The 72,089-nt window shown below is 33.0% G+C and overlaps 1 protein-coding gene and 7 pseudogenes across 8 annotated transcripts in view; 2 read left to right on the plus strand and 6 right to left on the minus strand.

Annotated features, from left to right (window-relative positions):
• Window positions 1–5,153: 5,153 nt before the first annotated feature.
• LOC146958876 (gallate 1-beta-glucosyltransferase 84A24 pseudogene) lies at window positions 5,154–6,869 on the plus strand (annotated as a pseudogene). The gene has a single exon (XR_015024745.1). The product of XR_015024745.1 is annotated as a gallate 1-beta-glucosyltransferase 84A24 pseudogene (transcript).
• Window positions 6,870–21,541: 14,672 nt separating this feature from the next.
• LOC146958877 (gallate 1-beta-glucosyltransferase 84A24 pseudogene) lies at window positions 21,542–23,566 on the minus strand (annotated as a pseudogene). The gene has a single exon (XR_015024746.1). The product of XR_015024746.1 is annotated as a gallate 1-beta-glucosyltransferase 84A24 pseudogene (transcript).
• Window positions 23,567–28,290: 4,724 nt separating this feature from the next.
• On the minus strand, window positions 28,291–30,117 carry LOC146958878 (limonoid UDP-glucosyltransferase pseudogene; annotated as a pseudogene). The gene has a single exon (XR_015024747.1). The product of XR_015024747.1 is annotated as a limonoid UDP-glucosyltransferase pseudogene (transcript).
• A 2,225-nt stretch (window positions 30,118–32,342) lies between these two features.
• On the minus strand, window positions 32,343–34,224 carry LOC146958879 (putative UDP-glucose glucosyltransferase pseudogene; annotated as a pseudogene). Its single transcript, XR_015024748.1, has one exon. The product of XR_015024748.1 is annotated as a putative UDP-glucose glucosyltransferase pseudogene (transcript).
• A 7,294-nt stretch (window positions 34,225–41,518) lies between these two features.
• On the minus strand, window positions 41,519–43,219 carry LOC146958880 (gallate 1-beta-glucosyltransferase 84A24 pseudogene; annotated as a pseudogene). The gene has a single exon (XR_015024749.1). The product of XR_015024749.1 is annotated as a gallate 1-beta-glucosyltransferase 84A24 pseudogene (transcript).
• A 1-nt stretch (window position 43,220) lies between these two features.
• LOC146958881 (uncharacterized) lies at window positions 43,221–45,864 on the plus strand. Its single transcript, XM_085752723.1, has 2 exons — window positions 43,221–43,344; window positions 45,275–45,864. Exons 1-2 carry the CDS (start codon window positions 43,221–43,223, stop codon window positions 45,862–45,864), a joined length of 714 nt encoding a protein of 237 aa, XP_085608849.1.
• Window positions 45,865–66,584: 20,720 nt separating this feature from the next.
• Window positions 66,585–68,375, minus strand: LOC146958882 (UDP-glycosyltransferase 84B2 pseudogene; annotated as a pseudogene). The gene has a single exon (XR_015024750.1). The product of XR_015024750.1 is annotated as a UDP-glycosyltransferase 84B2 pseudogene (transcript).
• A 1,874-nt stretch (window positions 68,376–70,249) lies between these two features.
• The window catches only part of LOC146958883 (putative FBD-associated F-box protein At3g50710), a 3,077-nt pseudogene continuing 1,237 nt past the window's right edge, over window positions 70,250–72,089 (minus strand). Inside the window, exons 3-4 of the transcript XR_015024751.1 lie at window positions 72,058–72,089; window positions 70,250–70,541 (exon numbers count right to left, since the gene is read on the minus strand). The exon at window positions 72,058–72,089 is cut by the window's right edge and continues 271 nt beyond it. The product of XR_015024751.1 is annotated as a putative FBD-associated F-box protein At3g50710 (transcript). The remainder of the gene's footprint in view (window positions 70,542–72,057) is intronic.

A 72,089-nucleotide genomic window follows, 5' to 3' on the forward strand; every position in this document is an offset into this window, starting at 1 on the left:
TGATGTTTCAAAATCCCCTAAAAATTATGTTTCAAAAATAATTATTGAAAAAGATTATTTCAAAATTTGTATAACAATTAATAAATTCTACCTTAAAATAGTTAACATTAATTAAAAAAATTAGATTAAATATTTAGTAGATATGATTAAATAATATATATAGTTTGTTGAGATATTTATATTAAATAAAAAATCCGTTTTGAAAAAATAGAAAACTTAGTTTTTATAGAAAATAGAAAACTATCATTAATAATTCAAAAAAAAAGAATAGAATATTAAATTGATTGAATGTAAAGTAAATAAAAATTCATTAAAAGATAAAATAAAATATTTTGTATATTGGATCGATATAATATATGTTTTTGGTTAAGATATTTAGTTTGTGTCTTCGTAAACTTAATTCAGTTGATGGAGTCATTGCATAATATATGCAGATATTAGAGTTCGTACTTCAAACACTTCACTTATTTTAAAGGTGAATTTTCAATGATTAAACTACCTGATAAAAGAAAAGAAATTGGTTTATATAAAATGTTATCCATCCTTGGCTCAACCGACAACTCATTTATGTATTTTTTTTTAGTCAAGAACTCGTTCATGTATATATAATAAAGGCAAAGCATACTTGTATAAAAAAAAAAAAAACAAGCAAAGTGTGATACGGCTGATCATGGTCCAAGGGTTGTACCACCACACATGGTAAGAGAAAAATAAAATAAAGGGTGTATTAATTGGTGCTTCTAGAATACTAGTTAAAGTGTTAAACAATTAAAAATAAGAGAAAAGACAAAACTGGAATTAAAAAGAACATTTTTCAAAGCTAATAACGTTAATTTTGTTTTAGGTTCTCAAAGATGGCGGTCGGACCCGTTACTTTGTTTGGGTATCGACTGACATTTGTTTTTGTTTTTGTACATTGACAGTTTGTATGTTTGGGGCGACCTCTTGAGTACACCTTGTGCTTAAGGGGAACCGCCGCCGTTGTTAATATAATCCATTTTTTATTCTTAAAAAAAAACATTTTTCAAGTTTTAAAAAGTACATAGAATATATATAATTCCCAAAATAAACATTCCTTTTATAATATTAACTAATGTTCGAAGGCATTTGTTAGCATTTCCCTTAAAAAAAATATGTAAAGGACCAAGGTTCTGTTTAGATTGAGCTTATGAAAAACAGTTTATGTAAATAAATAAGCTTTTATGTTAATTTTATAAATTTTCATTAACAAAAATTATATTTTTATAAACTACTTATAAACCACCTTAACAAACTTATAAATAATACATAAAAATTTATATGTTTACACAAACTATTTTGCATAAACTTTAAATTAAGCAAATCCAAACAGACCAAGACCAATATGATTAATACCGTTGTCGTTAAAAAAAAAAAAAACAAGGACCATCATTAATTTATTTATTTTTTTAAGAAAGGACCATTATTAATTTATTAGAAGGCTGTCAAAGCCGTCACATTATTTACATGAAAAAAAGAATTAAAATGTGAATTAGTTCCTAACCATTAACATAACAACGATATTTATACAGTTTCATAGTTTCTCTCTTGTGACTTGTTAGCCGTCACAAAAACCTTAGTTTCTTCTCCATATGTCAAAGATGGGTGATTTAGGGTCAATTTTTGACCCAAAATCAACCCTCTAACTCATTTTTCTCTTTTCATTTTATTGAAATAAATGATTTTCACATCTATTTCGTTTTTATTTTGTGATTTCGTCGTCTTCGTACGACGTTGGTTGTTCGTCGTCTTTGTCCGACGTTGTTTGTTTTTCTTGTTTTCTCTCAGGTATTTGATCGGTTCAGATTGTCAGATCAGCTTCGATCCAGTGCAGATCCAATCAATGACTTTGGCGTCATCCACGTTGCAGATCCGGAAACATGGTTATTCTGGAGATTTAAACATAGTCATATGTGTAGGCATTTGCACTTTCCCGTTTTATGCTATTAACATGGATGTTGTGAGCCTGTTCACAGATTCATCCTTTTTGTTTTTAGGGAATTTGCATTATATCGATGTACTCTTTCAATTTAAATGAATGAATATCTTTTATTTTATCAAAAAAAAAAAATAATAACGATATTTATAACAAACATGTACGATAGCACGGATATTTTTTCAGTGTCAATTAAACTGAGACATGCATGCTATCATGGAGCATTAGGGAGATTATTTAGAGCGCTTGAAAAAAGTAAATGCTAGTTTAGAGTGACTAGGTTTGTTTTTTTAAATAAGCAAGTGAGTTAGATGTTAACTTACTCTGAACGAGTAAGTTAGCAAGTCTACTTCCATTCGTTTTCGACAAAAAGAACTATGCTCTACTGTTTTAAACTTCTATCAACTTTGAAAAAAAAAAAAAACTTCTATCAACTAAAGGTTAAATTTGTAAATATGTTTAAAAATATCATAACTTTTTTTGACGGGACAAACCTCTGTTTCTTAATTAAAGCCACCAAAGTTTTTTATGTGATACTGGAGTTTTATTTTTTTAGTGGGAAACTGAAGCTTTTTTTACCTTATTACTAATAAAACTGAAGTTTATCGCTTCACCAAAAAAATACTTAACCCCTCAAAAAATAACTAACATTTTAAGCTACAAGGATCAAAAGGTTAAGAGGTCTAAAGTGTATTTAAATCTTTGATTTATTTTTAAATAGATTGACAAAACTAATAAATTAATGAAATTAAACACCATTTTAATAAATAACATAACATTTTAAATTTTTTGACTATATATGATATTATATTTTAATTATAGTTTATAATGATAAATTTAAACACACGAAAAAGTAATATAGAGTGATAAACCTAAACCTAACCTAAAATAATCAATTTGATAAAAAAAAAAAAAAAACTTAGGTACCGTTTGACCTGATTTTTTTCCTACTTCCCTACATTTTTAAGGAGAAGGTAGGTAAAACACAATATCAATTAAATACTTACTAAAAAAATATTTTTTGTAAAATGCATAAAATTAAATGGAATGAGCTTTGATCAAAAGTTGTTGAATGTTACTCTAAACTATTTATTAGTAATTGTTCAAGAAAAACTATTTGTTAGTAACAAACTACACATATATTTTGGACAAAGCATATTGTAATAAACTATTCATATCTTTTTCTTATTAAAAAAAAAACTATGCATATCTTTTTCCAATATGCTTTTTATTTTTTGGAAAATCTTTGCCTCCAATTTATTGCTGGTCACAAGTACTGTAACTGTAAAGAGCTATTATCAGTGTTTTAAAACTCGAACCGGCCTGGCCGATCTGACCGGTCGAACCGGGACTCCGAGGGGTGGACGGGTTGGTCAGTTAATCAGACCGGATATGCAAGCAACCCAGAAAACCCGGTGTGACCCGTGCGGGCCGGGTGGGCGAACTGGTGAATCGGAATGACCCACCCGCGGACCGGACCGGATTCTAAATGATTATTTCAAAAAAATTTATCAAACCGGGGCAAGTAACCAAGTACATGCAGCACAATATGCAGTACAATACTGTTAACACTTACCACTTGGCTATGTGAACTTGCTTGTTAAATTTTCATATGAACTATATATTTAACTGAAATGTTTATTTCTCACGAATAAATACATATACATGTTTATTAATATATGATATAAATATCTCATGTTTTTTAAAAAAAAAAAGAATCTCTCATGTTCCTAAAAAAATAATATCTCACATATTTATTTGATAATTATAAAACATATTGTCCATTTAGTTTTTCTTGTTAATGTGAATATGATTTAGATATATATTCGGTAATTATTTAAATGTGTGAATTTTTATTAATTTTTTCAGAGAAGAAAGTTTTTTATTAACTTTTATATTATGAAATTTATGTCATGATTTTTTTTTTTATAAAGACTGAGTTAATAGTCATGGGGTCCGACTAGTGACCCATTGGTCCGACCAGTGACCCAGCGTCTTGACCGGATCGACTACCGATCTGAGTTTTAAAACATTGACTATTATTACTAAATGCAGTATATCATTTTCAGACTATAAGGCTTTGTTTGGATCACAAGAGAAAAGGTAAGGAAAGATAGTATGAGGAAAGAATGTTGAAGGAATGAAAGTGGGTAGAAAGTGAGTGGAAAGTGAGATGATTGTATGGTTGTTTGATATAAGTGAAAGTGAAAAGAAAGTGAGAGGAAAGAAAGATATATATAATTAGTAAATGACATAACTACCCTCGCATAAAAATAAGATATTCATGTGTATGAATAGTATTTTTAAAAGTGAAAATAGAATATAATTAAATCATTTCTTTATCAATTGTACTTAAAGAGAAACAATTATTTTTTATAAATTGTACTTGGTTGAGAAACAATTTTTTATAGGGATACGAACAAATAAAAATAAGAAAGAACAGTACGTACTATTTACGTCCTTAAAAAAAAATACATACTGTTTACGTAAATACGTACTGTTTTACGTAAGAACAAATAAGAAAGAATGGTAAATATTAAAAAATAAAAAGCACACGCCATATAGCAAATTATATATGCAATGCAGTAACACAATTATGCTATAAATAAATAACAATGTGCAAGGGTGTCCAGGTCTTTTCCTAAAATGAAGACCCTTCTCTCTACTTTCTTCTCAATTTTGGGCGGAAGGTATTTTGTTGTGGGGCCCACAAAAAAGCAATCTTTCCTTCCTCATCTTATTGGAACCAAACAGAGGAAGCACGATTTTCAAAAAACTTTCTTTCCCATGGAGTATCTTTCCTTCCCCAATCAGTGGTACCAAACAATACCTAAATGCTACTGCTGATCACAGTGCTATTATTAGGGGCTATTATTACCGGGGAAATGCTAACGTTATCTTAAGAATATCAAATGTAGATATCATGTACTCATTAAAAATAGAGTAAATTTATTTTTCAAAAAATTAAAAATAATTTTTTTTTCAATAGATATTTAACGTGACCCTTATTACTAAATGTGTTACAATGGAGTCCACAGAAATAAGTAAAGGTACCTGACAAATATAATAAATTTCATTATCGTTTTTGCATTAAATATGACAAGGACAAAATACAATTTGCCAAAAAAAAAAAATGACAAAGACAAAATATAATTATTAATTTATTAGAATGTTGTCAAACCTGTAACACAAGGGAAGAGGAAGAGGAAGTCTTTCTTCCAATATAAGAGAGCAAGTATTCTCTTGCTACCGATATCTCCAACTTTGAAGAAGAAAATCACTGAATAAATAATAAAAAGAAAAATGACATACGAAGATCCCATTAAGCTCCTCCTTGTCTCTTTTCCAGCACAAGGACACATAAACCATCTTGTTGGTCTAGGAAAATACCTTGCTGCAAAGGGTGCCACTGTTATCTTCAGCACAACAGAGACGGCTGGCAAAAACATGCGAGCTGCTAACAACATCATTGACAAAGTAGCAACTCCAATTGGTGATGGTACTTTTGCTTTCGAGTTCTTTAATGATGGTGTACCAGATGGTGATGGTTTGGCCTTCAGAGCTCTTCAGAACTACGCTGAAATTGAGGTTGCTGGTAGACACTCTATTTCTCAAATGATAAAGAATCATGCTGATTCAAACAAACCATTTTCATGTATCATAAATAATTATTTTTTTCCATGGGTTTCTGATGTTGCTAATGAACACAATATTCCTTCTGTTTTAAATTGGACTAATTCCGCTGCTGTTTTCACCACTTACTATAACTATGTCCACAAATTAACACCTTTCCCTACAAAAGAAGAACCTTATATTGATGTTCAACTCAGTTCTTCTATAGTTCTTAAATACAATGAAATCTCAGATCTTGTGCATCCTTTTTGTCCATTTCAATTCCTAGCTAATCTCGTTTTAGAAAAGTTTAAGGACTTTTCTAAAGTGTTTTGTGTATTAGTGGATACCTATGAAGAACTGGAGCACGATTTCATAGATTATATTTCGAAAAAATCAATCACCATAAGAACTGTTGGTCCTTCGTTTAAAAATCCAAATGCAAAAGGAGCAAGCAACATTCATGGTGATTTCGCCAAGAGCAATGATGATGATAAAATTATAGAGTGGCTAGACACAAAGCCAAAAGGTTCTGTAGTTTACGTCTCTTTTGGGACTCTAGTAAACTATCCTCAAGAACAAATGAATGAAATTGTGTATGGGTTATTGGATTCTCAAGTCTCGTTTTTGTGGTCATTAAGCAATCCTGGTGTTTTACCTGATGGGTTTTTGGAGGACACAAATGAGAGAGGGAAAGTGGTGAAGTGGAGTCCACAAGTAGAAGTCCTTGCACATCCTTCAGTTGCATGTTTCGTAACACACTGTGGTTGGAATTCATCACTGGAAGCTCTTTCTTTAGGAGTTCCAGTGTTGACATTTCCATCAAGAGGTGACCAACTTACAAATGCAAAATTCTTGGTTGATGTTTTTGGGATAGGAATTAAAATAGGTAGTGGTTGGGTTGTAAATAATGAATTGGTAACAAGAGATGAGGTGAAGAAGTGCTTATTGGAAGCAACAACTGGGGAAAAAGCAGAGAGGTTGAAGCAAAATGCAAACAAGTGGAAGAAGAAGGCGGAGGAAGCTTTGGCCGTTGGTGGATCCTCTGATCGGAATCTTGATGAGTTTATGGAAGACATTAAGAAACATGCATCATTAATTAATAATGTTAACGTCTAGAACATGTAATATCATTCATTTCACTGTCCTTTCCTCACTGCACCGACAAGGGTAATTTTATTCCTGCATAATTTGGTAGGCATGCAGTTATATTTTTGTGTTTGCAGTTATGTTGTGTGTTTTAAGAATTGTAATGAAAAATAAGGAAGTTATGGAAAAGTATTTGGATCCTCTATTGCACTTATCTCTGTTGCAGTCTCAAAACAAACATATAATTTTTTTTCCTTAAACCTCAAAATAACTGTACGTATGTTTTGTCCCTTCCACTCTTCCTTTCCTCAACTTGAACAAATATGTATTTTTTTTCTTAACTTTGATTGTTGCTCAAACAAGTTTCATAATTTTCTTATAGCTAGTAGTGTAATGATAATATTAATCTCCTTAGGCAAGAATAGGTTTAGCTTGATTAAGGCACAAATCAATGTTATTATCATATTTATTAGATGAAAAGCTCGTGCGTTTCACAAGTTTGATTATAATAGTGTTTACAATATTTTAGTTAATTAGCTAGTAAATAATTTATTTCTTAAAAAAATAGCTAATAAAGAAATTATATAAATTTTAGGGAGATCAATTATAACTTTTTTTCTATGGAGATAAAAATAAACTAAACAAAAATAACTAAAAAAATAATGTAAATTAAAATATTACTTTTGTTTTTTAAGTTGGAAGGTTAGCAAAATTTGGTTAAGAACTACTTCAATAAAAAAAATCATTTTTATGTGAAACTCCAACAAAAATTTATAATTAATTTTTTCTTTGTTAAAAAAATTCAAATTTTGTTGGCATAGATTCTTATAATATTATAAACTTTCATGAAAAAATCCATTCAAAAATTTGAAGGGTACACATAACTTGACTTAAAAACATGGACCGAGAGTGTAGATGAAAAATTAGGGGGGATTAAAAAGAAAAATTAAAATATTTATAGGGGACAAAAACATATTTAGCCCTGTCGATCTTTTACTTGTTTTTCATCATTTGTTGTCTCAGGTTAAGGTGTTATGTTCCATGTTGTCTGATTTTCGTTTTCAACATATTTCTCGTTAACTTAATCAAGTGGTTGGCCCTGTCAAGTATGGTCTTAGCCAGTTTATTCCTTTAAAGATGGAGCAATATCAAATGGATAAAAAGACTTGCACTTAGTTTAATTTCATTGATTCAGAGAAGTCGTGTGATAGAGTGCCTAGAGATATTTTGAGGAAAGTCTTGGAGAAGAAAGTTAGGATTGCTTATATTCGATTTATCAAAGGATATGAATGAGGGAGCTTCCACAAATTTTAGGGGATGGGGTGACCGATGATTTTCTCATAACAATATGATTGTACCAAGGATCAACCTTACGCTCATATCATTTTCCTTTAATTTTTTTATATACTTACTAAACACACCCAAGAGCTAGTATTGAGATGCATGCGTTTTGAAAATGATGTAGTCCTTCTCGGAGAGTCGATGAAGGAGTTGAATGCGAAGTTCGAGACTCGGAGGAAAGCCTTATATATAAGCGTATGAATTTGACCTAAGTAGAAGTAAGACAAAGTATATAGAATTTAAGTTCAACAAAAGATGAAATAATTCTACCTTAAAGGTGAAAGCTTGAGATCATATCACACCACAAATTACACAATTTAAATATATTGGATCCATAATGTAAGACGAAAGAGAAATACGAGATTCATAGTGTAAGAATATATCTTGGTTAAGTTAGAAAAAATCCGTGCTATCTCATCTAACATTTTTTTTTTACTTGCTAATAAGTGATCTTAAGAGCACTTATCAGCAAGTAAAAAAAAGGGAAAATCTTCCTTAAAAAAAAGTAAAAAAATGAAAATCTAACATGTACCTTTAAAGCACTTGTTACTATACTAAAGATAAAAGTTGTACTTTTTAACTACTAAAATAAATTTTGTAAAAAAAAAAAAAAAAACTACATCGTGATTATTTTTTCATAAGGATATTGAATAGTTACGGGTAAACGATTTGCATGAGATAAGATAATCATGAAACTTTGACCAATGTACCTTGCAGCTCGGACTGTTTGTTGACCATAATTCATGAACCCAGTTACCATAAGGAACATATCATAAATATCTATGAATATTTTTGTTTTATTTCTTTCTCTTATTTGAGACAAGTTATGAATATAGAAAATATATCTTTTACAGTGAAAACAATTGAGACGAAGTTGTTAATAATAGATTGCCGAGAGAAATAGGTAAAAGAAATTTCCATCCAAGATTTAATAATTGATCCATTCTTAGCCTAGGCAAAGGCCATCTTGTTATGATAGAAACGAATAAGAAAAAATAAGTTTTAGCTAATGTAATAAAGAGATCAATTGTAGTTCCAAAAACTCCATATGTTTTATTGATTTCAAAAAACTCAGAAACGAATATGTACGGAATAGAGATATTTGAACCGCCCAAGTAATGAACTGTTACAAATAATGAAGAAATTAAAAGGTTTAAATAGGAAGCAACGTAAAATAAACCAAATCGAATACCCGAATATTCTGTTTGATAACCCGCTACTAATTCTTGTTCTGCTTCTGGTAAATCAAAAGGTAATCTTTCACATTCTGCTAGTGAAGAAATTAGAAAAACAATGAAACCGATAGGTTGACGCCACAAATTCCATCCCCAAAAACCATATATTGATTGCGCATCAACTATATCAACCGTACTTAAATGAGCAAATTCTCATAGGTCCATTTCCATAGGCACAATACCAAAAGTTTCAAATCTAGTATTTAGCCCATCTTACTCGCAACACACCCCTTCCCCGTGAGGGAGGTGCTCAGAGCAAACAGAGACTCGTTTAAAATGAATGATAATGTCTCCCCCCACGACTCCGGCGAATCTTGCTCGACGGTTAGGTTTCCCACGAATTTGTAACCGTCGAGCCCTACGTGTACCTTACAAAGGCTCCTGCGCCTCCACACTATATAAAGGGGACGTTCAGCATTCCTCAATGTTAGATTCTGTCTACTCTCCTAATCCACTTTTCTAAACTCACTATTGACTTGATTGTCGAAGTGTTTACATATACACCCTTCCGATGTTCCAGTCAAAGGTATCACTTGCAACCAGTGGTGGAGCTATGTTATGACTAGGGAAGGCCACGGCACCCCCCAACATTTGTATGCATATTATATTATGTCTATGATGTTACACTATACATGCATAATTAATGCTTTATCCCAGTACGCTTAATGCCAATTATAAACCTGCAAGTTGAAGTTGCATCTTCGAACATGTTTACAACTAGAGAAAAAAGGAACCCCAACCACTATGCCAATATGAATTTATATATTGGCTATAATATTCTTATTATGTGTGTACAAAATAAAAATGTTTATAACAAAATTAGAACAGAAAAATTTAATCACTTCATTTAGCGAAAATATTTTAATGGTCATAATCATTTGGACACACAATTGCATAAAATAGATATAACTTAATCATATTAGAAAAACACATTTTTAATTCTCTTCTCTTTATACCTACGCACACGTGCGGGTGCGCGTGCCTCAATATAGTGTGCTCAAATGCTTGTAACCATATAAGATTTCCTCTCAATTAATATCATTTAATCATTTTTCCTTTTAATTTTTCTTTTTTGTGTGTCTGGACATTATTTATTTAGAATTTTGTCTTAATAAATATGGGTCTTGCTAACAAGTGCCCTAAGGGCATTGTTTAAGGAACCCATAAAAAGAAATTATGTCTTGAAAATACAAGTCAAACACATGTTAAAGTCATAACCATACAATTTTCAATGCAAAAGTTGCTATTTTTAGATGCTTAAAAAAGGGCACTTGTTAGCATTTTTCAATAAATATTTCTCATGTTTTGGCCCCCTCATAAAATTTGGCCTGGTTCCGCCACTACTTACAACCACCATCTAGCATCATATCGGCGGTCATCATCTGATCAAGTACAATCACTACCAAAATAAATTGTGGATTTTATTTTTTTTAAATGACAAAAAGTAGTATCTCTTTCAAAATATAATTACCGGTACTTAACTACTTATGTGCAAAAAGGTGTATTCCTTAAGCTACTCCCTCTCTTTTTAAATATAAGTAAAATTGATTTTTAAGTTCATTCAATCAATGATGTATGTGGTTCATATTATGGACTATATGCATTATTGATTGAATGAACCTAAAACGGAGGGGGGTATATATTCTTAAGAAACGAAATAACGAATTATTGATTGAATGAACCTAAAAAGTCAATTTTATTTATATTTAAAAACGGAGGGGGGTATATATTCTTAAGAAACGAAATAACGAATTAGTGTGTGTTTGATTCAGCTTTGAATATAATTGATTCTGACAGAATTGATTCTGATAGAATTGATTCTGACAGAATTGATTTATGTTTGGATACAATTATGTAGAATTGATTAAACAAACTGATTTATGTTTGGATACAATTATGTAGAATTGCTTTTGAATGTACAATTACTAAAATAGACATAGCTAAAGGAGAATTGATAAAGAAGGATAATTGATAAAGGGCAATAAAGGAAAACAATAGGTTGTAATAATAAAATATAATATTTACTGTTTATAATTGATTCTAGAAAAGCTAGAAGCTAGGATTTGTAACTTCATGGAGAATTGCTTTTGGAGGATAAAAGCAATTCTGAAAAGCCAAACCAAACACGTTGTTTTTGGCTAGAATTGCTTTTGGCACTGTAGAGAATTGCTTTTGGCTGGGCAGAAGCTGAACCAAACAGGCCCTTAGTCTTTTCGCTTAAAAACGTCATTATTTTTCATCATTATTGTGTTGCATTGGTCAAAAAAATCATTATTGTGTCGCAACGTGTAAAAACGTCGTTGTTATTTCATCATTATTACTCAGACATAGATGACTTGTTTTCCCACTTTTGGTCAATTTGTCAAAAAGATCTTTTTCCTTCCATTTGGTCCATACAATGTGAGGATACTATTTCTAGCAATGACAAATACATTACTCCCTCCGTCCTGGTATATCTGAGCCAGTTTGGTTTTTCACACAGATTAAGAAAAATGTATAAATAAAGGGGAAAGTGGAATATATTGAATTGGAAATGATGAAAGTAGTACTACCTCCGTCCCAATTTAATTGACACAATTTTGTTTTTCACACATATTAAGAAAAATGTATAAATAAAGGGGAAAATGGAATATATTGTATTGGGAATGATAAAAGTAGTATTATTTAGTGTTATATTGTATTGGGAATGAAGAAAGTTGTATTGAAAATTGAAATGAGTCAGTTATTTTGGGACACTTTTTTTTAGAAAATGGGTCAGTTATTCCGGGACGGAGGGAGTATTAATTAGAGTTATATTGTATTGGAAATGATGAAAGTTGTATTGAAAATTGAAATGAGTCAGTTATTTTGGGACACTTTTTTTTAGTAAATGGGTCAGATATTCCGGGACGGAGGGAGTACATTGTACAGTGTTTTTAGCATTATGACTTAGACCATCTCTAGGATCTTAAGAGCATTCATAATGAAGACCCTCACATTTGAGCTTTTAAACGGGTCTCACATGGACACATTATTTTTTTTATTATTTTTTAATAATAGTACCTAATAGGTACTCAACCACTCTAATAGAGATCCTCTATCAAAAGGTCTAAATGAGTCCCACCAATACTATTTATTAATGAAAAGCAACATAAAACAATTCAAATATTGATTATTTTATTGAAAAGTGGTGTGGGGTCCACTTAAAATTGAGGGTCTTAAGTTACACCCGGGGTCTAAAGAGACCCCCAATTTTTTTCCCACATTGGGGGTACCTATTAAGTACCGGGTCTTAAATGGTAAAGATCATACCAATGTGGATGCTCTAAATAATAAATACTCCTATTTAAGATTGGGAAATGCTAACCGGTGCCCCCGGGCACATGTTAAGGATATGAAAAAGGAAATTATATAATAGTTAATGCATTGAAATTGTGTAATTAATTTATAATAAAGTCAAAAGCATTTTTCTTTTATGGTAATAATTCTCTTTTATGGTATGCTTAACCAGTGCCCGGGGGGCATCGGTTAGCAGGACCCTTTAAGATTTGATATTTATTTCTTAAAAAAAAAAGATTTGGTATTTATTATGTATTTTTATTGAGGAAAGACTTTTTCGAAATCTTATAAGATTCAGTGTCTCACTTAAAACTTTTAGGGAAATGTTAATGAGTGCCCCGGAGGCACTCTTTAAGCATTTCTAATAAAGAAATTATTTTTTAAAAAAGGGGAATTAGTCACTTTAGTCCCTGAATGCAGAGAAATTGCAAAATAGTTCCTGAATGTAGACTCTGTTGGTCAATTTCAAGGACTAAAGTGACGAACGCAGTCTACATTCAGGGACTAAAGTGACGAACGCAGTCTACATTCAGGGACTAAGTTGACTAATGGAGTGTGCATTCAGGGACTAAATGGACTAACAGAGTCTCCATTCAGGGACTATTTTGCAATTTATGTGCATTCAGGGACTAAAGTGACGACTCATTTCCTATTCAGGGACTAAAGTGACTAATTCCCCTTTAAAAAAAGTGAAGATTTCAATTTCCAATGTAATAAATGCAAAAACTTTCATAAAATCTTACTACTTTGGGTGCTTAAAGAGTGCCCCGGGGGCACTCGTTAACAAAACCCAATTGATTAGTCATTTAAGAAATTTGTGTGAGATGTTGGGTTGGAGAGATTGAGTGCACCACTATTACTACCTCCGTCCCAAATTGTATGTCGCTTTAGGGAAAAATATTTGTCCCAAATTATATATCGTTTTACAATACCAATGCAACATTAATGTTATTTTTCCTATTATAACCTTAACTATTTATTACTCTCTCTTCTTTCAATTATTTCATTTATATTTCCCATATTATTTATTAAGGTCAATTAATTGCATTTCCTATTAAAACAACTTATAATATATCTTTTCCACACAATATTAATTGCATTTCTTAATATGTGTGAAATGCCCAAAACGTCATACAATTTGCGACGAAGGGATTAAAAAATTGGTCTTGCTAATGAGTGCCCCTAGACCATTGGTTAAAGAATCCACTGATAGAAATTTTGCCTTGGAAATATAAGATGTTATTTTTGATCAAATAATGATTACACAACTTTTTCATGAAAGCTTACTTATTTAGATGCTTAACCAATGTCATTGGGGCACTAGTTAGCATTCATCTTAAAAAATTATACTACCCCCGTCCCTAATTATAGGACCCTTTTGCTAAAATTACGAGAATTAAGAAAGTGAATATTTGTATTAAAGTTGTTTGTAATCACTATTGTTTTTACAATTTTATCCTTAAGAGAGAGATTTAGTTTATGTTTTCCATATGCTATTTATTACTTATTGAAGAAAAAGATGTATAATAAATAAGGGCATGTATGTAAAGAAATAATTAATGTAGTTGGAAATAGAAAAGGGGTCTTATAAAAAAGGACAAAAAAATTCTCAAAATGATTTTATAATTAAGGACGGAGGTAGTAAATGAGTGATGCTCTATGAATCATTTTAGAGTGATCACTGAGTTTTCATTATATTTTAGTTGGGTCTCGTAAAGATATCAATAAACAAATTTGGTTAAGGCCAATATTATGATCCAGGGTGCTGGATACGCCAATGTTTATACTAAGATAACCAATCCCCTCTAATTTTGATTATCAATATCTAATATTATAAAAAAATTGTCAAAATTTTGTAAAGGCGGTAGGAGTCCACATAAACTTGTGTGTGGCTCCGCCCCTATTTTCATCGTTATTATTCACATACATAGATGACTTGTTTTCCCATTATTGGTCAAAAAGATTTTTCCTTCCCTTTTGTCCATATAATATAAGGATACTTTTCTAGCAATGAAAGCCTGTCGTATAGTGATTTTAGCATTGATTATGAAGTTTTTATTACTACTCCCTCCAGTCACATTTATAAGTCACATTTATAAGTAGAAAAAGACTTTTTAGATACATTGAATAATTAATGCATCCAGTCACATTTATGGTTAGATACATTAATTATTGGATGTACCTAAAAAGTTGTTTTTTACCAGAGGGAGTATGTTTTAGTTGAATTTTGTAAAAATATCAATATACAACAGAGATCATCTATCATACAAGACCTAGCTAGAAACCATGCAAGTCCCTCAAACCAAAACCAAACAACTACATGATTGTACTATAATTTTTACAGGATGTATCAAGTGATATGTCGGAGTATAGTCTGTTCAAATATTTATTTATTTTCATTTTCACCCTTCATTTAAAAAACATGAATGGTAGAATATTATTAGCCGCAATCAAATACTATGAAGTATTTGCCAAAAAAAATACTATGAAGTATTATTTTCTACTTTTGTTTTGTTTTGAGAGGTATTATTTTCTACTTTATTTTTTTTGTTTACTCGTTCTTTTAATATTTTATATTGGTCATGTGGAAGATATTCATGCAATTTGTAGACAAGCGACAACTCAGTGAGTATATGAACTCACAAGCACACCGACGACTTCAGGTCCCTTTCTGATGTTTATCACGTGGGAGGAAAAGTTTTTAACCTTGCTACTGAAGGCATAAATTTGGAACGAAGGAAACCCGAGAGACTGAAAAAATCACATTTTTTTTACAGAAACTAAAAAAAAACACTTAAAAAGAATTTAAGAGACCAAAATTATAATTTAACCTTAATAATAAAATTATATATTGGATAATAAAGTTTTTCATTTGTTTTTTTCTTATAAAAAAACAGTTTTTCATTTGTTTTACTCATAATAGCTTTTACCTATAAAATGATAGGATGTAGTTTGAGTATTAATTAATAAATATAATTATAGTAAAGTAAAAAAGATATATAGCTTTTTTATACCAAAAAAATACGTATTAAGGTTAAAAACGAATTACCCTTAAAAAAAGGTTAAAAACAAATTTCTCCTCAAACAAAAGTCAAAAACAAATTATCCTTTTTTTTCTTCTGAAAAATGTGGAAACAATACTTGTCTCTCTCTCTCTCTATATATATATATATATATTAAGAAGTGCATGTATATTCCTTTCAAAAAAAAAGTACTCGTATATATTATTTTGTCAAAAAAAAGAAACACTTTTATATTTTGACCATTTCATTCATATACTTAATTTTTTTTTTTTGGTAGTTTATCTTACTCCCTTATTTTTTTTTTTTTGGTAGTTTATCTTACTCCCTATCTCCCGGAGGCCAAAGCCAAACCAATGAGCCTAGGATTTTAAGCCTCTGAAAATATTTTATCACGTTCCTCAACAATTACACCTTCATCACTACATTTTGTGTAAAGTGTGAATTATGCCGTTATATTTAAACTACAATCCATTGTCCTTGTGAACTTAGCTCAGTTGGTATGGACAACGCACAAAATATGCAAGGTTCGGGGTTCAAACCCCGACCACCACAAAAAAAAACTACAATCCATCACTTTTTCACATTTTATTCAAAGTATTTCAGAGAACAAAAGATAATAAGTTTCAAACACAAATCAGAAAACTTTCTTCGGCATTCGTTTATTTTCAAAAATTTCTAAAAACATGGCAACATGTAAAAAGAAAAGTTGTCTATTACCCTTTACTAATACACTATTAAAAAAATAATTTAGTTTTCATGTATTGACGGTGTAAATTATTTTACATTCAGTTAAATCATGTTATTTCATTTTTTTTTTTTATATTTTAGGAACTAACTTAAAAAGTGGTATCATGGTATAATTTGGTAGGACATATGCGTAAAAGATTTTTCTAGTATCAATGTATACAAATTAAATCTTTGACTTTATGTTATAGCTTGACCAAACGTCAGGGTCAGCCCTAGGCATAGGCCGGTGGTGCGACGGCCTAAGACCCTTGCCGGTAGGGAGCACAATTTTATTTTTTATGGAGGGGGTGTATATAGACATATTTTGTTTATGGGGAGGTATATATAACAAAGTTCGCATAAAAGCTCCAAACATTGACATGATGAAAGGCTGGGCTGAAGTCTCTTAATGTTTTTGGCCTTTTAATACGATTTACTATATGTACCACCGCATAGCACATATTTCTATATACACCCTCCCTATAAAAAAATTGGTTTTTCCTAATAATGTGCCAAAAAAATTATCATCAAAGAAATTTGTGATATTATTTGGGCCCTTAGTTTCTAATAACGTGCCTCACTAATATTAAAAATATTGGTGATATTTATTATCAATAAATTGGGATAATTTTCAAAACAAAACAAATTATATTTAGTATCTATGATTCCTCTAAAAAGCCTAACACTAATTTTATATCATGTATTATTGTTGTTATGAGTTTAACATTGAAGAATTTTGCATCTAAATGTTTAAAATTTAATTAATTACGCGTTGATATACTTTTACTTTTTTGGTGTTATTATTCTTAGGTGCTAAAATTCAGTCTATTTCGCATGTTCTATTGTTATATACTTCTACGATATTTTATTTTGTTTTGGTGTATATGGAGTATTTGATTTACTTCTAGATGTTGCTAAAACAACATTTACTTGGTAGTGGAAAGCGGGAAAAAATGAAGTGATAATAAAATCACAATAATGAACTAACAAATTTTATGATGTATCATGTAAGGGGCTTTTTTCCCATATCATGCCTAAGGACCCTAAAACTCTAGGAATGACCCTGCCAAACGTACTGCTAATCATGAGAATAAAATGCATTGATAAAATTTTATATAATTTGATATTATGATGCATAACTCTATATTTTTATACAAATATAAAAAATAATGAAATAAATAAAAGGATCACGGTTCATTATTACAGTCATTTTAGTCACAATGTGACGAACTCAACTTTAAATCCCGTCCTAAGATATGTATAATATTTTTCTCCTATTTACTTAAAGAATATTGATCTTTTTATATAAAAAGATGTTGATTATATTAATTATATTAAAAAAGTTTATTCATAAGTATTCATCCCAGTGTATAAGGTTTTTGTTATATTAAAACAAAATAACATTGCTAATTTTCAAATAAAAAGATGTTAATATTTTATTTTTACTAAAATATCAATTCATAGTAATTAAGATGATAGTGTTACTTCATATAAAAGGTTCAAGATTATTTTATAAAGTAGTAGTTACAAATGGGGGTTGAGTCTAGTTGATTGGTGGAAAAACATATGATTCTTCAAACCTTTCACGCTTTCAAACCTTTCATGCTTCTTAGGATCCAATTGGTTAAATAGAGACGAGAGATTTTAATGAAGGAAATGGAGGAGATGAGAGATGTTTTAATTAAATATATGTTTGATTTAAAAGAGGGGAGATGAAGGAAGGTAAGGAGGTGGGAGAATTTTAACTTAATACTTGTTTGATTCACAAGAGAAGTGGAAATTTTAAAACTAAATTACATATTTACCCTTCAAGTCTTTAATTTTAATCTAACTTCCTTTCCCCCTCCCTCCCTAACTTGCTCGTTCCATCCCTCCTCCAAATGTCTCCAAATGTTCATTATGCCGCTTGGTAGTGGAAAGCGGGAAAAAATGAAGTGATAATAAAATCACAATAATGAACTAACAAATTTTATGATGTATCATGTAAGGGGCTTTTTTCCCATATCATGCCTAAGGACCCTAAAACTCTAGGAATGACCCTGCCAAACGTACTGCTAATCATGAGAATAAAATGCATTGATAAAATTTTATATAATTTGATATTATGATGCATAACTCTATATTTTTATACAAATATAAAAAATAATGAAATAAATAAAAGGATCACGGTTCATTATTACAGTCATTTTAGTCACAATGTGACGAACTCAACTTTAAATCCCGTCCTAAGATATGTATAATATTTTTCTCCTATTTACTTAAAGAATATTGATCTTTTTATATAAAAAGATGTTGATTATATTAATTATATTAAAAAAGTTTATTCATAAGTATTCATCCCAGTGTATAAGGTTTTTGTTATATTAAAACAAAATAACATTGCTAATTTTCAAATAAAAAGATGTTAATATTTTATTTTTACTAAAATATCAATTCATAGTAATTAAGATGATAGTGTTACTTCATATAAAAGGTTCAAGATTATTTTATAAAGTAGTAGTTACAAATGGGGGTTGAGTCTAGTTGATTGGTGGAAAAACATATGATTCTTCAAACCTTTCACGCTTTCAAACCTTTCATGCTTCTTAGGATCCAATTGGTTAAATAGAGACGAGAGATTTTAATGAAGGAAATGGAGGAGATGAGAGATGTTTTAATTAAATATATGTTTGATTTAAAAGAGGGGAGATGAAGGAAGGTAAGGAGGTGGGAGAATTTTAACTTAATACTTGTTTGATTCACAAGAGAAGTGGAAATTTTAAAACTAAATTACATATTTACCCTTCAAGTCTTTAATTTTAATCTAACTTCCTTTCCCCCTCCCTCCCTAACTTGCTCGTTCCATCCCTCCTCCAAATGTCTCCAAATGTTCATTATGCCGCTTGGTAGTGGAAAGCGGGAAAAAATGAAGTGATAATAAAATCACAATAATGAACTAACAAATTTTTTGATGTATCATGTAAGGGGCTTTTTTCCCATATCATGCCTAAGGACCCTAAAACTCTAGGAATGACCCTGCCAAACGTACTGCTAATCATGAGAATAAAATGCATTGATAAAATTTTATATAATTTGATATTATGATGCATAACTCTATATTTTTATACAAATATAAAAAATAATGAAATAAATAAAAGGATCACGGTTCATTATTACAGTCATTTTAGTCACAATGTGACGAACTCAACTTTAAATCCCGTCCTAAGATATGTATAATATTTTTCTCCTATTTACTTAAAGAATATTGATCTTTTTATATAAAAAGATGTTGATTATATTAATTATATTAAAAAAGTTTATTCATAAGTATTCATCCCAGTGTATAAGGTTTTTGTTATATTAAAACAAAATAACATTGCTAATTTTCAAATAAAAAGATGTTAATATTTTATTTTTACTAAAATATCAATTCATAGTAATTAAGATGATAGTGTTACTTCATATAAAAGGTTCAAGATTATTTTATAAAGTAGTAGTTACAAATGGGGGTTGAGTCTAGTTGATTGGTGGAAAAACATATGATTCTTCAAACCTTTCACGCTTTCAAACCTTTCATGCTTCTTAGGATCCAATTGGTTAAATAGAGACGAGAGATTTTAATGAAGGAAATGGAGGAGATGAGAGATGTTTTAATTAAATATATGTTTGATTTAAAAGAGGGGAGATGAAGGAAGGTAAGGAGGTGGGAGAATTTTAACTTAATACTTGTTTGATTCACAAGAGAAGTGGAAATTTTAAAACTAAATTACATATTTACCCTTCAAGTCTTTAATTTTAATCTAACTTCCTTTCCCCCTCCCTCCCTAACTTGCTCGTTCCATCCCTCCTCCAAATGTCTCCAAATGTTCATTATGCCGCTTGCCTCCCCCCCCCCCCCATCCCCTCTCTCTCCTTATATTTTGTTTAATGATCCTTCCTCGCTTCCTTTTCTCTCGCATATCATGTTTCTCTCCCATCGTACACCTCCACCCTTTCAACTTAGTTTGATTTTGTTCCTGCATGATTCCAAAACTTGGAATTTGATTTTGCTCCTATTTCAAAAAAGACAGTTACTACTTGTTATGAAATCTTCCAATTCAAAACTTTGAGAACAACAAATAGATCAACCTAGTTTGGCAAGACAATAAACTAAAATGTCTTGTTCTCTCTTCAATTGTCTCTATCTATTCCAATTTGAGCAAGTTTTAGGACAATTTGTATGGACAAAAAGATTTTCTGATAAGTACTAATTTAGCTACCCCTTATCAAGAAAGTTTTTTTGAAATCAAGAGATATTCTAATTGTTGGTTTAATAATATAGTTAATATCATTTTTGTTATTAAGTTCTTGAATGAGATTTCATCTTATCATTGGATAAGATAATTAAGGAGCTTGCAAATCTTGGATTACCAACCAGCAATCTTCTATCGATAATCTGTAACAGGAAAAAAATCAAAATAAATTGGTGTTGGTGTATTGTTAAATCATAGATGGCATAGAGATATGTTGTTCATAGTCTTTTTCTACAATCCAACCATTCCTTATATCTCACACATTTATGAGCTGTACAATTTATCTCATTCAAACATTACATAGGTATGTTGAGAAGCAAGATTGCTAGACTGAAGATATATGAAGATAGTTGAGGAGACATAATTTAGTTATATGTCTATGCAATGGATGCTTTGATGTCCTGGTGAGCTCTTTATGCAAGCAAAACCTATTTACATAGTTGAGTAATCTTCAGGAAATAATCTCGAAAATAATGATATGAATGTTTGCGTTTGTAACACCTTTGATAGATTCATATCCAATATATTTATCGATTTGGATTTGTTTTTCTAATACACATAAATGCTATATTTCTTTGGGTTCACGAAAAACATCATACTTACTCTGATAATTTGGTTGTTTACCAAACTACATTGTCTTTTCTAACCACTAGTAGACAATGAGAAGTATGTTGTATATAAGAGACAAATTCAAAAGGATCCAAAACTTCTATATTTCAATGTACGAGATATCTTAGATTTGAATATTACTAGTCTATAAGGATTAGATGACAATATTTTATTAAAGACATAATTCTACCCACACAACGCAGGAGTTAATATCTAGTTCTCACTTCAATCAGATCCATCTAAGTAATTTGGGAGAAATGAAATCCTTTTTCCTTGTCCATTGTTCTTGAACCTAACAATGTTTCCATGGCAACAAATCACAAAGAAAAATAATAACCAAAAAAAGGAGAAACAAAGAAGAAATTCATGGAAAAGAGGATTTTTTTTTGTTTTGTTTTTGAAATTGCTAAATTATATTGATCAATAAGGCACAATCCAAGTAACAGTAAGTATCCTTGGAAAGGCATAAAACGATTACAAAAAGCACCGACATAAATAGGGTACTAGGGGAGCACAACCATAAAATGTAATGTAAAGGACGACAATACAACATGATCATAACTTGAAGGCAAATGAAACAAATGAAATATAAAATAAAACACCAATTTGGGAAAATTAATTTAGATCAAGGCATGATGGCCTAGATTTCAATATAAATTTAATTTTTATTATTTTTAAAAATAAAAAATACCCAATTTGAAATCCGAATCGTTCGATTTGGATTCACACCATGGTTTTCCTCTGACCGGGTGAATGTGTCAAATTGTTGACTTCGGGCAATCTTGGTTCTACTTTATCATGTCTTCTGAATATTAACCTTGCCACATTTCTTAATGTCTTGCATAAATGCATCAAGATGCCGATCAGATGATCCTCCTATGGCAACCGCATCCTCCGCCACTTTCTTCCACTTCATTGCATTTTTCTTCAACTCCTCTGCTTTTTCCCCTGCCATTGCTTCCAACAAGCACTTCTTCACCTCATCTCTTGTCACCAATTTATTTTCAGCATGACTATAACCCAACCTAATACCAACTCCGAAAACATCAACCAAGAACTTTGCATTTGTAACTTGATCACCCCATGCTGGAAATGTCAACATTGGAACTCCCAAAGAAAGTGCTTCCATTGATGAGTTCCAACCACAATGTGTTATGAAGCATGCCACTGAAGGATGAGCAAGTACTTCTTCTTGTGGACTCCATTTCACAACTTTTCCTCTCTCACTTGTTTCCTCTAAGAACCCATCTGGCAAACTATGTGGCTCTAGCCTCGCTTCCTTAACAGGTGGTTTTAATACCCACAAAAACGAGACTTGAGAATCCAATAACCCATATGCAATTTCATTCACTTGTTCTTGAGGAAGGTACACAACAGTACCAAAAGAAATATAAACCACAGAACCTTTTGGCTTTGTGTTTAGCCACTCTATAATATTACAATCATCACTCTTAACAAAATCACCACGGATATTGTTTGCACCTTTAATATTTGGGTTGTTGAACAATGGGCCAATGGGTCTTATGAGGATTGATTTGTTTGAAATATAGTCAGTGAAATCATGCTCTAGTTCTTCATAGGTTTCTACTAAAACACAAAATATTTTAGATAAATTCTTAATTTGTTCTAAGACGAGTGTCCCAAAAGATAGAAATTGACTAAAAGGATGCAGAAAATCTGGGATTTCATTATGTTTAAGAACTACAAAAGGTAATTGAACATCAATATAAGGTTCTTCATTTGAAGGAAAACATACCAGTTTGTGGAAATAGTTGTAGTAAGCGGTTAGAACAGCGGTGGATTGAACCCACAATAAAACCGAAGGAATATTGTGTTCAGCAGCTACATCACAAACCCAAGGAAGAAAAGGATTATTTATGAGACATGAAATTGGTTTGTTTGACTCTGCATGATTCTTGATCATTTCAGACACAAACGGTTTTCCAACAAGTTTGAGCTGTGCTATGTAGCTAGTAATATCTGTTCTAAAAGGATGATCATCTTCTAAACAATCATCAAAGAACTCAAAAGTAAGAGAACCATCACCAATTGGAGTGAGTGATTTTTCAATGATGTTGTTAACAGTTCTTATGTCTTTTCCAGCTCTTTCTGTTGTGATGAAAATGACAGAAGCACCCTTTGCAGCAAGACACTTTGCTAGGCTAAGCAAAGGATTTATGTGTCCTTGTGCTGGATATGAGATAAGGAGGACATGAATGGGAGCTTCGGATGTCATTTTCTTCGATGATTTTTTTCAGAGTCAGAGAGAGAGTAGTTTTTTCTAATGGTAGCAGTGGGGATACACTTTACTAATTTTATGAACGATGATAGAAATAATAATTTTTTTTTTGACAAAGATAGAAATAATAATTATTTCGTGTCTCTCGTTGGAATAAAATATAGTAGTTATTTTAGTAGTAGTTATAACGTGTAGCAGGGGAATATATAATTTACTACTACATTTTATAATCGCACCTTACTACTCCATTTTATGAATGATGATTTAAATAGTGATCATCTCGTTTCTCTCATTAGAATAAATAAATAGTTATATGCTACTAATATATTATAGTCCATGTTCTGACCTTGTGTTATGAGATATGGTGTGCTAGAAATAAGAAATGTTTTGAGGGGATTGATGTTGATGTGGCTGCCACTATTCAAAAGGCACAAAGATCTATTGTGAATTTTAAGAGTGCTAGTAAGGTGTTGGTGGAGACACTAAGTGAAGGTCCAATTTTGTCAATATCTGATGTTCATTGGACACCTCCTTTTAGTGGTTTCTATAAGCTTAATGTTGACGCAGCGGGTCCGGTGGAGGGTGATAAGTGGGGTATTGGTGTTGTTGTGAGAGATTATGAAGGTGTTGTTGTTGGTGCTAGTTCTTGGCAAGTATATTCATTACCAGATTCAGAGGTTGCAGAAGCCTTAGCTATGCAGAAAGGTTTGGAATTTGCAAAAGACATGTCTTTTCTGAATCTTATAGCAGAATCAGATGCTTCAAATGTGGTTTTAGCGTTGAATGCTCACCAACAATCTTCCAACTATTTTGGTTCTATTATTCGAGATTGTATTAGTTTTAAGGGTAGTTTTCGTAGTTTAAATTTTTTGCATATTAGGCGTGAAACCAACCAAGCTGCTCATTATTTAGCTAAATATGCTCTTAAGAATTTAGATTGCATATGGGTCGAAGAAACTCCGCTTTGTATTTCTGCAGTCTTGGCATTTGATTTATTGCCAGACTTTCGTTAATGAAATTGTTTTTTAAATGTCAAAAAAAAAAAATAGTTACATGCTACTACACTCAATCTCTTAATACTTAATATGTTACTAGAATAAAAAAATAGTTATATGTTACCTAACTCAATCTCTTAATACTTAATATCTTACTAGAATAAAAAATAGTTATATGTTATTACACTCATTCTCCTAATACTTAATATTTTACTAGAATAAAAAATAGTTATATGTTACTACACTCAATCTCCTAATACTTAATATTTTACTAGAATAAAAAATAGTTATATGTTACTAGCATTTAGACCTTAATTCATGTCTGTCTGTCCACTTTTTTATTGTGCTAATTTATATAAATTACAAATAATTAATTTTAATAAAATTTTGATTTTGATTAGGATTAAAATTATAGGTATAAATATTTCACTCTTTCATATTGTAACAATTAATCTTTTTCATTAAAATCAACAATATAATAAATATAACATAAATTCTTATATTTTTGAAAAACATCAACAATAATATAATATACAATTTGTTTAAATGTATAATTAGAAGTGAAAAAGACACTCTAAAATCATGTATACTAAAAATGTTGCATTTTATATCCCCATGCCATAATTTTCCCCTTAAAGTAAATAAGTGGAGAATCTTAAATTCAAATTCCGATCTATATATATTGCAATATTCTACCAACTGAGTTATGTTCACGAGGACAACAAATTATTATGTACTTTTTTTTCTTCAAATAATCTAGTAGTTGAAAACCATCCCTTAAGATGAATAAGCGAGGAGTTTGGAGTTCGACCTACAACCTTTACATATATAAAGTGACATCTGATGACAGTCTATCATACCATATTTTTATAGTCTTTTTTAATTAAAGTTTTAGTCTATTTCAATTAGTTTAGTGATTAATTTAAAGTTATTTTGAATAAAGTACGGTTTTTGGTTTATTGAGTCAATGATATGTTTGTGCTTACCATTTCTTCACTAATCGACGATTTTTCGGAAGTTGCGAATATATTACTAATGCATTGTCTTACCTATTACCTGAAGAATCACAAATACTATTATATTATATTATATTATCATCATTATATTGATGTGTGTTAGTGTCCTATGCAGTGGCGGATCTTGAGAAATTTTGTTGGGGGTGCCAAAAAATTATGAAATATATTAAACGGCTTCAGAAAGTTAAAAAGATCATTTCCTGGCCTAATGGTTTAAGTGCTTTGAAAGCAGTGGGAGGATGCATGTTCGAATCCCCCTAAACATGATTTTTTTGAATAAGCTATGTAAAAATACAAGAGAAATATGTAAAAAAGAAGAGGCGTGGGTGTTGAACTCGCGACCTCTGGGGGGTTTTTACACTACCTTTCCACTGCGACAGTCGAAACTAATTTCTATGAGACGCCTAATATAGTATATATTGAAAACCCAGGGGATGCCATGGCTCCCATGGGTCTATACTAAGATCCGCCACTGGTCCTATGGGCTGGTGTAAATAAAAAAAGAGGAGAAATGCGTTGGAAAATTAGTTTTTTTGAAATCAAAAGTTTCTTAAAAACACACCTAAATAACCAAATTACTCCTAACCGCAATTAACTACCACTAAAAAAAATGGCAGTAGTTAACTACCGCTGAATTTCTATCATTAATTTATGCCTATATTATTTGGTGACCACGTTGGTAATTCATTATTTTGTTTCTCTCTCACACAGAGAACCACAACTCATGTTCATCTTTATTCTTCCCCATCTTAAACTCTCAAATCTCCACAAATAAAAAAAGATAAAACTTGATAAGGTAAAAACGTGTATGGATGGTGCAAAAGCTTCTATATTTTCCAAACTCAACAAAGTTGTATTCTTTGGATTTAGAAATGAATTTTTGAATGAGGAAGGAATAAGAAGTGCATGAATTAAACTTGCAGAAGGTTGTGTGTTCGACTCCCTCTGCTGATGTGAGGACAGTATTGGTGGGTGATCTGTAAGAACCTCTATAAGCGCTCTCTGTGAAGAAATTCCTCTGAGCCCTGAGGCCTGCCCTGACCCTGGTGGTTACCGGAGCCGAACCCACCTAAACTTTTTGTAACCAAAAAAAAATTTAAATTTGCATCTCATATCTAGAATTTATATTAAAGTATTTCAAAATTAGATGTAACTTTGGGGTGTGAAAGGGATGTATAAGATGTTTTTTATTGTATTTGGTATCTGGACAAAGAGTAGTATCTGGACAGTGATAGTCATAAATTGATGATAGGAATTCAGCAGTAGTTAACTACCGTTGGGGCGAGCGATAGTTAACTGGTGATAGTTTTTTCCAGAAGTAGTTAACTACCGTTGGGGTAATTTGGTCATTTACATGTGTTTTTAGGAAACTTTTGATGTAAAAAAAGCAATTTTCAATGTGTTAACTAATTTGTTGGGCCTAGGAAAGTGTATGTGATGCTGGTCCAATAAGATACAAAAAAGACTATTATATTTTTCACTCTTATCATGTTCTATTTTTTTTCTCGAAAATATCCTTTTATTTGGATTATATAACCTGAAACATTTGGTTGATAATGTAGAAACTAAAACCTTTCAAGATGGTTAAGAAAATATAATTTGAAATGAGTTAAACCCTTATAAGATCTTTTTAGAGGCAGATTGTAGTGTATAAATTGACACAGTTCGGATTTATAAAATGAACCTTTAATAAACAGTTTGGATTATATAATCTGAACTGTGTCAGCACAAAGACAAAATCTGTGTTGTTTAACTTACACATATTTTTTTGGCAAAATGAGGAAACCAGGTTGATCGAACATGCATACAAACAAATCATAACCAAACAAATTAATGAAAGCATATGAAACAACACACACGTAACATAAAATTAAAATAACGTCACCAATATCCAAATGTTACAACCAAAAGATTCAAACCAAAATTAAAAAACATAAACTATCCAAATGTTACAACACATTCATAAAACTACCACGTAGCATGGCCACCCCTAACATGTCTATGGCGATAGACCATATCCCCCGTGAGCCTCTTGCATAATTGTATTCAAACTAAGCCAAGTCAGACTTCCTTGCGTCACCTGACCACTGGTCATGATAACAATGACATGATCTATGATGCGCCCTAACCGTATCCTAATAGCCAGTGGTGGTCTCTATGTTGCTTAGCAACAACCTCATTAAGGACCTCCTACTCAGGTGACCTCAAAATATGAACATTCTCTGACGGTATGATGGTTGGATGTGAGATGGTAAAATATCATCTCATGTATCCGGCTATCGCCTCTATGTAAGTCGGAGCAGGCAGACCCAAATCCTGCTCAGACAACACATACTCAAAATATTGTACGTAACTTTGAGTGGACCAATGATTTTATTTCTTTTCTCTTCTAATAAATTGAAATTTATTTCTTCCCAAGTCCTAACTTAAAACTGAAATTGTTAAGGTTGGATATTGCTTCCCAGAGTTAAACATAAGATTTTTCATTATGCGTGAGTTTTTAAGTGGTTATTTTGATTCGATCCATCCAAAACAAAATGCAAACCAAATGAGGGAAATGATGTTGATTTATGCGGTTTCATTTCTTGCTTTTCTTTTATGTGGAGGTTCAACACATCCAAACACTAAGCTAATTTAAAAGGTCAATCAATTTTATATTTCTACTTATGTAAGCATCTATCCAAAAACACTATAAGTGCTCGAATGCAGTTTTCAACATGTAGTAGTATTAGATTTTGAGTCTTACCATCCATTATGATTTTATTCGAAATTCGAATCAATGGTTTATTCTATGCAGTTGTGTTTAGAGAATACTCGATTAAAAAACAAACTGTTTTACTAAATAAAGTTGAACAATTATAATTATTTAAGTACTAAACATTGTTTTCAAAATTATAGTTGAACAATTACAAAAACATTATAAACATAAGTACTCATCCACTATTTCCACTTACAAATCACCCGAACAGAGTCTATAGACTCAGACATAGACATTTATCCAACAAACTATCAAATCATTGAAGATTCACTCCAAAAACATACCAAATTATTTATTACTTTATGCTTCTACTAAAATAACTACTACATTCAAAAAACTACTACATGAGCTCTCCACCTAATAAGCAGAGTACTTTCTCTCTTTGGAATTTTCATACCTAAATTTATTTTCCCCTAGGATAGCATTTGAGTGACATTGTTTCCCCTATGGGTAGTTTATCATATCTTCTGAAAATTAACAGCGCCTTGTTTCTTAATGTCTTCGATAAATGCATCAAGATATCGGTCAGAGGATCCACCTACGGCAACTGCATCCTCCGCTGCCTTCTTCCACTTCATTGCATTTTTCTTCAACTCCTCTGCTTTTTCCCCTGCCATTGCTTCCAACAAGCATTTCTTCACCTCATCTCTTGTTATCAATCTGTTTTCAGCTCCACTATAACCCAATCTAATCCCTACACCAAAAACATCTACCAAGAACTTTGCATTTGTAGGTTGGTCACCAAATACTGGAAATGTCAACACTGGAACTCCTGAAGCAAGTGATTCAATCGTTGAATTCCAACCACAATGTGTTATGAAGCATGCCACTGAAGGATGAGCAAGTACTTGTTCTTGTGGACTCCATTTCACCACTTTTCCTCTCCCACTTGTTTCCTCCAAAAATCCATGAGGCAAATCATCATGCTTTTTCTTTGCCCATAAAAATGTTACTTGAGAATTCAATAACCCATATGCAATTTCATTCACTTGTTCTGGAGGAAGTTGCACAATAGTCCCAAAGGAAATGTAAACCACAGAACCTTTTGGCTTTGAGTTTAGCCACTCTATAATAGTAGAATCATCAGTCTTAAAATCACGACGAATATTACTTGCACCTATTATGTTTGGGTTGTTGAACACTGGACCAATTGGTCTTATGATGACTGACTTTTTCGAAATATAATTAATGAAATCAGGCTCTAGTTCTTCATAGGTATCCACAAATACACATAATGCTTTAGACAAATTCTTAATTTGTCCTAAAATGAGTGGGCCTAGAAACGGATATGTATTAGAAGGATGCAGAAGAACAGGAATTTCACTGTGTTTAAGGACTACAGAAGGCAATTGAACATCAATACAAGGTTCTGTTTCTGAAGGGAAAGGCACCAGTTTGTGGAAATAGTTATAGTAACAAGTGAAAACAGCACTAGATTCATTAAACAAAATAGCAAAAGGAATTTTGTGTTCTGTGGCTACATCACAAACCCATGAAATGAAAATGTTGTTTATGATACAAGAAATTGGTGTTTTTGACTCAGCATGATTTTTGATCAATTGGGAAACATATTGTTTCCCAACATGCTCAAGCTGTGATGTGTAGTCACCAAGACTTGCTCTCATGGGATCATCGTCTTTCAAACCATCGTCAAATAAATCAAAAGTGAGGAAACCCTTACCAATTGGAGTGGTTGTTTTGTTAGTGATGTTGCTAGCAGTTTCCATGTCTTTGCCAGCTTTCTGTGTTGTCGTGAAGATGACAGAAGAACCCTTTGCAGCAAGACACTTCCCTAGTTTAAGAAGAGAGTTTATGTGTCCGTATGAAGGATAAGATACAAGGAGAATTTGAATGGGAGCTTTATTAGACGCCATTTTCCTTTTGTCTTGTTTCTTTTTCCTCTCTTGGAATTGCATTCGAAGATTCAATAATGATAGTCGGAGAATACCTTTATATATAAGTCCAACGAAGCATAAAGCAACAGCTTTTTCATGCTCACAAACAAATAATTTTGATTATTACTGAATATGTAAATTTTAAATATATAACTATATATTACACTTCATTGACTCAAAGTTCACTCATTTACTATTTTTTTATAGTAATAAAGTGTTAAATGCTTGATAAAGTAAATATTTTTTTTAAAATTATTATTAAGATCAGTGACATTAATTACTATTTTACAACTATTTTCTCATATGAGATTTTAACTTCATCCCTTTAAGGTTAACTGAATTGTGGACAAAGTAAATGTATAATTGCATGGTGGGAGTTTGTCATTTTAGAGGTTGCTTGCTTTTTGGACATTATGTATTTTCTTAGTTAACCTTGATTGGCTGATTTGGTTTGGTCTGTTGTAATATGCACATCTTGTGATTGTTGATTCTTACAACAAATTATTTTTTCTCTTTAAAAAAATGTATAATTGGGATAAAGTCCTTAATATAACATTAAAATTTACGCACAGGCGCACAGCAGACTCATTTACTATTGTACGTTGGCTTTGATAGCACCTACTTGCAAGAGGGGGTTGGCCTTGAAATTCACTAACTCAATATGCTGCCAGACATGATACATAATGATGACATGTGAGGATTGTTAGCAGGGACCCCTCTAAAATGGCATTCCAAGCTTTCTTGAAGATGTGTATAGTACATAGAATGGAGGTTGTGTCAGAAGAACACTTGGATTAGAATGGGAATTGAATCTGATCATAACGGAGAGGTTGTGTGCAGTACATAGAATGGAGGATGAGTCAAAATGAATGTGTGCATTACATCCAACAGGATTTATATGCTAGTAAAACAATAGGTGTGCTCTCTTTTGCAACAATGACAATGAAATTAATCGTATTAATTGGTGTCGGTCCTTTACTTCTTGTGGACTCCATTTCCCACGGGGAGGTTGGGTGCAGTAGATAGAATGAAGGTTGGGTCGAAGAACACTTTGATTGGAAAGAGGCTGATTACCAGGGGAAGGATGTGTGCATTACATAGAGTGTGCTTTTGTTGCCTTTAATTTTTACTTGCATTACATAACCCTTCCCCTTCAAGTGAAAATAGGCTGACAACAAATTAAGAAAAACGTGAGTACGCAACTATTTTCCAATCGACAAATCTCAGGGGTTAACAGATCGTAGGGCAAGCAAAATGCTTCGTCTGGACATTCAAAATAGAGATTAAAATCCCCTTTACTAAGGACAAATCACCTGGTGAGCAGATGTATTCTCCAAGCGATTTAGACGGATCACATAATCCTGCAAATCACTTCCAACCTTTCATTCTTTTCCAAACTCAATCTAAAATGCCTTGTTAACATATTCAAACTTTTGTGTAATAACATAAATAACTTAAATATAGGAATTGAAAAAAAAAGGTTGGGTTGCCTCCCAATAAGCGCTTCTAAAGTTAGTAGTTTGACACATGATTCGTTAGGGTGACGAAAATGAGACGGACAACACATTATCATTTGGCTTTCATCTGTTTGGGAGGAACTCTATGAATTTGATGTAGGGATATGGGGTCCATTTCCTCCCTGGTTAAACTTTTCTGAACAAGGCACAAATGACATCTATTACTTGATCGATCTTGGCCTTGATTTCTTTCACCCTGTCCGTTCAATTGTATCCTTTTATCGTCTAGTCATTTCGTCTTGTTCAGAATATCTTCTAATTTTGAAAGTTTATCCAACTCAGGAGAGGTTGTTGATTATATTGTTGTAAAATGGATGCCCATAATATTGCCTTTTATTTTGCTTCAAATTTTAAGACCTGAAAATCATCCCTTTCACCTTTTATTGGTATTTGCTATAACATACATTTAATAAACTTCTCATTCATCTTAGGACTTAGGGGACAATTATATTATATCTTTGTCTACCTTCACTCAACCAATATATAGGTCTATGTATATATTACTGATTGTGATGTTAAATCATTAAACATACAGGGAATCTGTCCACGTTAATCTTCTGTTTATAAAATGGTGATAACAGATCCCACTGGAATTGGCTTAAAATCTATCAGGTATTAGTATTTAGTATCAAATTATTATTCAATCTTTTGTCATTATTCTATTGGAACCATAGACTCCTTTTGTTCTTCCTTTTCTCTTTTATTCTCTATAAATTTATATTGTTAACAAAATTCTCTGTAGAATGATCTTAAACAGGTGATATAGATTTATCATAGCAATCACACTCTAGAACATAAAGGAAAGTTTAGAGAAGCGAATTAGACGATGATAGTACATAGGATAGCATGGTTTCACTCCTCCTACCCTTAATCCAAAATAACTTAATGACCCCATTTCCATAACTTGCGAATTTATTACAATTCATAAAACACACAACATAACTGCTAACACAAAAATACAACTGCATGAATTTTCTGAATATGCAACGATGACAATGAAATCAACGATATTACATCTTCTGAATATTACCAGTGCCATGTTTCTTAATGTCTTGGATAAATGCATCAAGATGTCGGTCAGAGGATCCACCGACTGCCATCGCATCCTCTGCTGCCGTCTTCCACTTCATTGCATTTTGTTTCAACCTCTCTGCTTTTTCCCCTGTTATTGCTTCCAATAAACACTTCTTCACCTCATCTCTTGTTACCAGTTTCTTATCACCATAACCCAATCTAATCCCAACTCCAAAAACATCAACCAAGAACTTTGCGTTTGTGAGTTGGTCACCAAATGATGGAAATGTCAACATTGGAACTCCTAAAGTAAGTGCTTCCATTGATGAATTCCAACCACAATGTGTAATGAAACATGCCACTGAAGAATGAGCAAGTACTTGTTCTTGTGGACTCCATTTCACTACTTTTCCTCTCCCACTTGTTTCCTCCAAGAACCCATCGGGGAAAACATGTTGTTTTAATACCCACAAAAACGAGCCTTGAGAATTCAATAACCCATATGCAATTTCATTAACTTGTTCTTGAGTATGATTCACAATAGTCCCAAAAGAAATATAAACTATAGAACCTTTTGGCTTTGTGTTTAGCCACTCTATAATATTACAATCATCATTGCTCTTAGTGAAATCACCAAGAGTATTGTTGCTTGCTCCGTTTGCCTTTGGATTCTTAAACAAAGGACCAACATGTCTTATGGTGATTGATTTTTTTGAGATATAATCGATGAAATCATGCTCTAATTCTTCAAAGGTATCCACTAATACACAAAACACTTTAGACATGTCCTTCATTTGTGCCGTGGTGAGTGTCCCTAAAATTGGAAATGGATTAAAAGGATGTATATAATCTGGGATTTCATTGTATTTAAGAACCATAGAAGAGTTTAGTTGAACATCAATATAAGGTTCTTCATTTGAAGGGAAAGGTACCAATTTGTGGACATAGTCATAGCAAACGGCGAAAACAGCACTGGAATTAGTCCATAATAAAGCAGAAGGAATATTGTGTTCAAAAGCTACATCGCAAACCCATGGAAGAAATGGATTGTTTATGACACATGAAATTGGTTTGTTTGAATCAGCATGATTCTTGATCATTTGAGAAACAAACTGTCTCCCAATACGCTCAAGTTCTGCATGGTTAACGGAACCATTATCTAGTAAACTATGATCAAAGAACTCGAAAGTGAGAGAACCATCACCTATCGGAGTTGCTAATTTGTTGGTGATGTCGCCAACAATTCCCATGTCTTTGCCAGCTTTCTCTGTTGTGGTGAAAATGACAGAGGCACCCTTTGCAGCAAGACACTTTCCTAGTCTAAGAACAGGGTTTATGTGTCCTTGTGCTGGAAAAGATACAAGGAGGATATGAATGGGAGCTTCATTAGACGCCATTTTCCTTTTGTTTTGTTTCTTTTTCTTCTCTTGAGATTGCACTCGAAGATTAGTAGGGACACTATAAAATGGCATTCCAAGGTTTCTTGAAGCTGTGTATAGTACATAGAATGGAGGTTGCGCCAGAAGGACACTCGGAATAGAAAGATGCTGATCATCACATGGAGGTTGCGTCAAAGTTCATGTGTGTGTATTATATACTTTTATTTAATCTTACCAAAGAATTCCTAAATCATGCAACCTACGTTCTATGTACTGCACACAACCAAATTTTGACAACCTCCATTCTATGTTTTACTTTAAAAAAAAAAAAAAGTAAATGACTGAGCTGTGAGTCAATGAAGTGTAATATAAACATAGCATGTACTGCACACGACCTACATGAATTAAATCCCACCTAATTTGGTTTCTGCATACGTACGTTTGTGTTTATAAGCTCTTATAAAGCAATAACTTTGTGATGCTCACAAATAAATAGTTTTGGTTATTACTTGATACGTAAATTTTGAATATATTAGATTATAGGAACTCCAAAATGACTTTCCAAGCTTTCTTGAAGCTGTGTGCAGTACATAGAATGGAGGTTGCGTCAAATGAATGTGTAACTTAGACTCACTTTTATTTTATAAATAGCTTGAGGGATATTTACTAAACTATGTTTTACTTTAAATTGGTTTACACTAGTGGATATTGGTTTTTTTGTCCAAATGAAAATGTGCACTTTTGCTAACTTCGACCTTCATGTTTTTCGTTGGTCTAAGTTAGCAAACCTCATATATACATATATACAGACACACTAAAAATTATCAATTAGGTATGAACATTAACAATTATGCTTGAAACACATAAAATAGTAAAAAAATAAAAAATAAATTAAGTTTAACTCCTATGTATTATTAAAAAACAACTAATAATTATGCAATATGTTATACTAGCAATGATAATATAAACGGAATCTAAAATTTGATTCGATCAGAGTGATTGTTAAAAAAGCACATCCAAATACATCCAATAAATTTTATTTTGTGTAGATTTTCGGTTTTTTAGATGAGTTTGTGATTTTATTTTAGATCGGTTTAACTAATGATACAACAGCCACGTTCACAAACTTAAACATAAAACTACCTGCAACTATAAAAATTTCAAAAATAATAAAACATCAATTTTTAATATAAAATCGAACTACTCTTATTTTATTTTATTGAAATTATTTCATTTTATTCAAGCATTTTCTCGAACACTTAAAAAAAATCTAGATTCGCATTTCCCAACAATATCTAACTACTCTATTTCACAATTTAGTAACCAATATCTTTTTTTTTTTTTTTTTGTGGTGGTCGGGATTTGAACCCCGAACCTTGCATATTTTTATGCATTGTCCATACCAACTGAGCTAAGCTCACGAGGACTTAGTAACCAATATCTAAGTACATACAGATATAAATAGACTAAATTTTCAATTTTTAATCTATTTGTAAAAAATCAAATTTGTTTATTTATTTATCCGCATTTGGTTCGGATGCATTCAGATCATTTTTTTACTCAACCGCATGGTTTGGTTTGGTTTGCGGTTTTGATTTTACCAACCAAACCATACTGCAATATAATAAAAACATTAATTAAATATATATCATTTAAACCAATACTCATAGAAATTCAATGGAAACTTTAATAAAATAATTTTTTTTTCTCTTGTTAAGTTTCTTCTTTGTTTTTTCTATCAAAAATGTATTTATGTGCTACTTGAACTCTTTGAGAATGATTAAAATTTTAGTCTTTGGTATTTCTTACAAAATATGATTACTTTTTGTCCACATTTTAAATTGGTCTACGTAGTTGGGAACATTGTTGGATGGAAATAAAATTGTAAGTTGGATGAAATTTAAAACATTGCTGAAAATATGTTGTGTTTTAGCTTTTTAATTTGATTTTAACATTGAAAACAAAAAAAAAATTATGGTCTAAAAAAACCGCACCAACCGATCCAATTCAAACCGCATTGGTTTGGTTTGGTTTGGTTCGGATCTTATTTTAAAAGTCAACCGAACCAAACCAAACCGCATACTTATTTATCTTGCGGTTCGGATGACTTTTAGCCTCAAAACCAAACCAAACTGCACCGCAAACACCCCTAGTCATTATTGAGTAATTTTTTTAGGGTATAGATAAGTATGGATTCAATTTTCATCCATATATTTTATGCGAAAAGAACAAATTTGACAATGATAGTAAACCATAAAAGTACTTTTTTAGAGTCAAGATCCTCATTTTTACCCTCATCATTTTTGTCATCATCAAAGTTTTAAGTTTATTTTTAGTAGTCAATAATGTAAATTTTGGTGAGTCCATTCATTTAATATATATTCTAAAACTTTTTAAAACTATAGTAATGGAAGGAAAAATATTGAGATAAACATAGATAATCCAAACTCACTTTTTTACTTGTACTCAAAATCGACAAACCAAGAAAAATCATGTTACTACGAACTATAACTCAATCATTTAAATTTTCATGATAATGTCCGACCAATTAAGTAGAAAATTCTGAAGAGACAAGGTAATTAAAGTTACAAGATACTCCCTTCTAGTGGCGTATCCAGGTCCTTAGGTTTAGGGGTGCGAACAAACTATACGGTTATACTAAACTATATGATGAATATATCAACTAGACCTTGCACCCGTGTTGCCGCACGGGTCATATTGATGGCAAACAAAATATTCAATTATATTGTTAATTCATAATCTATTTATGCAAATACAATGTTAAAAATAATAATACAACTTAAAAAAAGGGAACAAATCATGCTGGTATATTACGAAAAATTTTCTTGTAAACAACATTGTATTTAGGATGATTTAAAAAAAGGGAACAAATCATGCTGGTATATTACGAAAAATTTTCTTGTAAACAACATTGTATTTAGGATGATTTGAATGATTCAACAATTCGCCGCAATCTAAAATATGAGAACCATCTCCACCATATACTAACAAATACAGGTGTTTCATTTGTTGAAACTGACATTAAATATATGGTAGTTTGTCCACAAAGATTAGTTTTCGAATAGTTGTTCGAAACGAATATCTTAATCATTTTGGATACTCGCCGCTACATAGGGAAACATAGAATTATGATTTGAATAATAACTAACTTGAGATCAGTTATGAATTGACTATGGGTAGATGTCGAAAAATTTCCTTTCCAGGAGAAAAAAGGCAAAGTTTATTTGAATGCATTTTGTGCCTTGTAACTTCAATCTTGGTTTAATAGTCATCGCAATTTAAGATATTAGATGCACTGATGGATAAGATAACATGGTTTCTTAGATTATCTTACAGTGAATAATTGCATCAGTTCTTGCTTCTTGAAAAATTAGAATATTAACTATACGTAACAGATATGAAGTTATGATTGATGTTAATAATGTCATAAGCAATGAGATTATAATAAGGTACGTTGTTCATAGAAGGTTGCTCGGAATGATAACATAATAGAGATCAGTCGGCAATTTACTATACTAAGATGTCAAATAGCGTCCTGTTCAGCATTAAGTGACAAAGTTTAGCAGAAAATATTATGTGTATTGTAACTACTATGGTTTAACAGTCACCAAACTTTAAAACATAAGCTGAACTGATCGCATGCATTTTGTAGATACAATGAGTTGCAGTGTAAGGTTTTAATCTGATGCTTTTTTCCAATCTTATAATAGAGTATGTTGCAGAGAAAATATATTGTCACTTATCGCTTCACAGAGATTTAGGAAATTAGTTATACTTAACGGATACGAAGTGGTGATACCAGTGTAACTAAATGTGGACCTTTCAATACTCGTGCTCCTTTTCTCTTCAGATTCAAGTAACTATAACTGTGTGCACCTTCATTAGAACCTACAAATTAAAAAAAAAAGTTTAGAACATCAAAACGTAAGAATTAAAAAAAAAAGCTCAGAACAATCAAATGGAATATATGAATTAAGTAATAGTAGTTTTAGCATGTTCTACTATAATCACAATGAAACGACTTTTTTTATAAGCACAATGAAACAGTTGTTCCCCATCTGCAAAATGTGTAGACAAAATTTTATCAAATAAACAATAAAAGATTAACAATCACAACATTCTCATGTCTAATCCATCTCAAGGAAGTTTGAAAATTGAAAAAACCAAAGAAGACACAATCAAAATAGATAGTTAACTGAATCAGATGCTATAGGAAATTTATTTGCAAAAGAATGAACACCAGATATCACACAACCATGATTAGAGAAACAGATTAGAGAGAACATACATACCTTCTATTAGTTTCTTTCCTACGGACAACATAATTTGAAGTTATTTAATTCCTCAATGATTCAGTTACTCTCAATTTCACAGCAAATCATCTAATACCATAAAAGATAAAGAATCACAGACAAAACAATAATTGTAACAAATAAAAGCTAAAAAAAAAAAACTTAAATATAGATGATAGTAGCAGAAGAGACATTGGTCTGTTTTCATAGCCGCAACCACCACCTGAATTCTTCAACCTGCAGTGGGAATGGTGAATTTCATGTTTGTGATTGTGATTTCTGGTGATGCAATTTCACAAAGGTGGGGTCGGAAATTAGGGTTTTCCAACACTTACATACCTGAATCGAAGAAAAGATCTTATAGGAAGAAACGAAAGTACATCAAGGATGAGATCGCTAGAGAGGATCGAGGGGACTGCCGGCGACGGAGTCATTGTCATGGCGGTGATGGTAATGACGTGATGAAAGTTGATCGCGACGATGGTTTGTTAACGGTGACGACGGTGACGGATGGTTAGTGATGATTGTTTGGTTACTGCACTGATGGTGTGGATAATGAATGGTGATAGTGAACAGAGAAGTGAGAGAGAGAGATGGAACAATGAAAAAAAATGGTGTATTGAAGTTGAAAAAAAAGAGATGACACAGATAAAGTAAAAGAGATGGTTTATTTCGATTTTCATATATAAGCGTCAGATTGACTATATCATTAGTTGTCGACATGTTTAAACAATGAACAAATTTTTGGAAAAAAGTTACTGTATGAAGGGAAAAAATGGTTGAAAATCACAAACTTTTGGGTTTAGATTGCGAAGGAGAAAAAAGGGTTCAAAACCGTTTGGAAAGAAAGGAAAAAGAATTAATTGGTTTTTAGGAAAGGGAGTTTAATGTTGGATATCATGTAGTGGAAGCCAAATGATATCACAAAAACAGTAAGTGGCTTGGTGGTCAAAATGCTTTGAAGTAACCAATATGTCATGGGTTCGAATCTTTGGAGAGAATTTTTTTCATAAATATTTTTCAAAACCTTCAAAAAAGACAGGAGGACACAAAGGTAATTGTGAGATATAAATTAGGTTTAGGTTTTCATATTGGAAAATGCTACTTCTCAAGAAAAATAGCTTCAAGAATTTTTCAAGAAATAGTTGGCAAATTTTAATTGGATGATTTATTTGTCCACTTTCTATTTTTCAACCACACCTCCTTGAATTGTGGCAAATAGTGCACTGTGATTGGCTATTCTTTATTCTTGAAGAATTCTTGATGTTATTTTTCTAGAGATATAACATTGCTCTTTCATATTAGGCATGCATTGTGAACCTTCGTATATTATTAAGATATGAATATATAAAGAGAATAATACATCATTGTTTTGTGTTAGATTTTTTATTATTTCATTAAGAGCATCCACAATGGTAGTACATTAACAGAGACTCCTTAAATGGACCTCATGTATACCCATCACTTATTTTCCAATGACAATACGCTAATAAGGACTCCAATGAAAAATATTTAAATAGGTCTCACTAACTTTACATCATAACACAAAAATAATTTATTTATTAAATTATAAATTACCTCATAATGTTTGATTATAATCCTTAAAAAAATTAAATTATAAAATATTTAATTATTCGTATGAACTTAAATTTCTGCCACATTTTTTAATAATTTGAAAGTACAAAAATGAACATTAAAATTTTTACATTCCTTCGTTAAAAAATAATAATAATAATAATTTGCATGAATTACATTTTATTTAAAATGATGACATATTTTATTAAAATATTACTTCTTTTGCAAGTGGGACCAACTAAACATATTTTATTAATTCTTTTAAACGTGGGACCCGTTAGTTGCTAAGCAGAGAGAGGGTTATATAACATTGGTATCCCAATGGTACCCAAGTGGTGTCCGGGTTCTTATATAGTTGCTTGTTGCTTAACAAGAACTCATTTGTTCTTTCTTCAATGGGGGGTCCTTAACTGAGAGTGATCCTTGTTAAGTAAGGATCTCCCATTGGAGATACTCTAATACCCTTGCACAAGTTTGCCTTTAAGAATGCTTATAAGTTATAATTTACACGCGTTAACAAAGTAAAAAAATGGATAGAAGGACACTGAGTGCCCGTCTAAATGCTAGTGTGTGTGTGTTATTGTCCAATCAATATATGAATGGCATCTAGTGGCTTTAACTTTCCTAAAAACAATCTTATGCAATGGAAAAATAAAACAGAATTTGGTCTTTACCCTTAATAAAATGATATGTTGTTGAGTGTATTGAAGGTTTTTTCAGATGTGGGAGAACAATTTTGTTGGTGAAATGAGCAACCATTGAATTAAACACACCTCCTAGTGAAACCTCTTACATGAGAACATTTCTCTTTAGGCCTCCCTAATATCTTTAAGGCCCCCTACATACACATCCGGTAGTTATCAACCTGATGTATGTTTTTTCAGAAAAATGTACATCCAATATATAACTATCAAATGTGTATTTACAAGGCGTTAGAGATATTGGGGGACCAATAAAGAGAAACACTCCTTACATGAAAAATGCATGTACAAGGCCCAAGTCCATAACAATATAACCCTAAAAAAATACTTTTTGCACCTCTTATCCACTCTTTTAGAATGAAACATATACAATTTAAAAGTTCAGGGTGTGTAGATGCACACCCTCAACTACATGTACATGCCCTTCCTTTCTCCATCTCAAATTAGGTGTCTTTTTAGAATTTAACAGGGTTATTAAGAAAATGATTAGAAGTATCGATTTTAATGGTAAAATGTGTTTCACTTATCAAAATACATTTATTAATTATAGTCGATGAAATAGTTAGATAATTGAAATGTAATAAATATGTGATATGCTAGTGGAAAAATAATAATAAATGTTATATTGAAATCATAAAATGGATAAATAACATGAAACATAATAAAAAATGCAAAAATTTGAGACGGAGAGCTTGGTGTATCATTCTGTTATGAGCTATGAAGCACGAACACTCTTCAGATTAGTCGTGTTTTGGTGTCGGACACGTGTTGTATCCGACACCGACACGACACAGACACATATAATTATACTGAATTATGTGATTTTCTCAAATTATTTAGGGTGTCAGCATGTCAGTGTCTGTGTCATATTCGGTGTTCGTGTCCGTATTCGTGTTTCATAGCTATCGTCCTTAACCCAATATAATCGAATGACTCACTTTTCCATAACCCCCTATTTATTATTCTTAAATCACACATGAGTGCTAACATTACATAAATATAACTGCATAACTACCTTAAGAAACTGGTCTAACAGAATTGATTTTCCTCCTTGTCCATTCACTTCAACAAGGACAATGAAATTGATGTTACATACTCTGATTGTTAACAACGTTTGTGTTTCTTAATGTCTTCCATAAATGCATCAAGATGTCGGTTAGAGGAACCACCAACGGCCACTGCTTCCTCCGCCGCCTTCTTCAACTTGGTTGCATTTTTCTTCAGCGTCTCTGCTTTTTCCCCTGTTGTAGCTTCCAATAAGCATTTCTTTATATCATCTCTTGTTACCAGTTTCCTTTCAAAACGAGCCAATCTAATCCCAACCCCATAAACATCAACCAAGAACTTTGCGTTTGTAAGTTGGTCACCAAATGTTGGACATGTCAACATTGGAACTCCTAAAGCAAGTGCTTCCATTGATGAATTCCAACCACAATGTGTAATGAAACATGCCACTGAAGGATGAGCAAGAACTTCTTCTTGTGGACTCCACTTCACTACTTTTCCTCTCCCACTTGTTTCCTCCAAGAACCCATCAGGCAAGTCATCATGTTGTTTCTTTGCCCACAAAAATGTGACTTGAGAATCCAATAACCCATATACTATTTCATTCACTTGTTGTGGAGGAAGGTACACAACAGTACCAAAAGAAATATAAACCACAGAACCTTTTGGCTTTGTGTTTAGCCACTCTATAATATTACAATCATCATTGCTCTTAGTGAAATCACCAAGAGTATTGTTGCTTGCTCCGTTTGCCTTTGGATTCTTAAACAAAGGACCAACGGGTCTAATGGTGATTGATTTTTCCGAAATATAATCGATGAAATCATGCTCTAATTCTTCAAAGGTATCCACCAATACACAAAACACTTTAGACATGTCCTTTATCTGTGCCGTGGTGAGTGTCCTTAGAATTGGATATCGACAAAAAGGATGTATAAAATCTGGGATTTCATTGTATTTAAGAACTATAGAAGAGTTGAGTTGAACATCAATATAAGGTTTTTCATATGAAGGGAAAGGTAGCAATTTGTGGACATAGTCATAGCAAACGGTGAAAACAGCACTAGAATTAGTCCATAACAAAGCAGAAGGAATATTGTGTTGAAAAGCTATATCACTAACCCATGGAAAAAAAGGGTTGTTTATAACACATGAAATTGGTTTGTTTGAATCAGCATGATTCTTGATCATTTGAGAAACAAATTGTCTCCCAACAAGCTCAACCTTTTTGTGGTGGTCAAGAGGGTGAGCATAATCAGGTAAACCGTCATCAAAGAAGTGGAACATTAGAGAACCATCACCAATTGGAGTAGCAAATTTGTTGGTGATTCGCATGGTTTTGCCACCTTTTTCTGTTGTGGTGAAGATGACAGAAGCACCCTTTGCAGCGAGACATTTACCAAGTCTAAGAAGAGGGTTTATGTGTCCCTGTGCTGGAAAAGAAACAAGGAGGATATGAATGGGATCTAATTTGGATGCCATTTTTCTTTTTCTAATTCGGTGCTTTACCTTCTTACTGTCGGGGAGAGAGAGAGATATAGCATCACTTTTATCGAATATAATAATTATCGCGCGACTTGCGTGGATGAAAATAAAGTGGTGAGTTGATTTAGTGGTCAAAGCATGTGGACGTAGATGGCTGCTTCTATTAGGGTGCGAGACCATCTTAACGATGACTTTAGACCTTCAAATGGTAAGGAGAAATCTCTAACTTTTATTTTTACAAAGGCTAAATCAAAATTCGCTCAAATGATAGGAGGTAAATATTATTTAACCCTATTTTTGTTGTTGTTGTTGTGTAAATCAGTTGTCCTCCATGCACGCAACTGCGGGGACTAATTGTTTGAGCCTTGTGGAATCCAAATGGACGGCGAACTTTCCCTAAAAGTTATAACTCTAATGCATGGTAAATGTTGGATTCAAACCCAGGACTTTGGTTAAGCTAAAAACACCCGTCTCTTCCCATCTAAGTTATGTTCTTGCCCTCACTCTAAATTCAACACTAAATTTATTTTAACACAAATATGATTTGAAAATATATTTTAAAGATATGATTCAAATATAATTTAATATTTATTTTTTAAAAGATATTTTTCAATCTAAATTTAAATCTATATTTTTTCAATTTAACTCTATAGAGCACGAAACTTCTAACCTAAATCACAAATACAAACAGCTTTGGATATCATTGTTCATCTCTCTTATCTAACAAAGACTTTACACTTAATAAATAATAATGTCTCTCATTGTTATATGCTCTCTATTATGGTCCTCCAGCTTTGGATATCAATTTGCTTTTGAACCACAAACGCAAATATGGATTACATGTGGTGGAGTTGTGGTATATCTCTATATAGATTGTATCTTTTAGCTCAGTGCATTGTAGACAATTATAAGGTTATGAGAAGGAATAACAAACTTTTTTACCAAAGTGGAGCTACTGAAATTAAGGTTTTCTCCATAGAAAGAATAATTCTTGTCAGAAGGGCAGATGTGATGAAGCTTTTGTTATAATTCCAAAACCTCTATCTAGTTTGTTCGTGTTAGGTATGCAATAAGAGTGTTCTTTTTAAGGACAATGTTTTCTTTCATGAATGGTATTCGTTTTTTCTTTTACTTTCTTATGTAGTAAGAGTGTCATTTTTAAGGACATCTAAAATTATGTTTTATCTAACTTTTAATGTTCATGATAATGAAGGTAAGGGAGGCTCGTAATGGAGGTTTTGGAACGAGGATTAAGTAGAAATTATATAAGCTTGCAAACTTGGTCATGAATATTAATAATTAGATAAAAACATGATTTTAGTTGTCCTTAAAAAGGACACTCTTATCACATGAGAAAATAAAAGGAAAAAACGAAAATCATGCATGAAGAAAACTATGTTCTTAAAAAGCGTACTCTTATTGCATGCCTAACATGAAAAAATTAGATAGAGGTTTTGGAATCATAAGAAGAGCTTCATGACAACTAGAGCCCACAAGAATTATTCCTTCAATGGAGAAACCTTAATTTTAATCATCTCCAATTTGGTAGAGTTTCTTATTCGTTCTCATAACCAGCGGCGAAGCTAGTAATTTTTTTACGAGGGGGCCAAATATAAAGAAGAAATAAAAAATATTTTACAAACTTATATGTTAACCTTTTTTTTTTTGTGAACACTAATATATTAAACTTAATCGATAAGTAAAATAAGTTCACAATATTTTTTACTTATATTTAATGAAACAACAACAAAGAACATAAAGCTAACATTAGTTATTTGTAAAAGATGAGCTCTATGGAGTTTTAAGAAGACAAATTTATCCATATTTGACACTAAACTAAATAAATTATCAATTTTTATTAATATAATATCTCTTTTAACCAACAAAATTGTTTGGAGTAGCCAAATAATATATTTATGGGGTAGCTATATATAAAACTTTTGCTAGTTATTCAAGATTTTTTTTTCTCTTGGGGTAGCCAATGCTACCCCATCCCTTTGAAGCCCTTCGCCCCTGCTCATAACCTTAAAATTGTCTATAATACACTGAGCCAAAAGGTATAACCTGCAAAGAAATACCACAACTCCAACACATGTAATCCCTAATTACACTTACACTTGTGGTTAAACAAGAAATTGATATCCAAAGTAGGTTAACAATAATAGGAAGTAAATAACAATGAGAGACATTCTTTTGGTTTGCAGAGAGGGTGTCGAAAAAGGTGGGAGATGGCACTAGTACGTTCTTTTGGTATGATAGGTGGCTTGGTGATACTCCTTTTTGTACTAGGTTCCGTCGTTTATTTGACTTAGCGTCTAATAAATTGAGTACGGTGGCTGATATGGTTGCTCTTGGTGGGGAGGTTGACGGAGAGGCGGGGGGTTGGAGGCGAAGGTTGAGGGTGTGGGAGGAGGAGATGCTAGAGGAGTGTAGGCAATTAATTAATGGTGTCGTTTTGCAGCATAATATTTCTGACAGGTGGCAATGGGACTCTGATTCTGATGGTGGTTACAGTGTGAGAGGCGTCTATCATCAACTTACAACTCAGGCTGAACCTCCAGATGTTACTATGGAAGATCTTATCTGGCATAAGCAGGTGCCGCTGAAGGTTTCCATTTTTGCTTGGCGTTTGTTGCGGGACAGGTTGCCGACTAAGAACCATCTTCTGAGGCGTGGCATAATCAATGGCGAAGCAGTTATGTGTCTTACAGGGTGCTGTATGGTAGAGACTGCGTCACATTTATTTATTCACTGCGCCACTTTTGGTTCATTGTGGCATCTTATCAGGTCTTGAATCGGAATGTCAGGTGTCGACCCCCTTAATATTGATGACCATTTCATTCAGTTTACTCACTCTACAGGTCACTCAAAGGCTTGTCAATCATTTCTCCAACTTATTTGGTTACTTTGTGTTTGGTTGGTTTGGAATGAACGTAATAATAGACTTTATAATAATATCCAAACCCAGTGGCGGAGCCCTTCATGGGCTGAGGTGGGCCACGGCCCACCCCCAAAAATTAAAAAATCAACGATTATAAGTCTACTTTGCGAGATTTTATACAATTTTGTGTCGGTTTTAGGTTTCGGTTGATCCAAATTCCCGTAAAGTGGTGTAGTGGCTCACCCAAAAAATTTAAATAATTCAATTATAGGTCTATTTTGCGAGATTTTATACAATTTTATGTCGATTTTAGGTTTTGGTTGATCCAAAAATAAAACTCCTTTACGCGGTAAATTTGCACATGAAATAATTGGTCACTTGAATGGATAAAAAATAATTTGGCCCACCCCCAGAATATTTTCTAGCTCTGCCACTGTCCAAACCACCGTTGAACAACTAGCTGATAAAGTAAGATTTCACTCTTTATGGTGGCTTAAAGCTAACAAAGCCAATTTTATGTACGGTACTCAAAAATGGTGGTCGGACCCTTTATTATGTTTGGGTATCGATTGACCTTTGCTTTGTCTCTTCATTGTATGTCTGACTGTTATTAGGGGTGGCACTTTTAGTACATCTTGTACTTAGGTGTTTCACTGCCGTTGTTAATATATTCCATTTTTATGTCTTCAAAAAAAACAAATGAGAGACATTATTATGCGTAAAGCCATTGTTCAATAGGAGGGACGAACTTGCTAGATTATCCGGTGAGGGTTTTCATGTTTGTATTTGTGATTTAGATTTGAAGTTTCGCGCTTTATATATATAGTTAAATTTGAAAACATATTTTTGATTCATATCTTTAAAAATATAGAATTAGATTTAGATTCAAAAATACATTTAAAAAATAAATAATAAATTATATTTGAATCATATCTTTAAAATATATTTTATAATCATATTTAAAGATATTTTGAAAACATATTTTTGAATCGTATATTTAAAATAGAAAATAAAATTGATTTGAAATATATTATCTTAAATTATATCCTAAGGAGATATGTTATCTTCAAAAATATTGTAAAAAAATATATTTTGAATCATATCTTCAAAAGTATGATTCAAAAATATGTTTTCCAAAATATATTTAAATATAATTTAAAATATGATTTAAAAATATATTATAAAGATATAACTCAAAAATATGATTAAAATATAATTTATTCTTTATTTTTGAAAACATGTTTTTCAATCTAAATTTAAATCTATATTTTTGATGATTTGATTTAAAAATATATATTTAAAATAGAAAATAAAATTGATTTGAAACATATTATCTTAAATTATATCCTAAGGATATGTTATCTTCAAAAATATTGTAAAAAAATATATTTTGAATCATATCTTCAAAAGTATGATTCAAAAATATGTTTTCCAAAATATATTTCAATATAATTTAAAATATGATTTAAAATTATATTATAAAGATATAATTCAAAAATATGATTAAAATATAATTTATTCTTTATTTTTGAAAACATGTTTTTCAATCTAAATTTAAATCTTTTGTCAAAAAAAAAATCTAAATTTAAATCTATATTTTTGATGATTTGATTTAAAAATATGTTTTCAATATGACTCTATATATAGAGCATAAAACTTCAAACCTAAATCACAAATACAAGCACATAAACCCCCCATCGGATATCTAGCAGGTTCATCTTTCTTATTGAGCAATGCCTTTACACATAATAATATTTTGAATTATATTTAAAATATGATTTTTAAATCATATTTTAAATTGGATTTATCTTGAAAACATATTTTTGAATCACATTTTTTAATTATTTTTTCACACTGGTTGAAAATCGTAGCCTAAAAAAAACTTTTTTCATGCATTTCAAACCGTGGTTTAGAAATAGCAACGTTCAGAAACCGTTGTCCATTACACTCAATGGTATTGATTTTTAATTGCTGGAAAAAAAAAATTGTCAAAAAAAAAATTTGTTGGCAAAAATTAATATTTCAAGAAAATAAAAAAAAACAAACCGAAAAATTTAATATTTCGTTTTCTGGGTAAATTTTATTGAATCGGAAATATTGAATTTAGTTTTTCGATCATTTTTTGTTTTTGAAAGAAGTTTTTCGATCATATTTGAAACCAAAAAACTTCTTACATATAAAAAAATATCATGTGGCGTGAAGTCATGCTTAATTCACAATGTTTGAAAGAGGTAAACCTAACATTTTTAATGGTTTATATATAGGGATAAAAATACAAGAGTAGGGGTATATTCACAATGTTTGAAAGAGGTAAACCTAACATTTTTAATGGTTTTTTTTTCTTTTTTTCCAGGATTCGAACCCGGACCTTGCATATATTATACATTGTCCTTTTCAACTGAGATAAGTTCACGAAGACATTTTTAATGGTTTATATATAGGAATAAAAATACAAGAGTAGGGGTATAATTATTAGAGTATTTTTTTTAAACTAACAAGGGAAGTTGTATGTGGGTATACATGTGTTTGATTTGCTAAATAATGTGTATTAGACAGACCAACACAACACAAACTTTTATGATATTGAATAATTTTTGATCTTATAAGATTTTTGGTGGACAAATAACTATATTTTTATTTTAGATAACTTGCTTGTGAGACAAAAAGTTGTGTTGTGGTTTAGTGGGGGACAAAAATTTATGTTATTTTGGTTTTTATTCTGTCAATTGCCTCTAGTTTGCCTTGTCCCAAAAACAGTTTTACAAAAAAACAGTTTTACAAAAATCAAACAATGTATGGCTGAAAAGTTGTTACTATCATATCCTTCATCCTTCATTTTTTTTTTTAAGAAGCATATCCTTCATTTTTTAACAACATATCCTTCATTTTTTAACAAATCTTTTTTTGGTAGTGGCCAGGGTTTGAACCCTGGACCTTGCATATTTTATGCATTGTCCCAACCAACATTCTATGATATATTGTATCCATCTAATTTTATTATGATTCTTTATTAGAAGTTTTAACAGACAGGATTAGGTTTGATAATTCACAACTCATTAACAAATGAGTCAACTAATCTGACATATTTATGTAATTTTGCATGTTTGATTAGGTTTAGTCCATCTAATTTGATAGCTATATTATCATTAGGGATATCAATGGGAAAGTGCTATCTAGTTCGCCGTTCAAGCAATCCAAAGTGCCTCTTATTTCCTTTCTCCGCCGCATGGAGATTTGAATTCTGCTCTTTACCCAAACAGTTTTGCTTACTCCCAAAGTAAAATACAAATATACCCCTACGCATGTTAACATGCGTTACGTAAGTTAACTTACGCTAGTTGTAATGTTAACGCAACTTAAGTCATGCTGCGTGACTTAAGTTGCGTTGCGTGATGTTATTAGCCCAGGCAGAACCTCATTCTGCCTCATTTTCATCAAACAACACACACAAATCTCAATTTTCTCTCAAATTACCCAACTCCAAAATTCCTTCAACTTCAAATCAAACAACACTACAAAAACAACAACAAGTAAGCTTTCACTTAAACTATGTTGTTATGATAAAAAAAATTCAATTAATCTAGAATTTTTTAGGTTTATTGTTTTGTTAAAATTTTAAATTTTTTTGCAAGAAATTATAGAATGCTACATGCAAATGACTTATAGTGTTTAATTCTTATGATGTTTAGATGTTTGCATGATTATGTTAGATTTTTTACACTTAGATTAGATTTTTTTTAGATTTAGGGTTTGTTTAATTTTTGGTTATTCTGTTTTTTGCAATATATGATACAATGTTACATGCAAATGAGTAATATTGCTTAATTATTTTGATCTTTGCATGTTTATGTTGTAGTTATCATTCTTAGGGTTTATGTATAATTTGCACTCCAAGTGTTTGATGAAATGTTTGAATGAGTTTTTTATTTGAAGGTGAGAAAAACACAAGAAGGGGGGTTGAATTGTGTTTTGAAAAATTCTTCGTTTCTCTAAGCAACTGAATACACTGATCAGAAGCTAAGTGAGACAGCTTCTGAAGTGATGATCAGAATCTAAATGCAGCGGAATAAAACAGAGAGAGAGAAGAAGAACGACACAAAGCAATTATACTGGTTCCTTCCACAATCCGGAAGTAGTCCAGTCCCCCTTGCACTTCCAAGGAGATTTCACTATGAGTAATATCTGATTACAAATGCTCAAGCACACAAGCAAGAGACTTCCAATGCTCAAGCACACAAGCAAGAGACTTCCTTTGCTCAAGAACACAATCAAGAGACTTCCTGCTCAAGCACAACTGCAAGAGACTTCTTAACTAAACAAAATTACACAGAAAATTGTTTAAGTTTGAACACTTGATATACAATCAGAGGTGCTCACAATACAAATCAGATACAGACTCAATGGACTTAAGAATTTCTAAGATATGACTTTGAGACACAGAAATTCTAAGTGAATGCAGAACAATTTCAGCAGAGGTTTGGTACTTGTGAAAATCTTATGAGTCTTTCGTTCAGCGTTCTTGCATTACCAATTCTCTAGGTCTTCACTCCTTTATATAGAGGTGTGAAAGAGACGTTGTGAAATTGCCAGCACACCAAAGAGTCGTTGTTGAAGCTTGATCTTTCACCACTGATCTTTTGCCTGATTTGGTTGTTGTCCTATGAAGAACAAATTTGAAATCCATTCCTTATCCAAAGGAACATCTATGCAGGCGAGACCGTATTCTGGAGCTGTTTTCTTGTCTTGAAGCGCAGACACAAAACAGAGTAGTGGAGAACGTGGTTGTACAATTCGTACAAAGTACAATGTCAACGCTTTCGTCCAAATTGCAACCACACGCCTTCAAACACCTTTGAAATGACCGTTGCAAACTCCACTAATCCTTTGTTTGTGTTTTCGAATCCAATAGACAACTTTTGCAATGATAAATCTTCAATTCTTGATTCTTTGCAAACCCAGTTGATATTCAGCTTCTGGTGAAATGGCTTCTGATGAGGCAGCTTCTGATGAAACAGCTTCTGATGATGCAGCTTCTGATGAGATGACTTCTGCAGCTTCTGATGATGCAGCTTCTGATGATGTGGCTTCTGGACCTCTCGTCTTCAGGAGCACTATTCTTCAGGAGCAGCTTACTTCAGGAGCGCTATTTTTTCAGGAGCAACTTGACTTCAGGAGCGCTTTTTCTCTTCAGTAGCGAGTTGCCTTCAGGAGCGTCCAAGCTTCAAATTTTTGTTGATTCCATAGCTCTTTATTTGCTCATTCAGAACCAATGATGATGTAACTTTATAATTATGGTCCTGTACACTTGAACAAATATTAGCTAATCCAATTCACAATTTTTAATACCTTGTTATCATCAAAACTCTTTAAGGTTTATTGTTAAACACATTTTGTTCCAACAATCTCCCCCTTTTTGATGATGACAAACAAAAGTATTTAAAATTGATCAATTGTTGTTAATCTAATTAACAAGTTGACTTTGGGGTTCTGAGGTTTGTAAGCTCAGAATCTGAGGTTTGTAAGCTCAAACTCCCCCTGAGTCTGATAGTCTTTAAGGTGAGGTTTGTAAGCTCCCCCTAAGTTCTATCCAGGTTAATTAAATTCATTTTGCGCGCAATAATTATTATCAGAGCTTAAAAGCAAAATTGAATCATTGAAAGAATTTACTTATAGATAAGAAGAATGGTTCAATTAACTTTACTTGAATTTTGATACTCCTTCGTCCATTCATAGCTTATACCAATAAGGTAAAAAGATAGAAGTTTTTCAAAAATTTCAAATGCCATTAATGGGGCTCAGAGCCTTTAAATACTTGTCACATATACTCCCCCTTTTGTCATTATCAAAAAAAATTAAAATAAATTTAAGATTAAGCATGAAAGACAAAAAGATATGAAAAAAAAAACTCAAACATGAGAGAGTATACTAAGCAAAGAACTAACTAAATCAGAGCAAAAATCATGTATATTCAATTTTCAGAAGCAGCTAAACAGTCAGAATCAGTAAGCATTCAGAAGCAAAAGAAATAAGGACTAAGAAATTTTAAAACAAACAACAAACAAAGAAAAACACAAGTGTGTGCAACTAAGGGTTGGTTTGTTGTTGTTTCTTCATCTCTTCCATTTCTTCAATCTTCTTCAACAGTTCTTCAAGTTGTTGTTGCCTCTGAAGAAGAGCTTGTTCCCTTTCTTTAGCTTCTTGCTGCTGCTGTGCCATCTGTTTCTTCAGAAGCTTACACAGCCTTGCTTCTCTGGTCAAGTAATCCGTTTCAAAGAAGAAAGGCTGGTTTGCCAGGAGCAATGTAGAGCTTCTTACTCTCAGACTCTGATTCACATGTTCCATTACCCTTCTGACTGAAGCTTGCTTGACTCTGATGCATTTGGCCTTGATTTCTTCAATGAGCCCAGCTGCCCGGTTCTGAAGAGATGCCCAGGAGTCTTCATATGCACCTGTGAGATCAATTGTCCTTCTTTGATCCACCAGATTGTGCATCTGACTCAAGATTGTCAGAAGCTCAGAATTGATATATCCAGATTCCAGGATGTTTGTGGGTGGATGTTCAAGGATTTCAAGATCAGAATCACTGATTTCTAAATCTTGAATAGGGTTAGGAACTGAAATGGTAAGGTGTGTTTGTGTGTTAGAAGATGAGGGCTGGTCAGAATCAATGTGTGTGGTGGAGGTTGAGGCTTGAACATTGACTAGAGAGATGTCAACATCCATGGGAGTTGGTTCAGGAGAGTGTTCAGGTAAAGGTTGAAATTCAGTTTCAGATGGTGGTTGTTGTGGTGAAGTTGTTGTTTGATTGTTGAGTTGGGGGTCAGTGATGGCTATTGGTGATTGTGGGGGTGTTGTGGGTTTTTGTGGTTCAGGTGTTTGTTGATGGGGGTTTTCTGAAACAACATTTTCAGAAGCAGTTGCTTCTGGAGTTGTTTCAGAGGCTTTTTCTGAGGTTTTGTTTATGGGTAACTCACCTGAGTAGTGGAGAGCAAGATTGTCTAAGACAGAAGTGTCTTCTATTGGTTCAGGTGCTGATGGTGAAGAGAATGAAGTGGGGATAGAGGTGACTGGAATCTGGATTACCTGATCTGCAGGGCCAGCTTCAGAAGTGATCTTCTGTGAATCAGTAGATTGAGGAACTGCTTCTGAAGTTCCCTCTTCTGGAGCATTTTCAAAAACGAGCATCATATCGTCTTCCTCATTGTCTTCAGTAGGCTTACCAGCAATGGCTCTTACTTCAGCCAATTTATCTTTGTAGAACCTATCACAGTCCTCCAATCCCAAGGCCTTGAGCTTTTCATCTCTTTGATGAATGTATTGTGCTTTTTGATCCTTTCTGTCTGAGATAAGATCAGCAGCACGTTCATCTGCCATCCTTTTCATTCTTGGAGTCAATTCAACCATAGGACTCACAAGTTGAAGAGGAGCCTTCTTCTTCTTTAGCTCGGGATTAGCCTCTTCTTTCTCCATTTGTTCAAGAGCTTCCTCCAGCTGCTCTTGAGTGATTACCAAGTCTGTTTTACCTTTTCTTCTCTTTTGAGGAATAGAAGCAGCACCAATCTTCTGCATCTTTCCTTTTTCCTTAATAGAAACAGGTTTAGCAGCTTCTGACTCAGTACTAGTTCTGACCTTCTTTCCTTTAGCAGGAGCAGCATCAGATTCTGCATTAGTTCTGGCTCTCTTCCTTGTAAGAGCATCAGAAACAGCAGCTTCTGACACAGCAACTGCCTTGGCCTTCTTGCTTTTCCCTTTAGCATGAGCAGCTTCCTCCAAGACGTACTTAGCTACTGATTGAACTAGGAAATCAGAGTCACTTTCCTTAAAGATGGGAGGAAAGTCCCTGATTATCTCAGTTTCAGCAGTTGTCATCTCTAACCATTTTTCATCTTTAGGAACTTCCTTGATGAACTTCATGGAGCATAAGCTCCTGCTACTGATAGTCCTTTCAGCAGTAGAGACTTCGAAACAACTATCAGAAGCACTCCTTGTCCTTTTTAAGAATTCCAGCACCCTTCCTTGATGAAAGATTTCAGACAGCAATCTTCCATAGGGTACTTGTTTTCTTCCTCTTGTAATGCTTTCGTTTATGGCCCAGCAGAGATGATCCATTACATATCTTGGGAAGTTTATCTTTTCCAGATTGGTCATGAAATAGATTGCTAGCTTCTGTTCTTTGTTTGGTTGATCAGACCCACCTGCTCTTTGAAAGAAGCAGTCGTTACTGAATTTCACCAACATTCTGTTGTGAATCTCCATTTCAGAAGGCTTAGCATCTTTGTTACCACCCAGAAGAGTGTTGTAGTAGTTTTGCAGCAGGACATCATCCGTCTTAACAATTTCTTGAAACCTTCCTTCTGCATCCATTCTACAAGCTTTAGCAACTATCTCCTCTGTGATGACTATGGGAATACCCATCACTTCAGACCTTATCTCAAGGCTACTGAAGGAAGTGGGATTCAAGTCAATTTCCTTCTTTCCTTTCTTCGACCCAGCTTGTTTACCTACTACCTTTACAGGCTTCTCATTGTACACTTCAGCCTTTAACCAAAAGTCCTTGACCAAGTTCACATATGTTGGCCCATTTAGCATGTTGAAGTATCCAGACAGTTTCTGAGTTTCTACATAGCCTTCCATGTTCACTTCGTACTTCTTGAGTGAAGTGAAGTCTACTGGCGATTCAACTTGAACTATTAGAGATTCCCACGGAATATCCATAGTCTTCTCTTTGTAGATGGACTCAGATTCTGGTGCTCTTTGCATGTTTGATGTAGATTCTGAAACTTTTGAGCTTGATGATGCCATTAGATGATTGACGAAGATTTGAAGAAGATGAAGATTTTTAGGGTTCTAAGGTTGAGAGAATGCGCTTACTTCGCAAACGGTTTGAGAGCAAATGTGTTTGTTGTGAGTGAGTAGTGTGTGAATTGACAAAGTGTTAAAAGTAAAACGATTGCAATTCAAAAGAGACAAACAAACATAACATTAATGACAAAATTGGGGGCGCGTGAAAAGTACTTTCAAAGCTATTAAATCATCATTGCCCTTTTTAGTTATACACCAACACATACAGGCCACGTAAGAAGTTCACAGAGTAACTACCAAGTTAGTGGGCCAGAAGTTACTTTAAAAAGTAACTCCCAACGTTTCCACTAATTCAACTATTCAGAAGCAACAAATCCAGCTTCTGGACTTCAGATGCTGATGTCATCATCAGAAGCGAGTTTTCCTCAGAACCTCAATAAAGAGCTTCTGATGGACCACCGCTTCTGAACTAACTTCAGAACCTAAAATCCTATTCAGGAGCAAGCAAACATTTAATCAGACACGAAGTGCATGTTCAAATTTTTCTTTATAAAATCAAATCTTTCAACAGTTAAAGGCTTAGTAAATATATCAGCCCATTGATTTTCAGTATCAATGAATTGTATATCTAAAATTCCTTTTTGAACATAATCTCTGATAAAATGATGTTTGATTTCAATGTGCTTCGCTCTTGAATGCAAAATTGGATTTTAGACAAACAAATAGCAGCAGTATTATCACAATAAATGGGAATACTGTTAGCAGTTATCTGATAATCTTCCAACTGATGTTTCATCCAAAGTAGTTGTGTACAACAACTTGCAGCTGAAATGTATTCTGCTTCTGCTGTAGACATAGCAATAGTTGTTTGTCTTTTGCTAGCCCAGGATATAAGATTATCACCCAGAAATTGACAATTGCCACTGGTTGACTTTCTTTCAATCCTATCACCAGCATAATCAGCATCACAGAATCCAATTAGCTTGTAATCTAAGGATTTCCTATAAAGGAGTCCAAGATTAGTTGTTCCCTTCAAATACCTGAAGATTCTCTTGACAGCAGTCATATGAGATTCTCTAGGATCCGATTGGAATCTTGCACACAAGCATACACTGAATAAAATGTCTGGCCTAGATGCAGTGAGGTATAACAAAGAACCAATCATACCTCTATACAGCTTCTGATCTACTTTAGCTCCTTCATCTTCTTTGCTCAGGTTGCACGTAGGATGCATTGGAGTGTTCATCACTTTACAATCTTCAAGTTTGAACTTCTTCAGAAGCTCCTTTGTGTACTTTGATTGATGAACATAGACTCCATCTTTGCATTGATTGATTTGAATGCCTAGGAAGAACTTCAGCTCTCCCATCATGCTCATTTCAAATTCATCCTGCATTAACTTAGAAAATTCCTTGCAAAGAGATGCATTAGTAGAACCAAATATTATATCATCAACATATATTTGTACAACAAGAATATCTTTCCCAAGGGTCCTTCTGAAGAGTGTAGTGTCAACCTGTCCTCTCTTAAAATCATTTTTGATTAAGAAATTACTTAGTCTATCATACCAAGCTCTGGGAGCTTGTTTCAAGCCATATAGTGATTTCTTCAGCTTAAAAACATGGTCAGGATATTTAATATCCTCAAATCCAGGAGGTTGCTTAACATACACTTCTTCTTCTATGACACCATTGAGAAATGCACTCTTGACATCCATCTGATATAATATTATGCCATGATTAACTGCATAGGAAAGAAGTAATCTGATTGCTTCCAATCTTGCAACTGGAGCAAACGTTTCAGTGTAATCAATGCCTTCTTGTTGACTATACCCTTGTGCAACAAGTCTGGCTTTGTTTCTTGTTACTTCACCTTGCTCGTTCAGCTTGTTTCTGAATACCCATTTTGTTCCAATAATGTTCTTGTGCTGAGGTTTGGGTACCAGATCCCACACATCATTTCTTTGAAATTGATTCAACTCTTCTTGCATAGCTAGGATCCATCCATCATCTGAAAGTGCTTCATCAACTGTTGTGGGTTCAATCATTGAGATTAGTCCAATCATTGATTCTTCTTGTCTGAAATGTGATCTTGTTCTTCTTGGACTATCTTTGTTTCCAATGATTAGCTCCTCAGGATGTGAAGACTTGTGTTTGAATGTGTTTCTGGGAGGATCTTCTTGATGTGAGCCATCTTGTGCTTCATCAGAAGCAGCTTCATCTTGTGCTTCTGATGTGGGTTCAGCTTCTGGACTATCTTCAGACTCAGCTATCTGATCAGGTTCTGGAGTAGCTTCAGGAACCTGTATCTCTGCAAAACTTTCACCTTGCTTTGAAGTTTTATCTTCAAGCTCCTTGTCATCAAATTTAACGTGCATAGATTCTTCAACACAGAGTGTTTCTGAATTATACACCCTGTATGCTTTTGACCTTTCAGAGTAACCTAAGAAGATTCCTCTTTGGGCCTTGGCATCAAATTTCTTTAGGTAGAGCTTGTTGTTCAGAATGTAACATGTACATCCAAATTGATGAAAGTAAGAGATATTGGGCTTTCTTCCTTTAAAGAGTTCATATGCTGTTTTCTCCAAAATAGGTCTAATATAGATCCTGTTTTGAACATAGCATGCTGTATTCACTGCTTCTGCCCAAAAATGTTTTGGTAAATAGTTTTCATGAATCATGGTTCTGGCCATTTCTTGTAAAGTTCTATTCTTTCTCTCTACAACCCCATTTTGTTGTGGTGTTCTAGGAGAAGAGAATTCATGGAAAATTCCATGTTTTTCACAAAAAGCTTCAAATGGCTCATTTTCAAATTCTCCACCATGATCACTTCTGACTTTCAAAATTTTTGATTCTTTTTCAGATTGAATTTGAGTGCAGAAGCTACTGAATACATCACACGCAACATCTTTACTCTTAATGAATTTCACCCAAGTCCATCTGCTGTAATCATCAACAATGACTAATCCATATCTACTTCCATATAAGGATGCAGTACTCACTGGTCCAAATAAATCAATATGGAGTAATTCTAAAGGTCTTGAGGTTGAAACAATGTCTTTGGTTTTAAAAGATGATTTCACAATTTTCCCTCTCTGACATGCACCACAGAGTGCATCTGAATGATAGTCAATGTCTGGTAGCCCTTTCACAAGTTGTAACTTACTAAGCTTAGAGATTAATCTCCAGTTAGCATGTCCCAACCTTCTGTGCCACATCCATTTCTTATCATTCACTGATAGTAGGCAAATCACCTTCTGATCAGCCAGTTCAGAAAAATTGATTTTATAGACATTGTCAACTCTCTTTCCCTTGAACACAATGGATTTGTCTTCCTTGTTGATTACTGTACAGTTGGGTTTTTCAAAAAGCACATCATAACCATTATCACAAAATTGGCTAATGCTCAAAAGGTTATGTTCAAGACCATCTACCAACCATACATTATTAATTGAGGTAGAGGAATTACCAATAGTTCCTGTACCTATGATCTTGCCTGACTGGTTGCCTCCAAATTTCACATTTCCTCCCTCTTTCATTGTTAGGCTGAGGAACATGGACTTGTCTCCTGTCATGTGTCTTGAGCAACCACTGTCTAGGTACCATGATCTTTGCTTTGGCACTGCTCTTAGACATACCTGCATCATTGACATTTTTAGATTTAGGTACCCATTGTTCTATGGGTCCTGGAAGGTTAGTACTTAAGGCTTTACTCTTCACTTCTTGTACCTTGTGCTGTGAGTTGGGTTGCTTCTGATTAACCATTACCTTAGGTTTTGGTACTTCAGAAGCAGTAACTGTCTTCTTCTGAAACTTAGGCTTCAGAACCCCAGATTTTGGTTTCACCAGACTCTGAGGAATAGGTTCTGATCTTTTCAGGATCCTAACCTTTGAAGTTTTGGAATCAGATTTGATCATAGCCTTTGACTTAGAGTTCTTTGGCTTTGAAGTAATCTTAGCCTTAGAACTAGAAGCTTCAGGTTCTGATTGAACAACAGTTTCCAACTCAGCCCCTTCTGGTACAAAGAATGTTTTCAGACCTTCCTTGATGCATTCACAACAAGACTTTAGATTGGTTTTCTCCAGTTTCACCTCTGGAAAACCAATTCCTCTGCCATTGTTCTTGTAAATGCTATAAATCATAGAAGCTACTCTGCTTCTGTCAATGCCAGATATAATGAAATCTTCAAGAGCAATTTCATGATTACTTAAAGGTTTTTCATTACACTTTTCTTGTAGCTTCTGACATAAGAACCTGAGCTGGTCTTCATATGTTTTACACATGAAGTCAAAGCCCCTAAGTCCTTGTTCAGAAGCTTTCAGATCCAATAGAGTTGATTTTTGCTGTTGTACCAAATCAGCATATTTTTCTTTTAAATCCTTCAACTCATTGGTTCTTACTTCAAAATGTGTAAGAAGTTCTTTAAGTGACTCAACAAGTTCATCTCTGGGAATTTTGGAATATACCTCATTTTCATCTTCTGAGTCTGAATTTGATCCAGCTTCTGAAGTTGCTGTTGCTACCAACCCAACAGCTACCTTTGCATCTTCATCAGCTTCCTCTTTATCAGATCCAGATTCACTACCCAAATCATCCCAGGTTGCCATTAAACTCTGCTTAATCTGCTTCTTGAATTTGCTTGGTTTGAATGTAGGCCTCTTTGACTTGTCCTTTGACTTTTCTCTTTGAAGATCAGGGCATTCAGCAATGAAGTGTCCAGGCTTCTTACAGTTGAAGCATCCCTTCTGATCTTCTTTCTTTGAGCTTCTGGAGTTACTCCTTCTGGAGAGAAACTTTCTGTTCTTCTTGGCCAGATATTGAAGTCTGTTTGAGAGCATGGCCATTTCAGCAGCATCTGGTTCAGAATCTGAACTTGACTGTTCTTCCTCTTCAGATTCAACCACTTTGAGAGCTTTTGATGACTTGCCTTTGGATGGAAGAGCTATTGATTTACTCTTCTTAGTAGACTCATGTTCATTAAGACTTAACTCATGAACTTTGAGAGAACTAACAAGATCTTCGACACTTAAAGTGTTTAAATCTTTAGCTTCCTCAATGGCAGTCACTTTTGGTCTCCATCTGGCAGGTAAGCTTCTGAGAATCTTGCTTACATGATCAGAAGCAACATAGCTCTTCTTTAGAATCTGTAGCCCAGAAACTAAGGTTTGAAACCTTGAGTACATCTCCTCAATAGTTTCATCATCCTTCATCTTGAATAACTCATACTGATGTACAAGAAGGAGAGCCTTTGCTTCTTTGACCTTCTTGCTCCCTTCATAATTTGAACAGAGAGAAGCAAACATAGCTTTAGCAGTGGATTTGTCACTCATCTTCATGTATTCTGCTTTGGGTATGGCAGTGACAAGAGCTCCTCTGATAATATGATGCTTCTTGTAAAGTTTCCTCAGTTCTGGAGTATGTTTCTTTCTATCCACAGCAGCTCCTTCTTCATCAAGGACCAAATCACCAACACCATCTTCCAGAATATCCCATAATTCTTCATCAAGGCTCATGATGTAACTGTAAAAGTTGGTCTTCCACCAAGAGAACTCTTCAGCATCTCCATTGAACTTTGGAACTTTTCCAACACTGGTTTTCTTACTATCGCTATAATCATGTGAGACATTTTTATAGCCAGTATCACTAGAACCAGAACCATTAGGAGGAGGAGTAGTCATGTTTTTCTCAGATCTTTGACTGTTGCACGGTTAAGTGTTACACAACAGACCAAGGCTCTGATACCAATTGAAGGTGAGAAAAACACAAGAAGGGGGGTTGAATTGTGTTTTGAAAAATTCTTCGTTTCTCTAAGCAACTGAATACACTGATCAGAAGCTAAGTGAGACAGCTTCTGAAGTGATGATCAGAATCTAAATGCAGCGGAATAAAACAGAGAGAGAGAAGAAGAACGACACAAAGCAATTATACTGGTTCCTTCCACAATCCGGAAGTAGTCCAGTCCCCCTTGCACTTCCAAGGAGATTTCACTATGAGTAATATCTGATTACAAATGCTCAAGCACACAAGCAAGAGACTTCCAATGCTCAAGCACACAAGCAAGAGACTTCCTTTGCTCAAGAACACAATCAAGAGACTTCCTGCTCAAGCACAACTGCAAGAGACTTCTTAACTAAACAAAATTACACAGAAAATTGTTTAAGTTTGAACACTTGATATACAATCAGAGGTGCTCACAATACAAATCAGATACAGACTCAATGGACTTAAGAATTTCTAAGATATGACTTTGAGACACAGAAATTCTAAGTGAATGCAGAACAATTTCAGCAGAGGTTTGGTACTTGTGAAAATCTTATGAGTCTTTCGTTCAGCGTTCTTGCATTACCAATTCTCTAGGTCTTCACTCCTTTATATAGAGGTGTGAAAGAGACGTTGTGAAATTGCCAGCACACCAAAGAGTCGTTGTTGAAGCTTGATCTTTCACCACTGATCTTTTGCCTGATTTGGTTGTTGTCCTATGAAGAACAAATTTGAAATCCATTCCTTATCCAAAGGAACATCTATGCAGGCGAGACCGTATTCTGGAGCTGTTTTCTTGTCTTGAAGCGCAGACACAAAACAGAGTAGTGGAGAACGTGGTTGTACAATTCGTACAAAGTACAATGTCAACGCTTTCGTCCAAATTGCAACCACACGCCTTCAAACACCTTTGAAATGACCGTTGCAAACTCCACTAATCCTTTGTTTGTGTTTTCGAATCCAATAGACAACTTTTGCAATGATAAATCTTCAATTCTTGATTCTTTGCAAACCCAGTTGATATTCAGCTTCTGGTGAAATGGCTTCTGATGAGGCAGCTTCTGATGAAACAGCTTCTGATGATGCAGCTTCTGATGAGATGACTTCTGCAGCTTCTGATGATGCAGCTTCTGATGATGTGGCTTCTGGACCTCTCGTCTTCAGGAGCACTATTCTTCAGGAGCAGCTTACTTCAGGAGCGCTATTTTTTCAGGAGCAACTTGACTTCAGGAGCGCTTTTTCTCTTCAGTAGCGAGTTGCCTTCAGGAGCGTCCAAGCTTCAAATTTTTGTTGATTCCATAGCTCTTTATTTGCTCATTCAGAACCAATGATGATGTAACTTTATAATTATGGTCCTGTACACTTGAACAAATATTAGCTAATCCAATTCACAATTTTTAATACCTTGTTATCATCAAAACTCTTTAAGGTTTATTGTTAAACACATTTTGTTCCAACATTATTGATTGTGTTTAATTTGTAATTGTGTAGATTTGAAGCAATGGCCGGGTGGATCGACGTTCATGCAAAATTCAACGGCGGAGAAACTCAGAGGTTGAAGGTTCGGTGCCTTGATGTAACGTTAAGAGGTCTCAAGGATCAATTGAATGAATTCTACCAAGGAGTCAACCCCAGAGACACAAGGAGGGTGCAAAATATTCTGTATAAACGTCCAAAGCTCGACGAGGGGAGAGTATCATTCACTTGGGTGGAGTTAAAGAACGACGAAAACGTGACGAGCATGTTTTGGGAGCACACCAAGTTCCAGTGGATCGATATGCGGGTGACGTTGCTGAGATCAACTGAATATATCATCAACAGCTTGATTCCGCCAGAAGATCGTCATTAGTTAGGGTAAGGTGCATTCAAACTACAACATTTGTCTCACCTCTGAAATGGGGTAATTCGAACTTGCCATACGGCGAGGACTCAAGCATTTCGCTCAGCCTTCATGTTTTTCCTTTGAAAAGATTAAATTTTTGTTTGGCTGGTTTAGATGAAGGTGTTAAGTGTCAAGGAATGGACCTCATTTCGGTGGCACTGGAATACATTCATCTAAATCAAGCCTAACAAAAATTTATTCTTTTCAAAGGAAAGCATGAATGTTGAGCGAAATGCTTGAGTCCTGTTGTTTGGCAAGTTTGAATTTACCCCATTTCAGAGGTAAGATGATTGTTGTAGTTGGATTGCACATTCCAACTGCAACAATTGTCTTACACTGGATGGGGCAATTCAAACTTGTTAATCGGCAGAACTCCAACATTCGATGAGCATCTTGAACGATGGTATTCAAGTGTCAAGGAATGGACCTCATTTCGTTGGCACTTGAATACCATCGTTCAAGATGCTCATCGAATGTTGGAGTCCTGCTGCTTAGCAAGTTTGAATTTGCCCCATTCAGTGGTAAGATAATTGTTGCACTTGGAAGGTACATTCCGGAATGTAATGTAATTGTTGACGTACATGTCGTTTATGTAATGTAACGATACCTCTATCGCAATTTTTATTCGAATTCACGCTATCGTACTTTTTATTTTATTCGAATTCACGCTATCGCAATTTTTATTCGAATTCACGTTATCACAATTTTTATTTTATTCGAATTCACGCTATCACAATTTTTATTCGAATTCACGCTATCGTACTTTTTATTTTATTCGAATTCACGCTATCGCAATTTTTATTCGAATTCACGCTATCACAATTTGTATTCGAATTCACGCTATCTTACTTTTTATTTTATTCGAATTCACGCTATCACATTTTTTATTCGAATTCACGCTATCGCAATATTTATTCGAATTCACGCTGAATTTATTCTAATTCTTCAATATGCAATCGTAAAATAAATGCAACAATTAACAAAAATAAAGAAACAAAAATAATGGATATAAAATATCATTTTATTAATATAATTCTTATTACATTTACAATGGGGTAAAACTAAATCTGCGAAAAAATAAAAACCACCAGAAAACCTATCTTCCTGGGGTAAAACTAAAAATAAACCACAAGAAAGCCAACCTTCCTGGGGTAAAACTAAATCTGCACATTTAGTTTTACCCAATGTGGTTCTTTTCCCAAGAAAGATGCTCACTACTTATCTTTTCCCCAGCATTCCCACTACTTATCATCCTTTCTTTTTTTACACCAAAATAAAGAAGGAAAAAGAGAAGGAAAGGAAGAAGATTCATAGGGGGAGAGAGTGAGAATGGGAGATGGTGTGAGGAAATGGGGAAGTTTAGAGGTGTATATATAGGGGGAGATTGTAACATAGGTTATATCTACCATAAATAGGGTCAAAAAAACGTGTAAAAACTTAACAAAAACGTGTAAAATCATTTAAAATGCATTGAACAAAGTCAAAAAAACGTGTTCTTGAGCCCAGGATTAACACTAGCGTGAGTTAACTCACGCACAGGTTAACACTAACGTGAGTTAACTCACGCTAGTTAGGCCGGTGGTCACAACTCAAGAACACGTTTGTTGGACTTTGGTCGGTTATTCAACCATGGTTTTATTGATTTTTACATGTTTTTTTTACTGTTTTTTGACTGCATTTAGTGCATATAAAAACTATGCACTAAATAATTTTCAATTAGGCCTTTTTTTTGTTACATTTAAGGAATTTATTCTAAATTAATTTATTAACTTTATTATATTTTTTTTTACATTAATCTAAATTATTTTCTTAACTTTATTCTAAATTATTTTATTAACATTATTCTGAAATTATTTTGTTTACATTAATCTAAATTATTTTCTTAACATTATTCTAAATTAATTTTTTAACTTTATTCTAAATTATTTTGTTTACATTAATCTAAATTATTTTCTTAACTTTATTCTAAATTATTTTATTAACATTATTCCGAAATTATTTTGTTAACATTATTCTAAATTATTGATTCGATATTATTCTTTAAATAAATACAAATATAAATAAAAGTAAGTGGACTAAATTAATAAAAGAAAATGGACTAAATATAAATAAAAGCATATGGACTAAATATAAATAAAAGTAAATATAACAACATCTCATTTCATTGATATTCATACATTACAATTATTCATTACAATTATTCATACAATACTTTTGAACTAATTCATTAAATCTACTTATTTTATCCTTTTTGGGGTAAAAAGTAATCAATCTTCGTGGGGTAAAATAGTGAGCAGCATTCTTGGGGAAAATACATCATCAACCCTTTGGGCTAAATTTAAATCTGGTTTTTTTTACCACAAGAAGTTCTTTTTACCCACGGTAAAAAGTTTCTGCGGTTAAAAAAGCAGATTTAAAATTATCCCAAGGGTCGATCACTTCCCCAAGTCGGCTACTCACTATTTTACCCCGACGAATTTTGATCACTTTTTACCCCCAAAGAGAATATTGAAAAAAAAAAAACAAAGAAAGAAGAGAATTAGAGTGAGAGTGTGGGAGGAGATAATGTGAGGAATATGGGAAGTATGTGAGGGTATTTATAGGTAGAAATGTGAACCTAGGTTGTATCTAACATAAATGTGGTCAAAAAAACGTGTGAAAGTGGTAAAAAAACGTGTACATTGAATGTTGAAAGGCTGACCAAAGTTGGAAAAACGTTTGTTCTTCACCGGCCAACTAGCGTGAGTTAACTTGCGCTAATGCTAAGTGGTACGTAACTTAAGTCACGTTCATACTACACTAACGCATGTTAAGTCACGTAGCTGACTTAACATACGCTCATAATACACTAACGCATGTTAACATGCGTAGGGGCATTTTGGACTTTTACTTTGGGAATGAGCAGAACCGTTTGGGTAAAGAGCAGAATTCTGGAGATTTTCCTTGTCCATATATCCAAAGCCCAAAGGATCCTCACAACTTCAACGGAAACCCATCAACATATAAAAAAATTAGTATTTTCAATCAAATTAAACGTTGTATAATTTAAAATTTAATTATGAAACAAATATGACACATGTTATTAACTTTAAAAAAAATGTGATTTTAATTAAGGAAATGAAAACATAAATGGTGGTGGGTGGTTTTTGTTGGTTAAAGAAAGTGAAAAAAGGAGAGAGAAATATTAAAAATAATGAGAAAAAATTATGATATTAATTATTTTTATTATTTTAATGAGATGTTTGATTTTAATTGGTTGAGTGTAAGAATGATCTGTTAGGTAAGAATTCATGTAAAAATTTCTCAAAATTTAAACATCATATATAATCCCCACCTTGTCGCCAAACCATCCTCAAGTGTGCTTTCTCGCTCGCCTCCACGAAGAAACACTCTCCCAAAGTCCTAAATGGGGCCGTTCCCATTGAAATCCTTACTTTTTATTCGTTTGTGATGTTTCAAAATGCTTTCTAGATTGTCCAACAAAAATGTGAGATAAATAACAAAATTTATACAATGTTGTGATTTATGCAATGTGAGATAAAAACTAAAATTGTGAAATTTTTAAAGTGGATGCAAACACAAATGCGATTGTCAATTAAAACCTTTCATTCATCCAGACTTTTTTACGGTCTAAAAGTTACTTTAAAATAAAGTTAAAATAAAGGTCTTTAAGAAAGAGATTAAAGTTGTTTGGTTTCTTTATATTTTTTTTAGTTTTAAAGCTATTTTTAAGTTAAAAGTTGTTTGGCAAAATATTGTATAAAACTTTGAATTTATTATGAATTAACATAATAAATAAATAAAAAATTAAAATATCTTTTGAAGGGAAAAAATGTTTAAAATGTAAAAGATATTTTTTTTACAAATATTATATTTACTCAATGACGTTTATTTTGTGTAACATGAATACAAATTTGTATCATCATATAAAGGGGACTTGTTAAATATTTGAATAGCAGAAATAATTTAAGAAGACTCAAATAATATCAAAATAGTTTGGATAATTAAAAACATAAATCATCACAAACTCAAACATTTCTGCTCTCTATCAACGCTAATCCTCTTTAATTAACAAAATATAAAAGCATTGTATTGAGGGTTGTGTGTTTAATTTCTTGAAAAGTTAAAAGAAGATTTTGTTTTCAAGACAAAATTTCAATTTTTTTTTTTATTTATATATAAGTTTGAGTAGACCATAACAAGACAAGGTACATTTCTCAATAATTGTCTTTAGAGTACACCATCCACAACACAAAATAAAGAATTCAATAAAGACAAAATACGACTAAAGTGGTCACGATTATTTCTGTGGTGATAACTGATAACAATCTTGTCGAATGATGACCACATCAATTATTACTATGAATTGCACTGACAAGAATTTCATCAACGAATCTTTGTATATTCCTCTCAGAAGAGCCACCATCAGCCACCGCCTCCCTCGCCGCATGTTTCAGCTCCAACGCATTTTTCTTAAACATTTCAGACCTTTCACCTCCAACAATTTCTTCAATGGCTCTTTCAACTTCATCACTTTCAACAAACCCATCATTGTCCTGTTTCAACCGAATCCCCATACGAAAAACATCAGAAACAAGTGTTGCATTTGTTGGTTGATCAGTCCATTGTGGATAACCAATCATAGGTACTCCGGCAGTTACAGCTTCCAATGTAGAATTCCATCCACAGTGTGTTAAGAAACACGCTATTGCAGGATGAACCAAAACCTTAGTTTGTGGACACCATGTAACAACCAATCCTTTCTCTTTTGTTTCTTCTAAGAATTTTTCAGAAAGCTGAACTTTTTCATTTCCAATATCCTTACTCTTCATCACCCAGAGAAAATATTTGTTACTGTTTTTCAATGCATTTGCTATGCTTTGCATTTGTTTTTCTGATAAAAAGATGAGACTTCCGAATGAAATATATATAACTGAAGATGGTGGCTTTTGGTTAAGCCATTCCATGCAAGAATCTTGTGGCGTCCACATTTCAATTCCAACGTCTTGTTTTTGATCTTGACCTAGTAATGAAGGTGGAACTAATGGGCCTACAGGTGTAATTGGGAAAATCTCAGCCATTGAATCAATGACATCTTTTTCCAATTCGTAGAAAGAATTTGCCAATACCCATTTCAGTTTCTTCATGTCTTGGAACATTTCAGCTAAAACATCGGACATGGTTTTTATAGGATTTGATGGAAGAATAAAAGATGGAAGGTCTTGTGTTTTCAGCAATGGAAGACCGGGTAATTCCACGTCGATTTCAGGGTTTTCTAGGGTTGGAAACTGGTTGAGTTTGTTGTAGAAACGGTAGTATATGGAGTAAAGGGTACAAGGTTGAATCCAAAGACAAGCACATGGGATATTCAATTCATAAGCCACGTTTGCTACCCATGGAACAAAAGGATTATTGATAATGCAAGCTAATTTTTTGGAAGGGTTGTTGATGAAATTGTTATTGATGAGATTTGTGAGGCTAATGGGACCGAATTTGGCTATGAGTTCCATGTATTCATCAGGGGATTTAAGGCCTTGGGATATGTCGAAGCCGTCGGAGAAAAACAGGACGTTGATTCCATTGGTAGAGTAAGAAGTAGGGACGGTGTCTGTGTCTGTGGTGGTCGGAGTGGTGGTTGATTTGAAGACACGGTGGTAAACTAATTCAGTGGTGGCAAGTGTGACATTAAGGCCTTTGGTTAATAGGGATTTGCCTAGTCTAAGTAAAGGGTTTATGTGACCTTGAGCTGAAAATGCAACCAATAGGACATGAAGTTTGATTTTTGTGTCTTCTGAAGACATGGTTGGTTGAAGAATTTGTTTGAATTATGAAGAATGAAGGGAGTGAATTTGGATCAGCTTAATGATTGATTTTGTGTGGTTTAGTTTTACTTATATAATGTAGTATAAACTAGGATAGGAGGGAATCTTTGGAGCCTTATAACTTACAGACAGATAGACACGGTCCAGTGATTCGTATGTGATTACGTAGGCAAGGATGATTTTGGACAGTTATGAATTACTTGCTCAATGCTCATTTCCTTTTTTTATTTATGGTTTTTAAAGAAAAAAATCGTCAATATTTAATTCGTATAGAGAATTAACCATTTACTAAAAAAAAATACTATATAAAATTAACCAAATATTTAAGTTTATACATTTCAAGGTGTTTTATTTTTGGCACATCTTTAAACTTGCGATTACATTTAAATGTCTTACCCATTTTCCTGATAACGTTATGTTTGATGGATTACATTTCAAGAGTTTTACCATATTTATTTATTAAACAGCGCGAGACATGTTTGGTTGTTTGTGGTAACATTTTAAAATTCATAGTGTATTCGTAATACTCCCTCTGTTTCAAAATGAGTGTCGCTTTAGCCAAAAAAATTTGTTTCAAAATGAATGTCACTTTCAGTTTCCAATGCAATAATAACTTTTTCTTTTCAATTGTACCCTCCAATTAATACTCAGCACACTACTTCCAAAGTATTACTTTTAAAACTAACCAATACTCCGTTAATAAGGATAATTTGGTAAAATAACCATTCTCTTTCTTTTAATCATTGCATTTCTTAATATGTGTGTAAACACCTAAAGCGACACTCATTTTAAAACGGATGGAGTATTTTTTACCATGTTAATCAAAGATATTAGACGTATTTTTCTACCACACGTTGATTGTTTTTTATAACCTTACCAAGGTTGCAATTATATGGACATGAATATTGTTCGTCTAATCTTTAAACATTGATTTCGTTTTTAAACTATTACTCTCTCGTCAATTTAGTCCATAAATCATTCGGATCAACTCAAAAGATCTTAAATTATGAAAAGTGCATCAATTAAGTTGATAATTTTTTTTAGAAAGTTAAACTGGTCCACCTAAAATGACACCGGGGAATAATCAAACTTGAGACTTTGAGGAATAACACGCTCTAAAGTCTCAAGTCAATACCACTAGACTAACCCAATTAATTTAGTTGATAAATTATGTAAAATAATCAATTTGGCCAATTGAGGGACTAATTATTTGGATCATTTTTTTTGACACACACACACACACACACACACACACACACACACACACACATATATATATTGTGAAGCTAAATTAATCCACCTAAATTATCACCGCAGGGAATCAAACCTGAGACCTTGATGAGGAGCACACTCTCAAGTCCTAAATCAGTACCGCCAGGCTTCAAATTTGGATATATTTGGATAGTATATGTTTGGATATAGTTCAATTGATGAAACGTGCAGCAAAAATTCACAACAACGTAGAAGCTTCAAATTCCAGCTTCATAACTTTCACAATTGGAGTGCTTTGAAATGTGATATGGCACGTGTGGTTTGAAACTCACATCCAAACACACATCCAAACACACACTTAAAAGGGATTTTTTTAGCGCGAAGCTGAACATTTTTCTAACAATTAGTAAATTAGATATTGCATTGCAAACCTTTTAAAAAAAATTGTTTTTTCTAAAGTAAATAAATTATAAGAGAAACTATAGATCAAAATTTTAGGTGTTACAACGTACGGGATCAGCGTTGGAATTCCAATAAAAAAAAAAACCTGAAGATCACACTGAAGCTTCAAGGACATGAAACAACGGTATTGCAACAAAAGAACGGGAGTAATTTAGCTTATAAAATACCATCAGCCATTCACAATCCTACCCCATCAGTTCAAATAAAAAACTGCAACTTAGAAGCATCAAAGAGACTGTCATTGCCAGTAACTATGATTCAAGTTGTGTTATGATCTAGATTCATATTATTATCCAAGTGGTGAGAATATCTTAAGCTTTTCTCCCTTGACTTTTCAATTACTTTTGGCTCCTTGACACACGGTGAATTTCATATTGTATACAAAATATGCAAAAATGTACTTGACAAAGCCACTGACATCTGAATATATTTCAATTAATAGAAAGCAAGCACATCTATTTCACTTAGTTTTGCTACAAAAGGATCATACTAAAATCAGAATATGAAGTAGAAAACTACGGCCTAACAAAAAGATGAGGAAGAGTCTTCTAAGACAAAAAAAACACTAAAAATCAGCAGCTGCAGTCTCGTCAACAAGTCCAATATTACCCCAACCAGCAGCAGTCCCATTAACAAGTCCAATAATCTTCCTATTAAACATACTCATCCAATATTGGTAAGAAACAAAAGTTGCCAAAGAGAAACCAATCATGAACCTAACTGCTATACATCCAGAAGCATGCTTACCAAAAAAAAATAACAAAATCCAGAAGCATCATTCACAAATGACATACGGAGCAAAGATGGCGTAAAGAGCATTATAAGAAAAACACCACCATACAGAACTGCATCTTACTCTTAGTTAAACTACACAGACATATAAAAAACAAGAATACACAGCAAGGACTCTCAAACAAAATTGTGCTTTCTGTAGTTAAAGTGTAGAAAAAATGGACATAACTCATAAGTGCTTCCTGTAAAGTTTAAGTTGTCCAGGTTTGACTTTGTTATTTGGCTAGCAATGTAAAAAACCATTGCTGCATAACATGACTGCAATTGACAGAGGAGCAACACATCAAGGAGGGGAGGCAGCACAAGGACTGCTCTCACGGTGGCGCGGAGATGGAAGAGGTGTTGTTGCGTGGAGAAGCAACAAACCAGTTCAACCGACCCGCCACCTGTCGAAACCACCGATCAAACAGACAGAGATGGGCGCATAGTTCCAATACCCACCCTTACCCATAAGCCAGATGGAATATCTTAATCGCTAAGCTTCTCCCTAATCACAAGTCAAACAATTACTGCATTTCTGACTATTCCTTGTGCAACTTAGCTGCCATTTAACCAATTAATGTTAATAAACAAAATCTTCAAAAGATCATTTGGATCTAAGTACTTTATAATTAAAAACAGGCAAGCAAACACTTTCTAAATCATTTAAGGATAATTTTTGCTTAACTTGTGCACAAGACAAATTATGTGACCTTCAAAGCGTTCATCAAACCATCAAATAGAACAGTTTCATGGTAGATGCAAATGTAAGGCAGGCAGGATAGAGAAACTAAGTTGTACTACGACCTTCACATAGTGCTCAATCCCGGATAGCGGGATAGCGTATAGCGGTCACCGATATTTGATTATTTTATTGGATAAATTATTACATGACTAATAATACTATAAAGTATAAAAAAGGTTATATTTAATACAAAATTAAATATACCACTCAAATCTCATGAAACATTCATAAATCAAAACACCAAAAAACAAAATCCAGAGGAACAAATAAAAAAAATCATAAAACAAGAGAACCATAAAACAAAAGAAAACAGAGGAAGAAAAAAGAACAGAGAAAGAGAGAAGAGATCCTCAGAATGCCTACAAAAAAGTTTTAAAAATATGGTTAATTTGGAAATTTCCTACTAAAATCAAATAGCGGCTGAAGAAGCGGTTATCCGCTACACCATTGTAGCAGCTGAAGCGGCCGTTATTTGATTCCGCACCGCTACGACGATTACCATAGTGGTTTGTCGCCGCTACGCGCGGCCACTATAGCGCCGCTATCGACTATTTTGGACCTTCATAGCTCATATTTCAAACCACCAAATTCAACAATTTTATGGTAAAAGCCGATGAAACAATAGACATGATAGATAAACTAGTACTTACATATTTTGTATGTTATCAATAAACTGAAAGTT

The sequence above is a fragment of the Medicago sativa genome, chromosome 1 (assembly GCF_051527215.1).
Source record: "Medicago sativa cultivar Bolivia chromosome 1, Bolivia_mono, whole genome shotgun sequence".
Lineage (NCBI taxonomy): Eukaryota > Viridiplantae > Streptophyta > Magnoliopsida > Fabales > Fabaceae > Medicago > Medicago sativa.

Coding starts and splice junctions, on each gene's coding strand:
- LOC146958881 (XM_085752723.1), top strand. CDS start 43,221: ATGGCTGCTTCTATTAGGGTGCGAGACCATCTTAACGATGACTTTAGA. Junction 43,345..45,274: donor ATTCGCTCAAATGATAGGAG/GTAAATATTATT, acceptor TTTGGTTTGCAG/AGAGGGTGTCGAAAAAGGTG.